This window comes from Camellia sinensis, unplaced genomic scaffold (assembly GCF_055761805.1).
Source record: "Camellia sinensis isolate YWXY unplaced genomic scaffold, ASM5576180v1 Unanchor3, whole genome shotgun sequence".
Taxonomy (NCBI): domain Eukaryota; kingdom Viridiplantae; phylum Streptophyta; class Magnoliopsida; order Ericales; family Theaceae; genus Camellia; species Camellia sinensis.
In genome coordinates, this window is record NW_028129178.1 from 9,107,271 (window position 1) to 9,179,359 (window position 72,089).

The 72,089-nt window shown below is 36.5% G+C and overlaps 1 protein-coding gene across 4 annotated transcripts; it reads left to right on the forward strand.

The window, feature by feature from the left end:
• Positions 1–8,567: 8,567 nt before the first annotated feature.
• On the forward strand, positions 8,568–57,505 carry LOC114263317 (serine carboxypeptidase-like 7). Of its 4 annotated transcripts, none has more exons than XM_082912401.1 (14): positions 8,568–8,724; positions 8,846–8,991; positions 9,481–9,557; positions 10,550–10,672; positions 10,852–10,969; positions 14,993–15,030; positions 28,953–29,051; positions 29,677–29,763; positions 29,875–30,027; positions 31,348–31,419; positions 32,931–33,049; positions 55,468–55,581; positions 55,681–55,726; positions 57,196–57,505. In XM_082912401.1, exons 1-14 carry the CDS (start codon positions 8,594–8,596, stop codon positions 57,277–57,279), a joined length of 1,407 nt encoding a protein of 468 aa, XP_082768527.1. In that variant the 5' UTR covers positions 8,568–8,593; the 3' UTR covers positions 57,280–57,505. The 4 variants fall into 4 exon arrangements, with proteins under 4 accessions (XP_082768527.1, XP_082768528.1, XP_082768529.1 ...); XM_082912404.1 differs by having other exon boundaries at positions 8,570–8,724; positions 10,852–10,954; XM_082912402.1 differs by lacking the exon at positions 29,677–29,763.
• The last annotated feature ends 14,584 nt before the right edge of the window (positions 57,506–72,089 follow it).

Below are 72,089 nucleotides of genomic sequence, written 5' to 3' on the forward strand. Positions count from 1 at the left end.
GGCATGTTGAAAATATAATATAAATAATAAAGTTATCAATTTATCAAGCAACTTCAGGTTTTATGAATTTGTGGTCAACACTTCAATAACTAAATAGATGAAATTAATAATTTAAGAATAAAATTAAAAAAGAAAAATGACTACTTTTTTGTGTGTGTTAACAGGGAGAAGAACGTATAGTTCCAGAGTACAGGCCTGTTGAATGTTGTGCTATGTTCGACAGATGAATTTCTAACCAATCTCTATGATCAATCATTTTTCTTACCCAAATAGATGTGCCAACACCCAAAAGTATGAGCACTTTCAAACTGCCAAAACTCCAATATGAGACATGGTCATATCTATACAACTATTTTTATATAAATACCATTTTTTAAGGATGCAATGTTTATTATATTTCTATGAGAAAGTGATTGCTCACTAGCTTGTTCGAAAAATGATCCTAGTGGATCTAGAAATAAAATATGGTATTCAGGTCAGATGTTTACTTCTAAAATTATTGGGCTAGTAGGCGCAAGCGTAAATTTTTTTGGGCCAACAAGATATTACATGTTCAAAAGCACACCTATCTGTTCAAAAGCTTATCCAACTGTTTATCTATTCAAATGTAACTTATTTGTTCAAAAGGTGACACCTATCTATCCAAATGTTACCTATCTGGCTAACGCATCTATTTGTCCACCTCATTCCCACAACCACCACCTTCAGTGCCCAATGACTTTTTTTGGCCAATTTTATTGCAACGACAACTTTTCAACAAGTACCCTTATCACCAAAAGAGATTAAAACTTAGATCAAATAACACATGACCTCACAAGTGTGGACTTTTCACGTGCAATTATTTATTTTTTTTGAGTAACAAATATGCCATACAATAATGAAACCTTAGAAAAAATATATATATAATTCGCTTCAATAATATAATTGGTGTCATGTCATTGATATATTGTTGGTGTCATATAACTCGTGCTTAGTACACAAGTATTTTAAAATTATATTTTGAAAATAAGTCAAAGATGTAAGTGTCAACGGTCGGAGTTGGTTACCGGACGCGAGAGTTGGTAACTAAAGGTGGTTGCCATCGATGAGAGATAGTTGGTGGTGGCTAGATGTGATTGTCGACCGTGGTGGTTGTTGACGGTCAGAGTGGTGATCAATTGGCAAAGGTGGTTATCACAGGTAGGTAGTTGGCAGCGGTAGAAGGTATGGCTTGTAGCCGAGGGAGGTGGTTAGCAAAGGAGGTCATTCGCAATAGTGGTTGGTGGTAGTGATGTGCAATGGGGGTGGTTGAAAAAGATTGGAGAAAAAAAAGAAGAAATGGAATAAATAAATAAACAAGTGAAATCAACTCTTTTTTTTTTTTTTTTTGGTTACCAAACTAATTACAACCTTTTGGAAATAAAACAAATATTAAAGGAGTTTTTGATTAAAATTTTAAAAATTCTATAAGTATAAGCATATAATTGTGAATGTAAATGTTACCAAAACATGCCTTATATATTATTTTATTTTACATTTTTATATCACCGAGGTATGTGATAAGATATTATTTGTATTAATTTATTCTTTGAGATAATCAATCATTAGTATTTTTTAGGGTGATTCTATTTACATGTCACTAATACTCTTAATACATACCATTACTTAGTATAGACACAAAATTATTTTTAGGGTTTAAAAAATATCTTAGTTAATACCTTAACTTTCCATTACTAACTCTATATTAACACACGACTAACTCCTTGAATACACACTGCTAGGTTTTTATTCTTGGCAATCCCGTTTGACAAAACTCTTTTTTATTGTAATTTTATTTTGTCTTATATTTAAGTGAGGCTATGAGTTTTAGACGTGAATCCAATTCGAATCGTGTCTTGCAAAGAAGTTTCAGAAGTTAATTCTTTCATGTTTGCCACTATGCTAACTATGTCGGGGATCGAGGAGCAGCACCCCTGAAGCAAAACGCAAAAATACAATCGAAATTGTTTGTTCGCTCGAGCGAAGAATCCTTGGTCCCAGAAGTTTTCCTTGACTGTAAAAATTTTGTGAAGTTGCACTTCTAACTCGAGCGACGCTTTGGTGGTTCGAGCGAAGACTCTTGGAAAAACACGCGTTTTAATTTCCTCGCTCGAGCGAGAGATCCTTCACTCGTGCGACCATCGCGGCCCTATTTTCTATAAATATGAGTTTCAGTTCATTTTTAGATTTACAGCTTCCAGATCTTCTTTTTTGATATTAGGGTTTATATCTGGAGCTTCTTTGCTAGTTTCTTTGATTTTTTTTGAGTTTAAATCTTGTTTGAAAAGTATACATCAAAGGATTGTTTGTTTCATTCAATACAAAAGAGAGTGTTGTTCTTCGGTGGATTCCATGGAATTCGGGCCTGAAGCTTTGGTGGATTTCAGAGTAGCTCATCGTCGTGATTCGACATCAATGTTTGTGGATTCAACATTGGGCAAGATAATTCCGAGATAAAGACGGGGCTGGAAGAGGCACATAGGGGTCGTTCGATTCAGACGTGAATTCTCTAGGTAATTGAGAGTACACTTGTGTAATTCTTTTATGTCTTCTTACTGGATTTTTTTGTGGCTTTTGCCCGTTGTTTTTTTTTATCACAATTGGAGGTGTCGATTTGTCTTTGATTGTTTGATTGAGATTGTTATTTACTCGTTAAAATTGATACATAATCACAAATGAATATTTAGGAAATTTCTAGATTTTTCACACACCATTACACACATAAAAAACTCTTCATCTTCACCACTACACACAACAAAAACCCATAATCTTCAAAACAAAGACCAACAGAGACGATCTTCGTCGGTCTTGATCTTCATTGCCGACGAAGGTTTCATTTGGCCTCCATCTTCAATGGTGTTGATCTCCATAGTTGGTGTTGAACTATCATCATGCCTCATCTCGTCATCTCGTTGTTTCAAATCACCGATAGAGTGTTTTATTCAGCCTCCATCTTCGCCGGTATTGATCGTCATTATCAGTCTTGAACTCTCGTCTCTCGTCATCATTTCAAATTCATTAAATTAGTCATGTTCATAAATACAGAGTTGAACAAATTGAATGTGTTCAAAATTTTTTGTCCGAACAATGAATAAAATTTAACTTATTTTAACCGAATTAATTTAAAATTTTCAATTTCTTATATATGAACATTTAATATTTTGTCAATCTTAATAATTTGAACAAAATTGTTTTGTTCAAATATAAATAATCGAACATTGTATAAAAGTTCAACTTTGGTTATTCGAACATGACGAACAAACTTAGCTTCCCAACCTACGAACGAGAAAAATAAAAAATCAAAAGACTAAATCATAAACTAACATTTTCAATGTTCAAATCAACGTTTTCAATGTTTATATCAGAACTAACCATCTCAGTGTCATCCATTGTATGCAAATCTTCAAAGGCAATAATGTTTTGAGTTTGCAAAATAAGTGTAATGAATAAGAGAATGAAGTGAGCTAACTGATAATAAATGATATTATAAGTGTATGTTAATAGTGAAGATGATGAAAAAATACAATATTTATATATTAAAACCCTAAAGCACATGGGAATGATGATATGTGAAAAGTATTTTGTATTTTTGAGTATGAAATTTTTGAATAGATAGAATGCACGTCATGTTGTCTTTAATGGTCATTTCATTAGAGAATATTATTGGAATATAAATTTAATCTATTAATGATTTATAATGATACTGAAAGTATTAATAGTGTGATTAATCACCCTATTCTTTATAGGCTATACGGACAAAAAAGCTAGCAATCTATAACATTTTTTAAATTAAAAATAAAATATAATGACATAGATCTTGATTAATGTCTGGCTACTCAATTATTACATATTTTTGATTCTCTATCTCTTGCACTATAGGTGAGTTTCTAATTTCCATGTGACCCGCGTGCTGCTGCCAATTGCTATCATAATTAAAAATTATAAATTATACAAATTCTATGAAACATGTACCTTTTTAGATATGTATTTTATGCTCCAATTATTACTTTTTAAATGATTGATTTTGAGTTATTGTGATATTAATTATGTTTGATTAAAATTTATTGAGATGATAGTTATGACATTATTTTTATTATGATTTAAAAAAATCTTTGGTTGTACTTTATGTGGGGTTTGGTTATTATTATTATTACTTTTTAAATTATAACTTAAAAGGATCTAGCTATGACATTTGTGACATTCAACACTACAAATATCATAACTTGCAACCATAACATGACGCTCAACTCCTTCCATTTTCTCCAAATTACCAAACCCACTTTTCTCTTTGTTTAAGTTTGTATTTTTAATTGATTTTTGGCTTTTATAAAAATTAAAAAGCCTCAAATGTGTTTGGGAAATTACTAAATAAACTACTTTTGAGTAATGAAAAAAAAATAAAAATTTGATGTTATATTTGATTTTTTAGTCAATGACGAACACTTTGGTGATTATATATATATATATATTGTACAGCAAAAGTTGGTGGTTTTTTTTTTTTTTTTTTTTTTTTTTTTTTTTTTTTTTTTGCAAAGTCTAATTTAAAATTTTTTGGGACCATAGCCCCAAGGTCTAGTATTTTTGTATGATAAAAAAGTATATAATAATTTGAAGAGACCATATTATCCCTATCTATTTGTCTATCCGTCCACATCACCTATCCGTCCAAGTGTCATCTATTTGTTCACCTATCTATCCATGTACCCATATTTGTAACACTTCGGGTCTTTATTCGACTCAATTACCCATATTTGTTTGATGTTAGGCACGACCCTTTTAGTCTCATACATAGATTCGCTTATATGTATCATTATCACACGTGCTTGATGTTGCTAAAATAATAAATCATGTTTGGGAGTTGAGAAGTTGATATTGGTATTAGTGGCATTGAATAGGAGAGTTGAAACCAAACTTTGCGGGCAGAATGATTGATCACCAAGTTGGGGCGATCGATCGCAATACCTAATTTGTTTCAATTGAATACCTTTAAATTTTGAAATTTTTGCATATTGCGAAGATTGATTATTGGCCATTGGTGGAGAATGACATCATTGTAGAAATCATCATTATAGGATGAAATTGATCATGTGACTTGTATTGAATTGTTGAATGCATGAGATGCAAATCCGTAGATGAGCGAAAGTGTTGTTGAATATATTTTAGATGAAAATGAGAATTGCATGTGTTGTTGCATTGAGGTTAGAAAAATCATTATTTTAAATTGAATGGTCATGGTGAATCCATATAATATATGTAGGAATGAGATTAAGTTGGCGAGAGAGTCCACAATGAAAGACTGAAAATCCGCACAGAATAGGTACCCACTTGTCCTTCCAGCTAGCAACGGGTAAAGTGTGGTGTTTAGATGGTGCTTAGTGATGGTCACTGACAAATGAATATACCTTGAGAGGATTTCATTGGAATGTAATGAAATGAATTGAGAATTGAGGTTTCTTACTAAACACTTTGAGAATTTATGAAATTTGGAAAGTAAACATTGTTATTCATAGAAAATGAATTTGAGCATCCTATATATGTGTAGTATCATTCACAAATGCTTTTGTGGATACATATTAGTAGACACAAAGAATTTTCTATTGAACCATATGTTTACCCTACGTTGTCAATAAATTTTCAGGTGTTGAGAACGTGCTAGGACGTTGAGTTGACATCAGATGTATGCATAAGCTAAAGATAGCTCTGTTAATTGTTGGACTATATGGCCTTTATATTTTGTAGGTCGAGTGCCTATATTTTTGCTAAGGGTTACACATTGTTTTATATAAGCCTGAAGGCATCTCTTTTGTAAGAATATTGATATTTTTTAATTTATTCTAGATTCATGCCATATAGAATATAGGATGTATGTTGTTAGGTTTTATTTCTTGGCAATCCCGTTTGGCAAAACTCCTTTGAGTTGTAATTTTATTCGCATTTATATTTCAGTGAGGCTATGAGTTGTTAGATGCAAATCCAACTCGAATTGTGCCTTTCAGAGAAGTTTGTAATGATACTGCTTTCAAGATTGTCACTTCGCTGATTATGACGGGGATCGAGCTGCCCGGTCAGCTCGCGGGGGTCCAGGGGGCAGTGCCCCTTGGCGGGTCCGGGGCAGTGCCACGGCGGGGTCGAGGGGCAGCGCCCCCGAAGCAAAATGCAAAAATGCATTCAAAATTGCCTGTCCGCTCGAGCGGACATACCCGCGCTCGAGCGGAGAATCCCTGGTTCTAGCAGTTTGTCAGGTCTGTAAAAATACTGGAATGTGTGATTTCGCGCTCGAGCGGGCTGTTGGGCGCTCGAGCGGACCTCTGTTATATCACGCGCATATTTTGCTGAAGCCGCTCGAGCGGGCTTTTGGGCGCTCGAGCGGAGATCGCGGGACAGATTCTATAAATTCGCGTGTTAGGTCAGATTTTAGGACTACTGCTCCAGATCTTCTTTTTGGTTTCTAGGGTTTATATCTGGGGATACTTTGGGAGTTTTCTTTGATGTTTTTATTGAGTATTCAACTCATGGTTTAAAGAGAGTACATCAAAGGTTTTGTTTTCTATATAAAAGAGAGAGTTATTCTTCGGTGGATTCTGAAGAATTCGAGCCTGAAGCTTTGGTGGATTCCGAGGTGGCTCATCGTAAAGACAATTCCGAGGTGAAGACGAGTTGGAAGAGGCACATAGAGGTTGGTTCAATTAGGCGTGGATTCGCTAGGTAATTGAGAGTATACCTGTGTAATTCCTTTAAATCTTCTTAGTGGATTGTTTTTGTGGCTGTTGCCCATGGTTTTTTTTATCACAGTTGGAGGTGTCCAATTGTGGTTTTTTCCACGTAAAATCGTTGTGTCTCTTTGTCTTGATTGTTTGATTGGGATTGTTATATTCTGCGTCATATTGATACATAATCACAAATCAACATCTAGGGGATTTCTAGATTTTTCATATGTAATAAATATGTTTCATGTATTAAATGATACAAACATAGGAGAATGATATTTTATTTTCAGTATCCATTGTTTTTCCTTTATTGTGCAGGAATATATATTTTAGTTTGGATTTCGAAAATCCAAGGGGTGACAATATTTATCGGCATGTCACTTATCTATCCATGTAATATGTCTATCTATCCATATCACCACCTCCACTAGTCCCCACATCCGGCGGCATTTTCGACCATTTTTCTAGTAAATTTTCCAACATTGGAGGTGGTCTGGTAGTGATCTAGTATCAGGGGGATAAATTAGAAAACAAATTTCATCAAAACAATAATTTATTCTTCTCACCAAATAATTTCATTAATCATGTCTTTATTTTCATAAAAAAGTGATATCGCAAATTGCATTTGCTAACTACACATCATTCAATCACTATTTCTCTCGTACTCATGTATTCAATTACCCTCCCCCCACCCAAAAAAAAAAAAAAAAAAAAAAAAAAACCTACAAATCATCCCAAACTATAAAACTCCAATTACAAAATTACAAAACTATGTTCAAAACATACAACTAAACAAATGGCAGATTAATGAAATTGCTTGGTGACCTTTTCATGGAAATGAGGACATAATTAATGAAATTGTTTTGAAGCACACAAAACCATTCATCAATTTCATTAATCACAGATTGCATTTGTTTTAATGGCAATTATGATTTGAAAAATAAATTGCAGACACAAATGCAAACTGATCAAGTGGTTATCGATATCCGATTAATGTGATTTTTTGTAAAAAAAATTATATACTTAACGAGTTCTACACATTGAACGATTTGAATTATCGAGATGAGGCCGGAGTTAGACCCATCATGGCCCAACAATATTTCTGGACTGGAGAAGAGCTAGACCCATTCTAAAAATTGTTCTTGAGCTGAGGCTGAGTCAGCAACGTGTTAATATCAAGTGTCCCTTTTTTCTCAAAACATAGATGGTGGGTAACAATTGGATTACATTTAAAATAAAAACAAAATAAAAAATTATTAGGGCATGATCTAAATTAAAAAATATATATTTTAAAAAACAAAGTAAACAACATGGGGATACATGATAGTTTATCTTAAAATTATGTACGAAAACAAATTTGACACGTACAATTATTTGTCATTGTTTTTATATGGTTAAAATATAATTATTTGTCATTATCACGAAGAAACTAGAATACATGAATTTATTTGCCGTCATATCAGCAAGAAATTAAGAAAGAAAGTCCAAAGAAAATAAAGAGAAGGGGGTAAAAAAACCCACCTTCCTGTCCCTTTTTCTTATCTGTGTGCCATCATGCATAAATTGTCATAGAATTAACTCTTTAATTTTGATACACCCAAATAAACAAGATAAATATATATTTTTGTAAAACAGATATGATAATATATCTTTTTATTCGTACGACTCACGAATTAATTATGAAAAATGACTTAAGTATTATATGATTTAAAACCTGAAGAGAAGTCGCAATAATTATATTAAAAATGTGAGACAATCTGTATTTTCTGTAAAGTTTAGAGGACGTAAGCGTAATTTACCCAAATTTCATGCTTCAAACATCCCTATTAATAATTGCTTCCCAATTGAACACAAACATGGCTTAAAAAATGGCACACTTGCTTCTGATTTTGCTGCTTTCTACTTTGATAATTGCTTGTTCAAACCTGGTACTCTGTCACTCTGTGGTTGAGTCTCTCCCTGGATTTGAAGGACCCCTTCCCTTTGAACTTGAAACCGGGTGGGTGGGTTAACTCAGCATACTTGATTCATCATCACCTTCTTCTCTCTTTGTGCATGATTATATAGTTCATTTATGTTATGATATGTATTGTGTATACATGTATGTTTGTAATGATCAGGTATGTGGGTGTGGATAAATCAGAGGATGTACAGCTTTTTTACTACTTTGTTAAGTCTGAATCCAACCCCAAAGAGGACCCTCTGATTCTTTGGTTGACAGGAGGCCCAGGCTGCTCTGCCTTCTCTGCTTTCATTTATGAAATAGGTAATCTTTCTTCTCCATGCTCACTTTCTCTCTCCTCAAATTCTTCTATTTCATATTTCAGAACAATAGTGATTGAATTATGCATCGAGATTCTCACATAATTCACTAAGCCCTTTACGTTGGTTATGAACAAAAACCTAAAGATCTTCTCTTCTCACTTTAGTAGGGTCAATTTTGCACATGTTCTCAAAGCATGTTTTTATTTGATTCAAACACTTTTTTTTTTTTTTCTTTTTTGGGTGAAAAACCTTTTTAACAGACATTTAAAACATGAATGAAATTTTTACTTGAGTGGGTAACGGAGCGAAGTTTTCATTCTTGATGCACGGGACTGAGTGAATGAGTCAAATTATCAAAATAGCCTCACACAATAAAATACACCATTACAATCCGATTTTGATAACAAAAATAATTAATACAATATCTTCTGTCTAATTGATTTGAACTGTTGATTTATTGACAATATATAATGGGTTAGCTAATTTGCAGGTCCACTATATTTCGAGGTCAAGCAGAATGATGGAAGTTTGCCTACTTTAGTCTTGAATCCAAACTCATGGACGAAGGTAGATAGAATACAAGAAGGCTGAGACTATTATTGTCATACTAATTTTATGTGCTGTTAAGAGCTACTATCTATAACTATCTGAAGCATTAAAATTTTATATGTTGCCTTGGCAGCAACCATAGTTTGTTTAACAACTGGCCTATTTTGTAAGAAATTGTATAACTACATGTGCATATACAGATTAGGGATGAGTTACTCATTCAGTAAACCAAACATCTAGTCTAACAATCTGTGACTACACATTGTTGTTGGGGTCATAGGATCCACCATGTGTCCTACTTTGGTGATATATTCACATTGTGGTTTTATCACTCCAAAAAAATAATAATAAATAAATAAATAAATAAATAAATCTAATTGATTGATTGATTATAACCATATAATATTTATCTTTAAAAGAATAAAAGGTTTGCTTTGCCATCTATTTGTTATTTTAGAAAAATTACAAATACACCTCTTGAAATTTGTTTAAAATACATATTATTCCTGTGGTTATGAAAAATAACAAATACCCCATTGTCAAATTTTTTTATTTAACAGAATAAACAGAAATTGAAATTTCTAATTGATTTTCTATACAACAACAAAATTACCTGAATTGTTAATTGAAATATATTTCTGATATCATTAAAAATTATTAATTGACTTTATAATTTATTAATAAAATGAGTCATTTATTATAAAATTAGAAACTTGATAGCGTGGAATGTAATTTTCAGAGTCATAATATTTTAAGAAAACCTCAAGGGATATATTTGTAATTTACCCTATTATTTATTTTTAAAGTCAATCATATGGCTACAAATTTTTGATTGTTATTATTATATAAATAATCTACACACATGGTCCCACACAAAAATTTGTTTAGATCTTCAAGTTATTGTTATTATTATTTTACCAGTCCTCTCACAAAAAATTGGACTGCATGCCCAATTGATTGAAGAAAGCCAATCTCCTCTAGCGATGTTAAATCACGGTGATGTATATCAGGTGGCGAGCATACTCTTTTTAGATTTGCCTGTTAGTACTGGATTCTCCTATGGAACTACCTCTCTTGCTTCTAAATCTACTGATTTGCAATCATGTGACCAAGCCTACGAATTTCTCAGGAAGGTAATTTGTTAACTCTCCAACAAAAGCAACAAGAAACAATGCTTAAGAGTAGATTTTGGTAGTAAATGGACAATTGTACACAATTTCATAAAATATATATATATATTTTGGCTATCAATAGTAGATTTTGTTTATTTTTGTATCCATTTATCAACTACTTAAAAAAAAACATTTTGCAGTGGTTGATTGATCATTCAGAGTTTTTCTCGAACCCTATTTATGTGGGTGGAGACTCATACACTGGCCTTACGGTTCCAATAATCGTTCAACTAATATCAAATGGTAAGAAACTATCAGGTCAGTGAAAATTTAGAAAAATTAGGTTTTTATCTTGGTCCCATTTTAAAATTTGTCTCTAGCATCCTTTATGATGCTAGTTTGAGTCATAAATTAATGTCTTTAAAAATAGAGTAAAACTGCATATATCCTGTGCTCTTTAGAAAATACTCTACTAGATAGAAGTCTCTTGCTCTACCAGGAGTCCCATACATTGATCCCATTTCTACATATATTACCTTTCTGTGTCAAATTGGTCCTCTTCCCAAGTGGTTGTTGGTCTTGTAATTAACTCTTTAAAATTAGGAAAAAAGCAAGATTAAAAAAAGAAAAAAAAAAGCACACTCTAAGTTGGACTAATAAAAATGAAATAAACTTCTTTAATCGGTGATAAATTTAGGGTTTGTTTGGTAACGTTTACGTTTACGTTTTCAATTTATAATTGCAAAAAATTTATAAACTAATTTTTGTTTAATTTTTATTTATTTTTAAAAAACATAAACTACAAACGCGTTTGGTAATTGATAAAATGTTTAAAAAAATTTAAAAATATATAAAAAAAAAGTGAGAAATGGCAAGTGGTGGCAAGTGGCGGCGGAAGACGGTGGTGGAAAGTGGTGAAGGTGGGTGGTGGGTAGCGGGTGGTGGTGGGTGGTGGTGGTGGGTGGGTGGGTGACAGTGGTGGTGGCTGGTGGATGGCGGATGGCGGGTGGTGGTGGGTGGTGGCGAGTGGGTGGTGGTGGCGGGTAGGTGGCAGGTGGTGGTGGTGGGTGGGTGGGCGACGGTGGTAGGTGGTGGTGGCAAGTGGTAGCGGATGGCGGGTGGTGATGGGTAGTGGCGGGTGGGTGGTGATGGTGGGTGGGTGGGTGACAGTGGCGGGTGGTGGATGGTAGCGAGTGGGTGGTGGTGGTGGTAGTGGTGGTGGCGGGTGGTGGGTGGTGGTGACAAGTGGGTGGCGGATGGCCGGTGGTGGCAAGTGGTGGTGGGTAGGTGGGTGACGGTGGCGGGTGGCGGGTGGTAACGAGTGGGTGGTGGGTGGGTGGTGGTGGCAGGTGGGTGGCGAGTGGGTGGTGGGTGGTGGTGGTGGGTGGTGGTGGCGGGTGGGTGGTAGGTAGCTGGTGGTGGTGGGTGGCAGGTGGTGGATGGTGGTGGCAGATGGGTGGTGGTGGTGGTGGTGGCAAGAGGTGGGTTGTGGTGGCGAGTGGGTGGCAGGTGGGTGGTAGGTGGGTGGTGGTGGCGGGTGGTGGGTGGTGATGGCAGGTGGTGGTGTGAGGTGGGTGGTGAGTGGTGGTAGTGGAAGACGGTGGTGGAAAATGGTGACGGGTGGTGGCTAGTGTTGGGTGGTAAAAAAAAACAAAAACTCAAAACTCAAAACGAAAACACATTTTTTGAGTTTACATTTTTTAGCCAAATTTATAAACTGAGACCACTGATTTACAAATCAAAAATTTACTAAACAAGTTTTTATTTGAGTTTTTTAAATTTTTGTAAATATAAACAGAAAACTGAAAGCGTAAGTTTTACCAAACGACACCTTAGTATTTACTTTTTTCTTTTTTCTTTGTTTTTTTTTTTTTTTTTTCCTTTTCTTTTGTTGTTGTTGTTGTTATTTTACTGTCTCCACAAAAATGGGTGTAAATGAGTGACAGAAGCTGCAGAAACCTGTGAGCGGTGTGCTAGGACTAAGTATAGTCCGATCTGATGAATATTGCTGATTTCTTCTGAAGAGAATATGTGAGGTCCAGGGATAAAAATCTTCTTGGTTTATTTGTTGCGTCAATGAATAGGACTTAGAATCTCCTTAGCGCTTGAAGTTGGAAGAGAACACAACAAGAATTTTATTATATCCAAACAAATTAAGGTACAATAATTGGAACAAACTAAGCTAACTTTTGAAATAGAAATGAAAAATATGGTAAGCAAATGAATTTACTAGTAATCTAAAGTTGAAATGACACTGAATCTTGAGAGATAACTGCTAAGTATTTTCTGAATTGACTGGATGATTGGTTGGGGTTTTCCCATCTTGAAATGGGTTTCATATGCTTTTCTAGCCGTTTTGAGCTAGCTTCTAATATATCCCTCGACTACTTATGGTTAGTGGTTTTCTAGAACACCTCCTAGAGTGCCAAGTGTCCCTCAACAACCATGTTGCCCAAATATCTCTAATGTATCCCTCAAGAGATGTAGATGATTGCCTCATTTTCTCCTAGTTGTTGGACCAAGTAGTAAGAGGTCTTGAATTTAAATGGATGGGTGCTAAGGGTGCTTACAGATCGGGTTGGGTTGGGTGCCTCCCATTCGCCATCCATCTGCACTTAGGTGGATTATAAAAAATCAATCCGTACTCATTTGCTTAGTAGATGTGGATTGAGTAGGCCGTGCAGATTGGCGGGTGGATGCGAACCTTTTTGGCTGTTTGGGCTTTACTGTTTATAGATATATATTTGAAATATTTTAGAGTAATTTTTTACTATTTTGGGCTTTATTTGAGTCAAAAATTTTTTATTCTTCATTTTTAATAATTAAAATAAAGGCCAAACTTTCATATTTTATAAGTAACTAATATTATTGCTAAATAAAATGTCATTTTTTTTAACATACAAATCATGAAAACATAACATCATTTTCTTAAGGAGAGTTGGTGGATCGAGTGGCTTCTTATCTGCCATCCATCTGAGCATAAGCATATTAGAAAAATCTGCATCCACATCTGCTTGCCCATACTATTGAAACCACTTAAAAGTGAGTGGATTGGGCTGGATCGAGTTAGTTTTGACGGATCAGCCTGGTCAATGAATACCTCCAATGGATGCCACATGTCCATATCTCCAGTCCATATCCCAAGATGATAGCTCCATGGTGTTTAATAGGAATGGTTAATAAACATCTCCTTGAAAATAGGTACATGATTTTCTAGATATAATGAGTTAATATCTCAACATATTAATAGGAAACCATCATTACTTAAGCATACTTGATAAAATTACCAAGCACCTTCACTCTTATGGGTCTCCCACACAACGTATCACCCCTTGATTTGGAGGCTACTCTGGGAAAAACACCATAGAGATAACATTATAAAACTTTACAAATCTATTAATTGATTAAAATTACCATGCACATTCATTTATTTGAATAATCAATGCCATGTGGTATCATTTGATAGGGCTGTCAGTTTTTGTACAAACACTTACACATATATTTTCATTTTCTACATATATAAAGTATTCATGTTAAATACTTGACATATGAATATGTGGGTAAGGAAATGATCATTTGATATTATTCTGGACTCAATGTTACTACGGTAAGTCACAATAGTAACTGTTGTGAGCTTCCATGGAACATTATTCTAGACTTATTTTGATAATCCAAACTATTTATATTGTAAGGTTTGTCGAACATATCATCCATCTAAAAAATTAGGTTAATCAAATATTTGTAACCCTATCGAGTTCTAATTATTTTTAAAAACATTATCAAAATCATGCTAGCCATTTATTTTTTTACAAACAACAATGTGATCTTGTTAAGGGACTAAATATCCGACTAACATGATTCTTTTCATAAACAATCTACTTGATGGACTTTGCAATATAAACATTTGGGCTATCCAAATAAGCTTAGGAAAAGTCACCACAGATGTCACAACTGCTACTGATATGGCTTACTTACAACAGTAACCCCAGTTTCCATTATTTTACTTTGAAACATTAAAGAAGTAAATTAACAAACATGATTTTTTTGTTGTGTCCTCATGTTCTTGGATGTGTGATCAGATGAATTGGACACTTAAATACATATCCACACTAAATAGCCATATTTGATATAAATATATATGTTGAATTTGTTATAAATAAATAAATAGCAAGCTTTTCAAAGTTGAAAGTAGGACTTGGTAGCAATTTGAAGAAGCGATGGATGAATCAAGTGCAACATTTTCCTAAAATCATTTGGCTAAGTGGACAATATTACCATAAAAAAGTGAAGGAAAACTCTATTTGCTGATGTTTCAAATGTACTAACTGTGTTGCAATGCAGGAAATGAAGTTAGCACTGAACCACTTATCAATCTCAAGGTTGGTAGCTCTTTATAGGGTAAATTACACCATTAGTTTTTATACTTTAAGTGAAGTGTCATTTTAGTTCTCATAGTTTCAATTTGAAGAATTTATTCCTTACACTTTTAATTTTGTTGCAATGTTATCTCTTCATTATTTACCATTAAATTTGTAACTGGAAAAGACCTTGTATAAAACTATTTGTACTGAAAATGACTACCCAATCGGATGATGCCACTTGGCGATCATCATTCAAATCAATGAATGTTCATGGTAATTTTAGCAGATTTGGCAAGTTTGATAAAGCTACCCTTAAGGTGATTTTCTAGGAGGAATAGCCAAATCAGAAGGTGACATGTTGCGCTATTGATCCATGAAACTAAAAGTTCTTGGTGGTTCTATCAAAATGCTTATCAGAAAATGGTGGTGATTGTTTGCAATTTTATAGGAATTAGTTAAGAGATATTCTTCTATTAATATCTCCAGCAGAATGTGTTCGTAATATTTTAAGATATGGCTATTAACCATTATTTCAGACCACCATAGAGCTATAATCTTGGGATTTGGTCTGGTGATTATGACATATGTTATTCATCCATCACATCTTGAGTCCCACTACCTATGATCCAACGACAAGAAGAATGTGGCAGAAACTATTCTTCTTGCAAATTAGAAAATTCAGTAAATGTAAACTCAACACATGTTTGAAATTTTTGGGCTTCAAGACTTGTTCATAGGGCACATGGTAGCCATAGAATCAACCTAGCATCCTACTAAGCAAAGTGGCCGAAAAAATTTAGGAGGTCGTTTGTAACTTTCAGAAAGCACCCAGCGGCTGTACAAAGGCCATTTACAAGCTCAAGTTCAATGCATTGACACCAACTTAAATTAACAAAACATTTAACAACAACTTAGCCTTAGTATTTACCATTAGTTCATCTTTAAGGCACCTATGCAATAGTTAGTTGTTTGGCATCAGTGCCATTAACATCAGTGTCAATGTAGATTAGTTTTGTCATTTGTGGCTGATTTTTCTTATTTCAATTGTAATTACAATCTGTTGTAACTCAATTGCTTTTTATGTAAAACTGTTTTTGCCACTTTGTGTATGTTCAATCCTTTTGAGTACATTGAAGTTGATAGTTTCTTATTTGTATTTCCTTCTGCTAACTTTTCTTCCTATCTTATAACCTTTAGGAGATTTTAAGTCCTTTTCATTGAGGCGAGTAAAGGACTAGGGGGCTTTTATCCCCTTGGCCCTAGCACAATCTCTTGATAAGCAATCAGATCCATTTTCACATAGGTAATATGTTTCCTTGGCACGTCTGCATCCTAAATCTCCTTGCTTTGCCAATTTTTGTTCAAACATATTTTGCTATGTCCATTGGAACCCCTAAGGAATTTAAGTGTTGAATATGCTGATTTGTTATTATATCAATTCGTTATCTTTAGTTAGAATTAGCAATTTGGCATTGTAAAGAAGAAGTACATTGGTGCGAAGATGAGATTGACAACTTTAAAAACGAGATTTATCATATTGACTAGATAAAATCTCAACTTATGCCTTTATATTTTATATCGTCTATAGAAGGGTGCAATTGGGGGTACAAAGAAAAAAGTTGATTGAACTATACAATTGATTAGCTCATGGATAAAATTGATCATTTGGAGATGAAACTCAATATTTTCGTTGTGATATAAACTATCTCCATAAAGACCTTCTACATGAAGTGTCATGTCACCCCCCGGATTTACAAGGTCCGGTCCATGTGAATAAATCCAAAACCGATAAATAAAAACGACAATAAGATATAATAAAATAACATCTTTTGTGCAAATGACTTCTATTATAAAGTTAGACAATATATGAATTCATCCGGTTTTATGCATCTTACATTCGACATCTAAGTGGTATGAGTGCTCTTTATATAGCACATACAATGATGTCATACATAATTGAAATGCCCAAAGGCTTACATCATATACAAAGGGTGTAACCCTTACAAGAATAGTACGAGGCCAAATAAATGAACAAATGGCCCGCAACCTACAAATAATGGAACTACCCTACTTAGCTCCAATCACACTCCATTGTCTCATTCCAAATCTGTACATGCAACACACCTGAAAAACATTTTCAGCCATGTAGAGTGAGCATAAATTCCAATAGAGTATATTTCAAAAACTAAATATGCTCCATTAGCATATATGATCATGATGCAATACATATATACAATGTGTCAAATGCACTTTCAAAATCCACTGATTCTCAACACAAAAATCCTTTCTTTTCAATCTCCAAAACCTTTCCATTTAATCAAAACATTTTCCAAAATCAGAACATCTATTTGATAAAAACTCATTTCCAAAACAAATCCAAGTATCTCAACACCAACCAGCAAATACATTGCTAAACATTTTCCAAAACATCCTTTTCGAAACCAAATGATAATAAATAAAATAGGTAAATCTCTAGGGCTAGTGTTCATAATAGTAACTATATACGTCACAGGATTTTCTGGATGGAATCGACACCTACCACGCGGGTTTTTGGCCTTGCACAAAGGGCACACAGGCCAACTTAATTTGTCTCTAACAACTCCTTACAACTTTACCACTGTATGTACCCCTTTGTACAATACATGTGTTCCAAAATAATACTTTCAAAACCATACAAACATTTTAAAAACATAATACAAACGTTTCGAAACAGCCTTTTCAAAACATACAATTTTAAGTTCCAAATCTATGATATGCATCATGATGTGAATGGTTTCATAAATGTTTCCGTTTGCCTAATCCACATGCAATTTCTAACACATGACAATGCTATCCTCTACCAATAGCCAAAATAGTTATCTCTAATACAACAATTAAAAGATAACAATACAGATACATAACCCAACAGTTCCAAAACCCATATATGTCTCAACAATCCAAGATTTTCCAAAAGAGTAATAATACTCATTGTTTCCAAAATCCCATAACCATTTTCTTTCCATCTCTTTCCAACCAAACCATTTTCCAGAATGAACCTAACTCCCAACAACAATATCATTTAGGGTTGTTCACAAATTGGGGCTTTTCCATTTTTAGAAATGCATATGCAATTTTGTATAACAAAAATAGATTTAGTAGTAAAACTATAGCCCAACAACCCCTAATTTAACAAAACCACCAACCCACAAAACATAACTCCAAAATCAACCAAATGACCACAAAATCTATATCAAAATACGTCCCAAATACACTACCAAACTCACATCAAGTTTAAGAAATAGACCGAACCTCTTAAAACGAAAAGGAGACAAGCTGGAAAAATCACCAACGACGAAATGGTGATCTACTCAAATTAAAAGGAAGCCCTTGTCGAGCTCTACATTTTGGTATACAAAACCAGGGGTAAATTGTGGGTAAAAATAGATGAAACCCAAGCTTAAAAAGCTTAAAGGGACGAAAATGAGAGAAATGAAGAGAGAGGAAAAAGATTAGACCAAGAAATACATTGGTTGGACTTTTTGAGTTTGGTCTGAGGTTCGAAGAAGATTAGTTCCACAACCAAAGTGGACCAGAGTTAGTTTAGTGACCCGCGAAGATAGACCAAAGAAAGGGGCAGGAAATAAAAGGGAAAGAAAGGTTGTAAGTTATAAAAAATGGCGCTATAAGTGCCCTTTGATATTGCTCTAATAGCTGCTCGAATCAAGATCAAGTTGAGCTTCTTGACGAACCCTAGGCATTCACTCATGCTTTCCTGGAGAAATTTTTGCCTCCCACAGCAAGGGATGGGTTGAGGAAACAATTTGAAGACTTGAGACAGTGGCAGAATTTGAGGCCACATTCACTAGTTTAGCCCATTTTGCACTCGAGCTTGCAACGACCGAGGAACGTCGGTGTTTGGAATTCAAGAAGAGATTAAGGCCCAAAATTTTAATGAAAATGATGCATAATTTGTACCGAGAGTATGACAGACTGGTGGAGGCTGTGGCTCATGTAGAGATTATGCTTGAGGCCGAAGAAGTAAGACTGAAGCACAAGCGGCCTAATTATGTTGAATCTATGGGTGATACAGGATCTTCTAAGAAATCTAGGGATTTTTATTCTTCATCTTCCTAGTCCACACCCTAACAAGTCAAATCATCGAGGTCCGTTTCCATGAGGAGTTCAGGGAGTGCGGGTCCCTACTGTGTTACTTGTTTCAGATGTGGCTAGTAAGGTCACAAGGCATCCGATTGAAACAGAATCAGAGTCCCCAACAACCAACTTGCTCTCAAGGCCAAGCCCAATGAAGGGGCTAATTGCCTACGTGCTATCATTGCGGGCAATCGGGCCATATAAAAAGATCTTGTCCATAATTGGTTGGAGTGGGGAGTACTTCAGGGTCTTGAAATTCTGGGGGACATCAGTCACGCCAAGGATAGAGATAGAGTTATCAACCGGTTTAGTTTGGATAGACAATGAGGGCAGTGCAAATGGGTGATCAATGCAATCGGCCAATACTTCGAGATGTGATTGGGGTGATTAAAGGCCCCAATGATGAGTCTATGTTGTTTCTGCTTCCGAACAGTCATCTCGGCCATCAGTGATGAGAGATACCTATCTCGTTTATAACACCTGGGCAAATGTATTGATAGATACCGAGACATCGCATTCATTATAGCATCTGCACTTGCATCCACGTTAGGTCTAAACGTAGAATGATTAGAATCTTCACTTATGATTGAGTCACCACTTGGGGGTTAAGTCGTTTTGGATTAGGGGTGTCATGGGTGTATAATCGAGGTAGCGGAAAGTCAACTTCTTTTTAATCTTGTGTTGTTAGAAATGTCAGGCTTTGGTGTTATTCTTGGTATGGATTGGTTGTCCTCTTATCGTGCTATTATAGATTGCTATCGTGGAAGGGTTACGGTGTGTACCGTAGAAAGGGACTATTTTTATTTTCTAGGGTATAGAGCTAACGGAGGGTTGTCACCATTGTATAACCTGCGAAATCGGGGCAAACTCAGCTTCTTTCTTGCAACCATCATAGATGATGAGAATAATGTGGTTCGGGGGATGTTTCCTAAGGTAGTTTGTGAATATACATATGTTTTTCTTGAGGATCTCACCAAGTTATTACCTCATCGTGAGGTAGAGTTTCTTATAAATCTAGTGCTTGGAACAACACTCATCACTATGTCACCATATAGATTTGCCCCAGCAGAACTACTTGTCCTAAAGGAGCAGTTACAAGAATTGTCAGATAAGAGTTTTATATTCCCTAGCACTTCACCATGGGGAACACTGACCCTCTTGACTAAAAAGAAAGATGGATCGTTGCGGTTGTGCATCGATTATCGTAAGCTCAATAATGTCACAATCAAGAACAAATACCCTTTACCCCAAATAGATGATCTTTTTGACCAACTTAAGGGTTCTTGGTGTTTCTCAAAGATAGATTTACAATCTGGCTATCATCAATTGTTGGTGAAGAAAGAGGACATTCCTAAGATGACCTTTCATACCCGATATGGCCACTATAAATTTCTTTTGATGTCATTTGGCTTGACCAACGTTCCTGCCACCTTCATGGACTTAATGAATCGAGTCTTTTGAGATTATCTTGATAAGTTCATGGTAGTTTTTGTAGATGACATTCTTATTTATTTGCCTTCTGAAGAGGAGCATGAGAAGCACCTTCACATTGTCTTATAACTCCTTAGAGAACAACGATTGTATGCCAAATATGAGAAGTGTGAGATTTGGCTCTCGGAAATGAAATTTTTGGGTCATGTGGTTTCGAATGAGGGAGTTACAGTAGATTCCTCTAAAATTGAAGCAGTGCAAAAGTGGGAATGCCTAGAAATGTTTTTGAGATTTGTAACTTCTTGGGCCTTGCCGAGTATTATAAGCATTTTGTAAAGGATTTTTTTACTCTAACGACGCATTTGACTAGATTAACCAGAAAAAGGGTAAAGTTTGTTTGGAATGATGCATGTGAGAAATCCTTTCTAGAGTTAAAAGGTAGATTAACTACTGCACCTATCCTGATTATCCCAAAAAGAGGAAGAGGTTATACCGTTTATTGTGATGCTTTGAGAGAGGGGTTGGGATTCATTTTAATGCAAAAGGGCAAGGTTGTAGCTTACGATTCTTGTCAACTGAGAACTCATGAAAAAAATTACCCCACTCACAATCTGGAGTTGGCCGCAGTCATCTTTGCCTTGAAACTTTGGAGACACTATCTTTATGAGGAGAAATTTGATGTAGTTTCTGATCATAAGAGCCTAAAGTATTTATTTTCTCAAAAAGATTTAAACTCGCGTCAAAGGAGATGGATGGAGCATATAAAGGACTACGATTTTGAATTGCACTACCACCCTAGGGAAGGAAAATGTAGTTGCAGATGCCTTGAGCAGAAAGTCTATGAGTATGGTTGCTTGGCTTGCCATAAGGGAGTGGAAGATGTTAGGTGACCTAAACGAGTTTGATGTACGACTTGGCGAACCACCTAGTCAAGCTACCTTATTTTCAATTTTAGCCCAGCCAACATTAATTACCCGAGTCTTAAAAGCACAACAAAATGATCCAGAAGTGGAGGCTATTAAAGAGAAAATTTTGCAAGGAAAAGAGAAAACGGACTAAAGGTGCATTCTAACTTAAGTATACGGTATGTAGATCGTCTATTTGTTCCACAATCTTGTAGAGACGACGTACTATGAGACTTCCATCACTCCCACTTTGCTGTTCATCCTAGAGGTACAAAAATGCATCGTGATTTGAGCCATCAATTTTGGTGGAGATGCCTGAAGAAAGATGTGGCTTAATTTGTGTCAAAATGTCTAACTTGTCATCAAGTCAAGGCGGAACATCAAGGCTAGCCGAGGTTGTTGCACCCCTTACCTGTAGCAAAATGGAATTTAGAGGTCATTACAATGGACTTTGTTTCGGTTCTCCCTAGAACTCAAAAGGGTAATGACGTTGTTTGGGTCGTAGTAGATCGACTAACAAAGTTGGCACATTTTCTTGCAATGGCATGGGTGACTCAGTTGCTTATCTAGCAGAATTGTATGTTAGGGAGATTGTTTGGCTTCAGGGGGTTCCGATGAGTATTGTCTCGAATAAAGATCCTCACTTCAAAACACGGTTATGGCAAAGTTTACAAACAATCATGGAAACTCAATTAACCTTTAGCACCGCTTACCATCCTCAAACCGATAGTCAATCTGAGCTTAAAATTCAAATCTTAGAAGACATGTTGAGAGCCTGTGTACTTGACTTCAAAGGGTCATGGAAGAAATATCTATCATTAGCTGAGTTTGCCTATAACAACTGTTTTCAAGCTAGTGTTGGGATGGCACATGTTGAGCCTTTGTATGGGTGTCCATGTAGATCCTCCATGTGTTGGAGTGAAGTAGGAGATTCACCCACGCTTGGTCTAGATTTAGTTCACGAGACCACGGAAAAAATAACTCTCATTCGGAGGAGGTGAATCACAACACAAAGTTGGCAAAAGTGCCATGCAGATAGGAGGAGACGACCCTTATCCTTTGAAGTAGGTGACCATGTATTTTGAAGATATCACATAGGAAAGGTTTAAAAGTTATCACCTAGATTCATCGGTCCCTTTGATATCATTGAACAAGTAGGAGAGGTTGCCTATCACCCTGCTTTAACTCCACAGTTATCTTGGATACATGACGTGTTCCACATCTCAATGCTCTGCAAATATGAGCCAGATCCTTCTCATGTTCTAGACTGGAAGAACTTGGAGGTAGATGAAAATGTTTTGTACGAGGAAAAACCCATAGAGATCCTAGACTACCGAGAACAAGTATTGAGAGGTAAGATGATTCCCTTAGTCAAAGTACTATGGCACCATCATGGAGTAGAAGAAGCCACTTGGGAGAGAGAAGTTGAAGTCCGAGAAAAAACCCTGAGTTGTTTAGAAATTAATGTGTAATCTTATTGACTTTATAATGTTGATATTTGTAATGTGGCCTAAAGCATATGAATAAACTTTTTTGTGGGCAACATGTGTTGTAATTATGAGAAGTTCACGAGTTTTAGCTATTCATAATTTGAATTATTGTGTTGTGATGATGTTATGATGATTATAGAGAGTACAAGACTGGTATTTGTCTTCTTGGGAATTGTTTGGGCTGCTTTTGATTGGGATTATTGAATTTTTCTTTTTTGGGGGGAGGGGAATTCCTTAAGGAGGGTAGGCTATGGCACTTGGGTTTTTCGGACCGCTCGAGCGACGCTTTTTTCGTTCAACCGTAGATCTTTGCTCCCAGTAATTGTTAGTTTTGCAAGCGGATCTCTCGAACAAAGAAGGTGTCGCTCAAGTGTAGAATGTTTACTCCCAGTAATTTCATTGTAGCTCTGCAAAACTTCTAGGACCTCTCATTTTTCTGTCTAGCATAGGAAGTGTCGCTCGAGCAACCCTTTCAAATTTGTTCTGTTCGCTCGAGCGAAGGAAGTTACGCTTGAGCAGTCAGCTGGGACAACAGATTTTTAAAAGTTGATTCTTACTCTTTTTCTCTCCACTTTTTCATATATCTCTCTCTCTCTCAAACCTTATTTTCCTAAAAAACCCTAACCCACAAACCCTAAATTCCTCTAACTTCAGCCCAAGATTTCCTCAATATCATCCAAGGAAAGTTGAAAGGAAGCCTAGATCAACATTTTTACCGATTGTTTCATGAGCTCATCAACATTTCAAGTGTCATTCGCAAGCCTAGCTTCCTATTTCAAGGTAGGGGTGTCTTTAACTCATTATATTTTCACTTTGAAACACTTATGTGGTAATTTAATTAGCTATTCATGTTGTGTATATATGTGTGTATATGTATAAATTGTGTGCTAGTAAGTGATTTGGGAAAAATTTGGTGACATTCTATGATTAAGGATGAAATCATGTTTATTATTGAAGATTATAGAAGTGATGATGAGAGTGGATCTCCAATTTGTACATTAGAGAGAAAATTCCAATTTTTTCCTAAACCCTAACTTTGAGACTTATTCAATAAATAGGGGTTTTGCTTAATTGGTTTCAAAAACATGAAATTGAATATATTTATTTAAGGATGGAATGTAAGATTTGAAGCTATTCCCCATATATAATCATTGATGATAATGAGAATTGGTTATGAGATATCTTTCATTATTGATGTGAGAAATGTAAAATTGTTATGTTTTGGAATTATCTTTGGGCAAATTAAAGGTTTCAAAATTCATGCATCATATGCTTCTTGCATTCTCTCTTGACATCATAATGGAATGAAGGTTAAAAGGTTGTAAGGCGGTAAATTGTCTACAAGTCTAGGTAGTGAGTCGGGGTTGAGTTGAGTGGTATATTGTACTTGGTACCTGCACGGGGAGTCAAGGTGCCTAATTGCCCTTTCTGCGCATATCGCCGGACAAATGTGGGAAAATATTTTTGGGTGTCCACGAGCCCGCCATTTCTAGAGCCAGCAAATGTGAAAAAACATACTTTTGGGTGTCTACGTCCCCGCCATTTATGGAGCCAGTGAATGTGAAAGGGAAAAATGTTTTTGGGTGCCCATTGCCCTGCCCTTTTTGGAGCAGGCAAATGTGAGACTATTTTCAGTATATAAAACTATAATTATATATATTTGTTTTGACTTTTGGCTCTTACTTGGGATGTCATAGTATGTTTACCACCCGAAGCGAATATGGGAAAGATAGAACAAAGTTCATACATCGCATCTCTTCTTTTACATACATAGACACTTGCACCCATTTTCATTTCTATAATTCAAATGTTACATTGCATGATCATATGTTTTTCAAATCACTATATAACTTGTTAAATTCATCACCTACTGGGCTTATGCTCACCCTAAAGATAACAATTTCAAAGAATGATGATGAAGTGCCCATCAAGTGATTGTTTTGATAAGAAGGAACCTTTTCGGGAGCTTGATAGCATGTTTTGGGATATTTTGTTGACCTTGGTATACAAGGGTTGTAATTATATGTTGATATATTTTGAAGATGTACATTTTGTAAGAAGTTCAGTTTGGATGTAATGGTTGTAGATGTTTCTCACTTTTTTTTTTTTTTTTGTATTATGTATGTAAGAAAGTGACATTGAAAATTCTTTTGGGAGATATTTCAAAGGGTAAGAAATGGAAAAGAATGCTATGATCTTGTTACTATGTTTATTATTGTTTTAGTATGGTGTGTTGGTAACGCTTGGGAGAACATGATCTAGAATGGTTCTTTCTAGGGCGTTACACTTAAGGTGAGTGATACTTTCTCATTTTTTCGGTTATTTCTAGTGTTGTGTTTTTCAAAAAGTATTTATCTATATTTAGAAAAGTGAGCTTAAAAAGCTGGAATGAGCGAGAAGACGGGGAAAAATTTTGAGAAAAGTGTGGCCGGACGGGACGTGATTGGCTGGACAATTTTTTAGAAACACGATGGACAACTTTGGTTAGGATAAGCATGTCACAAGCACTTCTATTTCGATAAGCACATCCGAACCCTTTTTGCTCTGATAGACTTTTTTTGAGAAAACACAACAAACCACTTTAGGTCGGCTGTACAAATTCTTGTCTGACCAAGTCCGCCAACAGTTGCCAAATATATTTCTCATGAGGTGTCCCCTAATTTCTTGGAATATGCCATCCAGATCCTTGAGGCCAAAATTGCATATTCCAAGCATCCAAAGCCTATATAATCATTCATTTTTTATGGGGTGAGGGGTTGGTGAATTTTGTAAAAAAGAGTTGTTGATTCTAGTTGTTAAATCTAAGGGACATTGAGCTTTACACATATCTAAGATACATATACACTTGGACTCTCTTCTTCATCCTTTGGTTTGAAGATTTGAAGCTAGAGATCTTAATCAGCATGAGGAAGCTTGGATTGGAGTTTGTGACTAGCTTGGGCCCTATCTCTGCTAGCTTTAGCGTTAATCCCTGCTTTCATTTTATTTCATCTTTTATCCATTTTCCTCTTTTTTTGAAATCTTCTTGAGATCTTGAGATCGTTGTTAGGTTGTTGTTGATAGATTAGTTGGATCTTCTCTTTCTCTACCCATTTTTGTAGTCATTTAGGCCCAATATAGAGACTTTGGCCAAGTCCAACTTGTTTTTCTTTCTTTATTATGGGTTAGAAGCCCAGGCATAGCTTCTTCTATGATAATGGTTTGATTCTCCCCTCTTGTCATCTATTTTTAAGGATTTAGGTAGTTTATACCCTTATTCATATGTTTGAGGGGTAGAATTCCTCTATTCTTATTAAAGTTTCCTTCATTTTATTGATTTATTGATTTTTGTTGTTATAAAAATCCAGGCAAGGTTTCCTTTATAAGAATAAACCGAATCTCCCATCTCGTCACTCTTTTTCATGAATTTGGGTAGTTTATACCATTTTTCATGTGTTGGAGGGTGAGAATCTCTTTATCCTCGTCAGAGCCTTCTTTATTTTGTCTTTTCGTTGATTTTTGATGCTATAGGAGCCTAATCACGGCTTTCTTCAGTGAGAATGAGTTGATTCTCCCCTCTTCTTACTCTTTTTCATTGATTTGGGAAGTTTATACCATTTTTCATGTGTTTGAGAGTAGAACCTCCTCACCATAGTTCTAAATACCGGCCGATATGTATCGAAAAAATGGGGTACCGTGACAGATATAGGCCGGTATACCACTGAGATTGAAAATCGTAGGAGTATCGGCCGAGTCCTGGTACGTATCGGTCTGTAACCGTTACACAAGTCGTTACACAAGCCGCGATGGGCTGATATTCACCGATTCGGATTGATACAAGAAAGAAAAAGCTGAAAAACTTGTGAAATGATTTTTAAAATTTCACCGTCGTGACACCCGATTCCTAATACGTATTGATCGATACTACTGATACCGATACTCCACGATCTATACCGTTACGTTACCCGATACCGCGATTTGGAACCTTACTCCTCACTCTCACTAAGGTGATTGTTATTACTATGATTTTCTAGATTTAGTCGTCTTTATTATCTTGAGAAACCTAGGACGATTTCTTCTACAAGGATAGGTTGAACCTATCCCCTTAAACCTATTTTTCATGGATTCGGGTAGTTCATAATCATGTGTGTTGGAATGGGTTTCTTTTCTCTATACCTACCTCTCTCTCTCTCTCTCTCTCTCTCGTTTTAAGCTTATTTACTTTGCTTCGATTATTGAGTTGTCATCATGGTATTCACATGATTAAATTAGGATCATGTATCTGAGCCCGAATAATTATGTTTTGGTAAATATTGTTATGTGGTATGCTTTCCTTAGTGATTCACATGTCATCTTAGTTGTGATTGGGCTCGTAAGATTTATTCCATGTGTGTGTTTGCATTTTGTAGATTATCGTATCTAGGATCTCGCATCTTTTCTAACCCTTTGTTTTATGTCATACTTGGCTGGAGTATCCGGTGAGCCTTTTTTTTATTCCATTGCATATTATCCTCTAGACTATGGCATCTAGGATCATTCATGGATTTCTGAGCCCTTACTTATGGTAATGTGAAGGGAGTACTAGGTGAGCCTTGCCCCTTTCTATTGAATCTTGTGTGTGTTTGCTTCTTATTATGTCTAGTATACTGCCATGAGGCTACATGTTTACGTGATATATCTCTGTGATTGCTCATTGTATGGAGGCCTCATTACTTAAGTGAGAATGATTCTAATTTCTTTGCACGCTAGTTATCTCACATTTCTATGAGTTTTCTACTTTCAAACCCTTCTCAAATTGCAAGAGATTAGACTATTCCAAAGTAGGTGATCTAATTTATACTTGCTTAACACTAACAATTGGGTCATATGATCATATTGTGTTAATAATTTTCATATCAAGAACTAGTAGAGGCCAATATTTGATCAGGTGAGTGGGGTTGCTCAATTAATGACATTCCCTACTCATACCTAAATCTCGGACCGAATCCTTTAGTTATGATGGACACTGGCCTTCGATACGAGTCAAGGTTTCCTAGTTTTCCTTTATAGATTAGGTGGCAACTCCATGTCTCAGGTTTGATTTAAATTTAGCACTCCTGTTTGATTGGTGGATTTTCATTGGATATGTTAAATCTAGGCCATTCGCTCGTATCCCACATTGCACGCTTGACCGATCTTATTCATCGTGAGTGAGACACAAGGCCGGTCGCCCGAGGAAGTGTACAGCTGTCGAGGCCCCCCTTTTCAGATCCCCACACATCAAAAAGATTCTAGAAATGGAAATCAATCAAATGTCTCCTCTTAATTGAACATAATAGAGGAAATGTTTGAGGGGAACATTGTTCGTACCGAAAATAACTGCCTAATCGGAAGATGCCAGCATTCAAATAAATGAATATTCATTGTAATTTAAGTAGATTTGGAAAGTTTGATGAAACTACCCCTAAGATGATTTTCTTTTGTTCAAAATGTTAACAACGCATGACCGAGGGACCTCATTGCAACAAAATTAAGAGTATAAAGGCCAAATGGTTCAAATTAAAACTAGGGTTATTTACATGAAGACCCCTAACTATTGAAAATATCATTTTGAGCCCCTACGCTATAAAAGCATATAAATGGACCCTCTAAACTATTGAGAACTGTAACTTTCCCCCTTCAAACTATAAAAGTGTACAAATGGACCCCCAAACTATAAAAGAGTACAAATTGGAACCCCTAACAGAAGGGGTCAAAGTAATGACACCAATAATTTACGTGATCCATTTGTATGCTTTTACAATTTAGGGGGTAAAGTGATACTTGACAATAGGGTAAGGGGTCCATTTGTGTGATTTTATAGTTTAGGGGGTCTCAATGTAAATAACCCTTAGAACTATAAGGACCAAAACAAAATTTCATTCAAACTAGAGGGAACAACCGTGTAATTTATCCTTTCAAAGTTTCTTTCTAATGCTTTACAAAGTTACAAAGTGTTTTTGTTGTCGTTTGGAAATGGTTTCAGGGATACATACTTGGCAACCCATTAACAACTCTCGATGACGGAAATTATGCAATCCCATTTGCTCATGGAATGGGACTTATTTCAGATGAACTCTACGAGGTGCTTTACTACTTTGAAATTAATCCCTTCCCTCTCTTTCCAAAATCCACTCAAATATCATGTATAATGTTATTTCATTACCATGGTATTAAATTGCTATAATCCCAAAAACTTATATGGTAAAAAATGACCCCCAATCACATGTGACATCACACTACAACAAATAAGAGTTTTGGGAACCCTTTTTTTTTTTTAATCTCCAAAAGCTAAAATTCTGTTGCAAAAAACACTTGGAGACCAATTCCTGTGGTCGCGAGAATAGTTGTTAAAATGTCGTCTTAAAAAGTCCAAAAAAAGAATTTTAATTGTCGCTAATAAATACACTTTTATGGATAAAAAGTATAATAATATACCTTTGGCAACAAAAATATTTCATCCCTGAAATGTGATTTTGTCCCTCAAGTAGTCTCTAAAACCTTAATTTGTTGCAACGAATTGCCACAAAAACTTGTATAGCCGAACTCTCCCTAATCACGTGCGACCTCAGTTCGTAAAAGATAAGAATAGCCAAAATATGTTGAGTGCCCAATGGCACAGATAAGGAGAGAGACCATATTTGAATCCATGACCTCCTAAAAGTAATCTTTTTTTTTTTTTTTTTTTTTTCTTTTTATTCTTTTTTCAGTCATTGCAGAGAAGTTGTCAAGGACAGTATTTTAATATAGATCCTAGTAATACACGGTGTTTGCAGGATTATCAAGCTTACTCTCAGGTCAACAAACTGATATATATGTTCTAGTCTGTTCTACAAACCTTTCCATTACCTTATTTTGTGCCTTACTTACATACTAAGCTGATGAAAATTCATTGTTTGCCTTTGTAGTGTATTGATGGACTTAACACACTTCAAATTCTGGAACCATCGTGTGGTTTTGCTTCTCCAAAACCACAAGAATTGTTTAGTGAAAGAAGATCTGTCGATGAGAAAAACATAGAGCTTGTTGTTCATCAACCATCGCCCTGTGATTCTAGTTCTGTAAGCCTTCCTAATTCCAATAATTCGGTCCCAATAGAGATTTAGCATGGTATATCAATTAAAAAATATTAAAAAATAGTGGCAACATGTCATGGCATTAAGAATAACCAATGGATCAAATTTTGATATTCAATCGGATTTTTATAAGCTATCTTCTATTTCATATTTAAAATTTTATAGCAATGCCAAATTATATTTAAATAGTTTGTTTTATGACTTTTTAAACATTAGAAGATGAGTTATCAATTTTATTTTTTTACTTTTATCATCTTTAGTGAATTTATAAATAAAAAAAAATTTAAACTTTTATAGTCTAATCAACTCGAAGAACCAAAAAGTAAATGAATAAATAAATTTGAAAAAAAAAAAAAAAATCTACTACTACTACTACTACTACTACAAAAAAAAAAAAAAAAAAAAAAAAAAGGAAATAGAAACAGTTGGCTTTTAAAACTTTTTTTGGATCTTCATTGAACTGGTTTTTAATTATGGTATTTTTTATATTTTAATTTTTAGATTTTTCTACACTAGAGGAATCGGAAAAATAAAAAAATTTGATACAAATTTGAAAAAAAAGAATACTAAAAGATAAAAAAAAAATTTAGAAAAAAATCACGACTTTTTCAACTAGATGTCAAACATCCTAGTAAGGGGTTCGCATGTAACTAATTAGGCCCAATTGAAGAACTTCAAAGAAAAAAAATAACTTGTGTCCATTGCACGGATGTGAGATGCCTGCGGGTCCCAAAGCTGGCCTCATGGGTGTTGTTGGAACCATAAGCCTCTCACAACTGACATTAAAAAACCTAATACACTAAACATAGTCCTGTCCATCAAATATTTTTGAAGCTTAAAACATTATAGCAACTATTTGAATTAACTGTGTGCTCTAATGAGGCTACCATCGAAGTTTCTAAATTTTAGCATTGCTATTATTTATGTCAAGTTGGCACAAGCTTTGGTAGATTGCCAAAGTTTTGATATTACTATTAAAAATTATATATATATATATATATTATAGAGATACAACATTAGTTGGATAGCTGTCTAAAAAATGATAAAGTATTCCACAAGTAGATGACGACCAAGATGGGTGAAAACCCTAATGGAAAACCTTTAACTGCGCTATTCAATTGGAGCACGGTTCCTAAACTTTGAGTTTTTGTATTGTCACATAGCTAAAATATGACAATGAGATTTAGCACTGTTGATGCTCTAATATATCATTTGAAATTGCATTTTATCCCAATGATCGCATAAGTATGGTCTGAGAAAGAGATTGTGTCTTATGACTATTTCACTTGTCTTCCTTGATTGTAGATTAATGCATTGAAACTTTCCCATTTGTGGCTTAATGATGATACAGTCCGAGAAGCGCTTCATATCCGAAAGGTACATCTTTGATTGTTTGTTTAGAATAAGAAGTTTAAATAGTTGTATTGGGAGAAAAATTAGTATTGAGAAGATCAAGTGAAGTGTCTCAAAATTAAGATATGGGTGGTGAATTTTTTTAAATCATTAACCGTGAAAAAAATGTGTTTTATGGTAGCATAACTTGTCGTATCAATATGGTGAAGCAATGGTATTAGGTACAAATTGCTACATATTGGGAATTGGCCAATATACATGTATTTTTTCTTCTCTTTTTTCCTTTTCATTGATTTGTTGAAATGTATCAAGGGAAAAAAATTATGGCTCCGTTTGGTGGAGTTTTCAAAATCTAGTTCCACGCTCACTTTTGAGTATGATGTTTGTTTACGGTTTTCAAATCATAATTCTACACTCATTTCTCAAAACTCAATTCAAAATATAATCATTACTTTTCAAAACTCATAACCAAACACATAATTCAAAACTCTTTTCAAAACTCCATTCAAATCAATATTTTAATTTTGTTAAGATTTTAAATATTTTAATATTTAAATATGTTACGATTTTTTTAATTTTTAATTTTTTTAATTTTTTAAGTATTTTTAAATATTTTAATTTTTAAATATAACGATTTTAATTTTTTAAATTTTAAAATATTTTATAAAAATAAATTCAAACTCTATTTTATAAAAATATTTTTAAATATTTTAATTTTTTTGTTATGTATTTGATTACGATTTAAGTATAGAGTTGTGAAAGTAGTATGGAGTTTCGAGTTATGTGTTTGGTTATGAGTTTTAAAAATAATTTTTTAATTGAGTTTTGTTTTATGTGTTTGGTTGCGATTTGAGTGTAGAGTTGTTTTTAAATTTAAAATATTAAAATTTTAAATTAATTTAATTTTTTGAATATTTAAATTATTTCAATTTTTACGATTTAAAATTTTTGAATATTTATTTTAATTTTTTACTTATTAAATTTTTTAGATTATTTAAATTATTTAAATATTTATGATTTAAATTTTTTGAATATTTATTTTGAAAAAAAAATATTTCCTTTGTAGTATTTTCAATTAAAAAATTGATTAATGTTATTTTTGTTAATAATAAATTTTTTTAATTGAATTTTAAAAAGAGTTTGGTTATGAGTGTTGATCAAAATTTTCAATAATGTGAAAGTAATGTGTTTTGTTATGAGTTATAGCAATTTGAATTAAGTTTTGAAAACTCTTTTCAAAACTCATAATCAAACAAATTTTCTTACTTCACATGTCAAATCAAACTTTCAAAACTCAATTCTACACTCAATTCAAAACTCAATTCCACACTCAATTCAACACTTTATTCAAAAACAATAACCAAACAAATTTTCAACACTCAAATCATAATTCTAAAACACACAAACTCAAAATACAACTCATATTCTCAAATCATAGTTACAAAGCTCTACCAAACGGAGCCTATGTTTCTATCGATATTTAAAACTATTTATAAGAAAAATATCATGAAAATGAATTGTGTTTCTTAAAATAGGGAAGCATAAAGGAATGGAATAGATGCACCAATGGATTGCCTTACACTCAATTAATTTGGAATAGTTTCCAATATCATGTGAACCTCAGCACTAAAGGTTACAAGTTTCTCATATACAGGTGAGATCACTATGTTTCTTGCATTAAAACAAAAAAATTAAGTGCAATAAATAATGGTGCTTCTAGTTACACAATATTTCACTTCATTGTGACTATTTAAAAATAACGTTGCTAATAGCACTCATCTATTTTTTTGGGACCCCTATCTTCTTTCAACACCACCATAATTTTTATTTTATTTTATTTTATTTTTTTGATTTTGAACATCAAGCTTAATCTCAATTCTATTATCATCCCTAACATATGAAAATTTAATCCTAGCCCTCTATCTCCACCTTTACTTCAAGTAGCCCATCCCCCATACCTCTACCGCCTTAAAGCCCGCCCCCACCCACCCCCACAAACCCTAATTCGAACACCAACCTTAATCTCAATCCTACCTTCATTCCTATCATATGAAACTGTAACCCTAGCCCCTACCTCTACCTTACCTCAAGTAACATATCCCTCACCTTGTCGCTACCTTTCATCCCACCTCTACCTACTACCACTAGCTCCCGACCCCGTTTACACCCTCCCATGCCTTTCCCTAGCCCCTCTTTTTTCTTCTTTAGGACATCAACCCCTACTTATCCTCCCTCGATGCCTCTCATTTTCCTTCTTCTTAAGCTTCTCCTCCTCCCCTCTTTTTCTTTATCGAATGCACTCTTATACAATTCCTCTTTCTTTATCAAATGGGTTGCACAAGGAAGTGAAAGGATGAGGTAGAGGTTGAAGAGGGTAAGGATAGGCCAGAAAGGGGTAATAAATAGTAAAGAAGGACTAAAGAATGTAATGCCTTGGGAGAACACCTCCCAATCCTGTTCACTTGGGCATTCCCGCCATATAAAACACCATACCAATAGAGACAAAAATAATGAAATAACATTTATTACATTTCATTCCCTTTTAATCTATCCCCTAAGATTTACAATAATGTCTCATTACATCCATAAACAAAACAAAATAGTTCAAAAGTAAGAAAATATATAACAAGACAAGTCGCAAGTCGACTTCTTTAAAAAATGTGTCCTTTGTTACACTAGCATAAAACTAACATCCAATTACAATACAACCTTAGTCTTGAACATAAAAAGATTTCAACAAAAGGTTTCACACTCCGAAAGGGTTTTCTTCTTCTCAAGAAATCACTTAGGAGATGCTTAGTCTTCATTTTCTAAAATTGGTTAGCTTTGTGGTGAGCAAAGCTCAGTAGGTAATGAATTTAACAAATTATATAATTAATTGAAAGACACATGATCATGCAATGAAAACATTTGAAATATAGAAATGAAGATGTATATAAGTGTCTATGTATGTGAGTGAAAACATGCAATGCATGAAAATTGCTTAATCTTTCCACGTTATCCATGGGTGATAAATATACTATCACATCCCAAGTATGAACCAAAAATCAAAGCATACATATATAAATGTAGTTTTGTATATTGAAAAAAGTCTCACATTTGCCGGCTCCAAAAACGGCGGGGCGATGGGCACCCAAAAGCATTTTCCCTTCCACATTTGCTAGCTCCAGAAATGGCGGGCTTGTGGGCATCCAAAAACCATGTTTTTCCACATTTTCCAGCTCTAGAAACAGTGGGTTCGTGGATATCAAAAAATATTTTTCCGTATTCATCTAGTGATATGCGCAGATAAGGCAATTGGGCACCCTGACTCCCCGCGCAGATACCAATTACATTACACAATTCAAAAACCAACCCGACTCACTACCTAGACTTATAGACTATTTACCCCCTTCCGTTTTTCAACAATCACTTCATCATAGTGTCAAAAGAGAAATTTCGAATGCATATGATGCATGAATTTATAAATCTTCAATTTTCCCTACAATGATTTCAATTCATAATAAGTCACTACTTTACACATCAATAATAGAGGATACCTCATTAACAACCTTCACCAACTCAAGGTGTATATAGAGAAAAGTTCAAATCTCACATTTTGACCCTAAAGTTAAGTAAATACATTCAATTTCATGTTTTTGAAACCAATTGAGCAAAACCCCTCTTTATTGAACAAAACTCAAAACTAGGGTTTATGGAAAATTTGAGGTTTTCTCTCTTTTATGAATTAAGGACTACTTTTCCTCATCAACATCGAAAATCATAAATAAAAGACATAGTTCCATCCAAAATGAATGAATTATTGGCCACATCCTTCCAAATCATTTATTAACCAACACACTCCATACACATATACATACATATATATATATATATATATAAGGATGAATATCTAATGAAATTACCACATGTGGGTCTCAAATTAAAGATATAACAAGTTAAAGACACCTTAACCTCAAGATTAGAAGTTGAAGATGAGAATCCACTTGTAACTTTGGCAAAATTACAAAATAATCAGTAGAACTCTTGATCCAAGCTTGCCTTTCAACCTCATTGAAGGATCTAAGGTGGATCTAAGGTAAAAATTGGAGAAATCAAGTGTTTTGGGCCCCTAGGGTTTGGGTATTGAACAAAGTGAGAGAAGAGATGAAGAAAGAATAAATATTTTCGACCAAAAATGAATTTAAAGTGCCTGATATCGACCAGACCGCTCGAGCGGTTGAAGCTTGGCTCGAGCGGTGAAAAGAAACTCCTAAAATCTCTTAAATTCGCACATACCACTCGAGCGGTGCAAAGTTCAGTCGACCGGACTTACTTCCAACACAAATATTCAAATTTCAAACAAACATAACTGTGATACCCCTGTTCCGTACTATGCTAATTGGTCCTTAATTTGTATACGATTATGTGTTTGTTATGATTTTGTATGTCATTATGTGAAAATATGTGATTTTAAATTTCTATCTGTTCACCGTAGGAATATCTGTTTGATTTTACCGCTTCGGAAATTAAATTGGAGGCCTTATCGGCCACAGAACCCAAAATTGATTACGCCATTGTGATTGGCATAATTTTTAGAGTTTACGGTGAAATTTAATTGAAAAACTGATTCAGACCAGATTACATTGATTTAATTAATGAATTAGTGTTATATTATTTATTATTATTAAACTTGATTAGTGAGCTTATACATAAGGGCCATTGCACTTCAATTCCTCCTCTTTTTAACACCTTGGCTGATTTTGAACTCAAGAATAGAGAGAGAGAGAGGGGGGTCGGCCTTAGAGAGAGAAGGGAGAGAGTTGTGTGGTTTTGGCTCAAGGCTTGGGAATCTTGAAGATTAAGTCCAAGAATTGACTAGGGTTTGGAAGATTAAACTCCTAGGTGAGTAAATTCATGAGATTGAACTTGTAATTTTGTGAATTAAAGACTAATTGGTGATCAAGAACAAGAGTTGTGCTACAATTGATGAATTTGAAGCTAATGTGCACATGCATGTGTAGGATCACCATGATTTTGCATAATCAAGCATGTTTTTGTTGAGTTCCATGAGAATGAACACCATTTGCATTATTTGGAATGGAAATGAAGTCAAGATTAGCATGCATGTTTGAATAATTAAAGATAGGAGCTTTGAATGCATGAATGTGTATGATAGAATTGAGCTTGAATTAAATTGAGCCATGCATGTATTTGATTTATGAAATTGGGCTCCATGAAGATGTGTTTTGGTGTGTATACCATGTTAGTACAAGTATATGAGAAATTGAAGCCATTAAAGACAAGAAATGATGGTTTGAATGTTGAAGGGAGCTCAAAAACTCAATCTGGAAAACCCAGATTTTTGATGTCCGCTCGAGCGGGGTGATTGCCGCTCGAGCGGGAAAATCGTGCTCCCAGCACTTTTTACAGAGTTGGATGTCCGCTAGAGCAAAATATTTAACGCTCGAGCGGGGAGCTTTTATAGACAAGCATTCCGCTCGAGCGCCCTAACTCACGCTCGAGCGTAATTTTGAGGTAACCAGTACTTTTGCAGGCCTCTCGGGTCTGCTTGAGCGGGTAAGTCCACGCTCAAGCATGGACCCTGTTTTCTGAAATTTTGTATGCTCGTTCTGTGTTTCGTTTTCCGTTCTTTTTCACTTGTAAGCACTCTTAGGCATGCATTGAGCATTGTAAATGAGTTAACGAGATAAGAATAAAGCCTAAAGAGGAATGCGTGAATTAAAGACTGGATTGAACTGTTAGTGACCCTTTTGTGTTCATGAAATGTGTAGGGTCAAGCTCCAGGGAAAATTCACAAGTCGGTCACTGTGAGTAATATCGATATTTGAAAGCTTAGCAATGTCCAACTGTTTATTCCCTTATAAGCTTTATGAGTTGCTAATTGGGATTATGGACAAAAGTCTGACATGAACGAATGAATGGACCGAAGGTCGTTTCGATATGAATAAATGGACCTAAGATCGTTTTGATAGAAATAAATGGACCTAAGGTCGTTTTGACATAAATGAGTGGGTCGAAGGCCGTTTTGACACGAATGTATGGGCCGAAGGCCGTTTTGACGTCAACAAATGGACCGAAGGTTGTTTTGATAGAAATAAATGGACCTAAGGTCGTTTTGACATAAATGAGTGGGCCGAAGGCCGTTTTGACACGAATGTATGGGCCGAAGGCCGTTTTGACGTAAACGAATGGATCGAAGGTTGTTTTGACAGAAATGAATGGACCAAAGGTCGTTTTGATAGAAATGAGTGGACCGAAAGTCGTTTGGACATGTATGAATGGACCTAAGGTCGTTTTGACATGAATGAGTGAGCCGAAGGCCGTTTTTGACATGAATGTATGGGCCGAAGGTCGTTTTGACGTAAACGAATGGGCCGAAGGCCATTTTGACAGAAATTAATAGGCCAAAGGCCGTTTTGACATAAATGAATGGGCCGAAGGCTGTTTTGACATGAATAGAAATCTGAATGGGCCAAAGGCCAGAATGTTTGAAACTACAGTCACTTGATTTGAATTTCGTATAGTTATATATCTGTTAAATAGAAATATGAATTGGGCCCAAGGCCGTTTGGAACATGTTGTTCTACATTGTTATGTAACTTCTGTATTTGATTTGATATTATTCACTGGGCTTTCGCTCACGCTCATTCATGTGTTTGTAGGTGAGCCAAGAGAAGTCCAGACCCAGCCTTAGTGAAGTCTGTATGGAACAACTAAGGTTTTGAGAGAGTCAGCCCTTGTGTCTTACGCACGAGACCCATCTTCGTCATTTTGTTATGTATTTACATTTTGTCAGGTTGGCGAAGTTTTGAATACGTCTATATATAGTTTTCATGGGTTGACTTAGTTTGGATGATCCTGTCTGTATAGAATCTTATGTCATTACACTTTCTGTTGTGAGTTATTAACATATGTACATATGGAATGTTATGGTGTGAATATAAACACGGCTCTATGGACAAAGTTTTAAATTTGCTTCCGTTTGGCCCCTTTTACTCTGATGAGTCTTGTCTTATTTGGTTTGAGGCCGTAGGTAATCTCGTGATTACTGGCCGGTTATGGCCTTAACCCATAGGGGCGGGTTCGGGTCGTGACAATAACTCTCTTGTTCGAACTCCATTTTAGGTCATTCTTGTGTCCAAATCGAAGCCCCGAAAACAAGCGTTCCAATGGTTCTAGATGCACATTCAAATTCAAAGTGTGGAAAGAGAAAATGGCAAAAGAGTGAAGACTACTCATAGGACAATTATCTAAATCAATGTTTTTGGTCCAATCTTACTTTACCATTGTGATATCACCCCAATCAATACTCTAACATCAACCAAAGAGGCTCCAAGTACAATAATAAGACTGTCAAAAACAATTCCATGAGTTTAAGAAGTACAAAGTGTTACAAAGAGGGTTAGGTTGCGGCTAGGGGTAAGCAAGAGCCATCATAGCTGAGACCATAGATGATTCTATGCCATCCTCATTCCCTTCTTTTCTGGCTTTGCCTTCCTGATGTCGATTCGAAACCAGGACTGACCCAAGAAGTCAATACATGCTTTTGGGACATTCACTATCTCACTTTCAGTAAGACAGAAAAGAGTGTGGAGGTAGGAAGGGGTTAATGGTGGTAGGGAGTAGTGAGTGAAGGTTAGTAAGGGCTAGGAGTGGCAGCCAAAGATGGTGGCAATGGGTGGTGTAGAGGTAGGGTTAGGGTTTGAAAGGTTAGAAATGGGAATAATATTGTAACAAAAAAATTAGGGATGAGTTTAGGTCCAATATTAACTTCACTCCATCTCTCTACATCCATTCTCTTCTTCACTTTCTCTTTACTCTCCGTCCTCTCTCATACTTCATATATAGGAGAAGATGAACCTAGATCTCTCAATTGAGGGTTTTGTAGGCAACATCAATGACGATAACTAGGATTTTAGGTGGTGGAGGTTGTGAGAAGAGCAAGGAAGGGACTGGGGATGTCACGTAGATTGTAAGGGAATGAAGATATAGGGTAGTGGAGATGAAAGATATTGCAAGTAAGAAGATGAGGAAGGCGGAAGAGAGGAATGGTAGCGGATAGTTGGTGCGAAAGAGTAGAAATGAGGTGGACAAGTGTGGCAAGGAAGGAAGGAGAAGAAGAGGCAGGTGTTGCTAGGGATGCAGATGGTGATAAGGTGGGGAAGAGCAGGTTTGTTGGCTTTTTGGCTTTTCGAAGGGTATTTTTGTAAATGTGAGCGTGCCAGCAAGGATCAATCAATCCTTACAGAAATTGTGATTGCCAACCAATTATCAGACGATTGTGTTTTAGTTCTTTTTCAGCCTCAATGAAGAGGACTTTTACTGGTGGCTTGACTTAGGAGAAATTAAGAGAAATAACAGTAATATGAAGAACAATTGAAGTATTTCATAAAAATGAACACTTACAATGGTCCAAACTCAGCCTCGGAGAGGTTTACAACAGCAATCTACTTGAATCTACTTGAAGCTACTCCTATGAATCGAAGTGCAGTGCGGGTATTTAAAGTGCAGGTATTTAAAGAACAGGTATTTAAAGACTGGAAATGTAAAAGACTGGAAAAGAAAATATATGAAGTAAATGACTGATTTGTATGATCTGAGTCCGTCCCTTTTTCTGGGGGCTGCCCTGCTATTTATACCCGTCAGTGATGACCTTCGAATTGCACTTCGAACCGTCGAACTGCTCCTTCATGATCGCTGATCATGCTTCCTTACAAGTAGCGCCATTACTGGCAGTTGAGCTTCCCTCTTGTACTTGAATTTGAATATGAATAACCGTTGAAGACATGTCATCTTGCATCCCGTTATTTACTCAGATCACGTGAGGACCAATATTTATTGCCACGTGTACGATCAGGATTAAAGGCTTGAATAACCTTCCTTTATTACCCTTACTCTGCCACGTGTCGAACTGTAACTGGCTTTTACAAAATATGTAGCCAACATTACCCCCCGCACTAATATACCCAATACTTGGTGATATTAGTGGATTACAGTTTTCCCGCGCCTCTAGAACGTGTATGGAGTCCAAATTCTGGAAATACAACCGTCATCCATTTGGTGATCATTTGCATTAACTCGTCGAACATCCCAATACCTTAGTATTCGAACAGGCTATGGCTGCATCAACTTCCCTTACTACTGATCAAGCATATGAAGAGCCTTTGAGTGATGTTATTCCCCCTCGAAAGAACCTCCACGCATTCATTAGCCACCTTTACCCGCCCTTCTCTATTCAGGTAATGGAGGCTTTTGCAGATTATAAACCTTTGGACTACGAACACATTGCCTTTAATCCCTTGGTTTACAAACTTACAGATACAAAGAGTTCTTCCCCTAAGCTCCCTTTGTATTTTGACCGAACTACTCTCAGGCCTTTGCTTCGACAAGTTGCAAATATGGACTTAGGAAACTCTTCTTCACAGACCTCTGCATGGGATGAAACTGTAACCTCTTCACCCTCTGGGGCTTCTGGCTGGACAAGCTGGTCAACTCCTGAGACTTATGATTTAAGAGAGCGAATCAATCACCATTTTGTTGAGTTTACCGACCCCTTGGAGTTTCCCTCCTACGCTCGAAGCTCAGTGGTCTACCCTTACGTGCCCATTGACCTTCGACGTAGCTTGGAAGAGACTCTGCTTGTGGCTTGGTATACTTCTTCCATGCTTACAAAGATAATGTACCCTGCCCAGCGCCCAGAAGAAGCACAAGGGTACACCCCTTCATTCTTAGCCAAGAAGGCGAAGATTTGTTCTTCTGATTGGCTTGATTACATTAATGCCTTTGTCCCTTCTGCTCCCGTGCCATCTCCCATGATAGAGGCATCCACACCTTCTTCTGCATCTTCTGAGATAGAAACATCTGCTCCCTCTCCTTTGTCTTTTGAAGCAGAACCATCTACTCTCTTCCCACCTTCCGAAGCAAGACCATCTTCTCCTTCTCCTTCTCCCATTCTTTCCTGGACAGAGAAACTAAGACTTGCCCTTCCAATGGACAAAGTTTTTCCACCTTACCAACCTCCGTCACCCCCTTCTCCAGCCGAGCGAAAACAAGCTCAGCTTTTGCTCGCGGCTTTCTCCCACCTGCCCTTTAATGTTCTTGAGGATGACATTCCTCTTAAGAACTTTCAATGGGCTTGTGATGTACTGACTAGGGGTTATGTCCTCAACCCTCTTGCCCAAGCAGAGCTTCATTTGTTTTTGGACCAACTCCCAGTACTCCTCTACTGGCATCGGAATTCAAAGATCACCATCCAATCTCTGGATCAACTTTTATCTCTCCGAATTCATGCCCAGTATGAAGCAGAGAATTTTATCGAAGAGTTCGATGACTTCAAGAATAAAGATTCTGCGTACTGGGATGATTTGGTTGTAGATGAATTGGAACAAAAATCGAAGGAAGAGGCTTTCGAAACAAAGGCTGAAGAACTCTATTATGAAGTGAGAGCTCATCAGCTTATGCAACCAACTTTAGAAGAGATAGAAGAAATAATAAGGAAAGAACAGAAATTTATTGACCATTGCTGGACAAAATTTCATGACCTTGTTATTTATTCTATTCCTTATTTTTATGAGCTTGAATTTGTACCCAGATAGGGTTACTTAATGTAATCATCTTGGCTTCAATATAAACAAAGTCTTTCTGTACTTAACACTGTTTGACTCTGTTTCCTTTTATTTCTAAAAGCTAACTCATAACTTCGAATTGAACAATCTCATCCTTCGAGTCAATTGTTTAATGAAGTACTAAAAGAACCAACATGTCTTATTCCAATTTGTGGAGTAAAATTGACAATTCTGGCCGATATCGTCTGGAATTAATGCTTTAAATTTTAACAATATTACCCCTCAAAGCCAATTACAACCAACATATGGTCATGGTTAAAATAATCAATCAATTTCAAATTGACCATTTTTTCTTTCGAAGGGTAATATGTATAAAAAACCAACAATTGGTTTTGATGCTTTGAACAGTGTTTCTCATACTCAGAGAATACTAGGGTTTGCTTCGAAGGTCGTTACTTTGATTTATAATCCCTAAACAGGTCATTAAACCCTTTGAAATAGACCAATAATCAAGCAATTTAGCACCTTTACGCATATAAGGGGCTTCGAAGCCGGCTTATGTATTTCGAAGCCGTTGTTATTTGATTTTTTGGCGCCAACATCTTGTCTTCGAAGCCAAATATTTCATTTCGAAGCTGGCCCCAATCCCGGAATAAGCTCTTCCCTCCAAAACTATCAATATTGGAAGAGTTTCCTCGCATTCGTACTTTTAGTACTTAACGCCTCACGGGGCATAATTCCGGACACAAAGATTTTAAAACCCTCTCGTCTCGTGTTCCGAAATCTCTTGCCTTTTACAAACCCTTCTCTCTACTGGGTCCTCCTTGCTTCGATCTTCATTTTTTGAAGAGTGTATCATCAATGGCTTCTTCTTCACAAAAAGTGCCAGCCCCAGAGCGCATAGGCTCATCTTTAGCTTTGAAGAGGCTTATTGACGCAGAATGTGAGAAGTACAAGGCTGGAGAGAAAAGCGCTATCGATGGGCGTATCTTCGTCCCTCGTCATCATGAGCAGCAGGACTACGTGCTCGGACCAATTTTCAAGGAAGTCCTTACTGAGCTCCCAACCTTTTATCCGCGTCTGGTGGACCAACGTCTCCTTTATGAAAGTGGCCTTGACTGGAAGAACTGGAGAAGCAATCGTCCTCATCGATGTTGGCCCACGATAAGACCGGAATGGCAAGAATGGTATGATCGGATCATTCCTGCTAAGACACTGGACCTCCAAGAGCTCTGTCTCCTCGATGCTCTTCGACTATCTAGGGTAACTATCTCGGAGGACCCTTTCCTAGTTCCTACTGCTTTGTGCTTTTGGAACCCCGTCTTCAATTACTTTCAATTTAGATGTGGGATGATGGCCCCCACTGTTCTTGATATTTGCCATCTATTAGGAGTATCTCCCATTGGTACCCACATCACACCAGATTTTCCTGACTTAGCAGTCCCTTTCTCCCTCCCCTCTCTTAATTCATCTTACAGTGATTTTGTTAGAGCCGAGAACAAAAGAATGGGTCCAATAACTGATAGGGAATTTTTTTCCTTTTTATTATATTGGCTTTGCAAATTTCTTTTCTGCACCTCCTCCCAAAGAATCATGCCTGAATTTGCTCCTCTTGCCAAAGCCTTGGTTTTGCGGAAAAGAGTAGCCTTAGCCCCATACATTCTGGGTCATGTATATAGAGTTTGTTCCCTCTTTTGTGAGAAACCCCTAGATGCTAATCAAGGGGGACCATTTTGGATCCTTCAGCTTTGGCTCTTTGCCTATTTTACTGAACTACAATCCAAATGCCTCAAATTTTCTGGGCTGCACTCCCTCACTCTTGGCATAAAACTAGCCAATGCTTCACTTTATCCAGCTACTTTTGCCTTTTATTTCTCCTTCTTTCATCAACTACCAGCTGCTCTTCCTGATCACCGTTTCCGTCCCTTCGAAGCTAGCATAGGTCCAACCTGGTTGAATCACTTCCTTAGTGACAGGCTCTGTGCCTTGCCTATTCATAAAGATATGTGGGCTTCCCTACTGATCCCTAGAGAACTGTTTATTGGGACCACCAACCCCAGAGCCTATAAATGCATAGCTGAGCCTTATTGTCCTGCTCAATTTGCTAGACAATTTGGCCTCACACAAGGAGTTCCAATACCTCTCTGCAGCAACACCAACCTAACTCTGACCAAGAGAGATTTGAAGGTTCGAAAGTCAAGGCTAGAAGAGGCAACCTTAAAGTTTATGGATGATCTGACCACTTTTGAGTACATTCCTTTCATACCTCAAGGCACCTTTTTGAAGAGATATCAGAATTGGTGGGTGAGTAATATGGAAGTCTATTTAGTTGAAGGTGATCAGAAACAAAAGAAGCAGAGACTGCTTGAGCCCTTGATGAGGAGAAAAAGGGCGATTGATTTGCCCCAAGAAGAGACAACCACTAGGGAAGTAGAGGAGGAGGTTATTTTTAAGGAATCCGAACCTCAGGCTAAAGGAGCTGAGAAAACAATTAAGGAGCAGACAATGCCAATTCAAAGAAAAAAGAGAAGAAAGATTACTGTCTCTTCTTCTGAGTTTGATGTCTCCCCTTCCAACTTTGATGAGGATTCTGATTCTGAAACAATTGCCCAAGCCATAGGAAAGAGAAGGAAAATGACTGCTTCAACTACTGCTTTGATTGAAGATCCCCTTCATGAGGCAGCCGCCAAGGCCGTGGAACGAGAACATTCCAAAGCCATAGTTGTCTTTGAAAGGGCTGAGAAAAGACGGCAACAACAAGTTTTAAGAGAGAGAGCTGCTGCTGCTGATGCATTGCAAAGGGAACTAGCCAGAAAACAACGGACTGCTGGACACTATTCTCTCCGCAGTTCTCCCATCAGTACCAGTGCCTCTGGAACAAGTAATTTCTTTCATACCTCTGCTGTTTTTTACTTTGTCAGCTTGTGGTATTGAAGTTTAACATTGTTCTGCATTTCTTCCTTTTGCAGCGACAACCACTGCACTCACCTTTCCAATAAGGCCTTCCTCAATTTCGGTTGAGGTTGATCAAATGCAAAATGTCAGGGTTGTTCGAATCGTACTTCCACTTCCAAAGCCTATATTTGACGTACCTTCCTTAAGTCCCAGTATTCCTACATCTCCTTTTCTTGGATTAAAGCCATACCTCCCTTTTTTGGCTCGTGACCTACCTCAGTCTACTTTTCCTTCGAGCCTTGCTCTTTTTCCGTCCTTTACAGAAACTCCAACTGCTGCTCCATTCCCAGTGGCAGTTGATTCTTCCACAGAGGACACTGGTAGCTCTTCAATTCATGGCTCATCACCAATGCTCACTTCCAGCCCCTCTTCACTTGATTTGCTGGTGGCCAAGACCATAGAGGCTGCCAAAGATGCTCCATCCGTTTCTCCCATCCCTATGCAGTCCTTTGTGTCTTCCACCACAACACTCTCTATGCCCTTCATGTCAAGGGACGAGGTAGACATCTTTGAAGGAAGACTAGCTAGTCTTTTTGACATACCTTCTACCTCTCCTACCTCTACTGCTGAAGCTGAGCCATTAGCCTTGGCTGACTCCCTACTGGAAATCTTCAAGAGTTCTCCTTCCTCCTGCAACAAGCCTTTTGCACCTGCAGTAGATTTGGACACATGCTTGGAACTGTTGACTTTTTTTTCGAGGATACCCTTCGAGGCTTTACAAAGGCCTATCATCAGGAATGGGTTCCTTCAATGCTGTAACATTGCTGAGCAGTCTGCCATGAGTGTCTCAAGTCATCTATCTCAGGCTGCAGCTACTATTGATTTTTATCTCAACATTTGCCATGCTGCTAAGGCTGCGGATGATAAGCTGGCTAAGGACCAGAGTTTTGTTTCTCAAGTGCATACTGAAGTATCAACTCTGAAAGAACAACACTCTTCTGCCTCCCACTTTCGAGTCCAACTCCTGGAGAAGAAAGCTCAGCTCGAAGAGGAGTTAGCCGCAGTAAACCAAGCCTTGGTTCGAACTGATAAGAAACTGCACATCACCAATCAAGGGCTGGCTGATCGAAAAGAAGACATGGCTGTAGCTATTCAATTATTTCCTTCCCTTAGCAATAGGAAAGCTATTGTACAAAAACAATTAAAGCATTGTAATGATTTTTGGGCCAATTTGTGGCACAATGTACTTGATTCTTTATGAAAGCACAATATTTTGAATATCATTTGAACAAGCTTGTGTTTTTGCATATGGTGTTCACTCTATCCCTTGTGTTTCCCAAATGGTTGGAAAATAAGGTTTTAAATATCTGCCATTAATCTTTTTGGGATATACATAACCATTCAAATTTCTTAAATGGTATGCTCCAAAAGGCAGAACCCTATGAATTTGATATGGTCCTTCCCAGTTAGGTGACCATTTGCCAAACTTATGGCTTTTAATCCCAATTGGGAGTATTGTCTTCCATACCAAATCACCTTCATCAAAGCCAATGTGTTTGACTTTCTTATTATAATTCTTGGCTGCTTTCTTCTTTTGGAAAAGAATGTTATTTAATGCCAAAATTCTGGCTTCATCTATGCCTTCTAATTCTAAGCACATACTTTGATGGTATTGTTCAGGATTCAATTGATCTTGACATCTTACCCTCAAAGATTTAACATTAATCTCTACTGGTAAGACTGCATCATGTCCATACACCAAGGCATAGGGAGTGACTCCTGTGCTTGACCTCGGTGAGGTTCTATATGCCCACAGAACATCCAATAATAGGTTATGCCAATCCCTAGGATTGCCATCCACAACCTTTTGTATTCCTTTTTTCAAGGACTTATTGGATGACTCAGCTTGACCATTAGCTTGTGCATAATAGGGTGTGGAATTAACAAGACTAATTCCAAATTCTGCCACAAAAGACTTCACCATCTTCCCATCAAACACAGTTCCATTATCAACTGTTATGATTTGCGGGATGCCAAATCTATGGATCAAATCTTTAATAAAACCAATAACCTCTGTTTGGTCTACAGCCTTGTATGGCTTAACTTCGACCCATTTAGTGAAGTAGTCAGTAGCCACTAGAATGAAACAATGATGTTTCGAAGAAGGTGGGTGTATTTTTCCCATCATATCCATGGCCCACCCTCTGAATGGCCAAGGCTTCACTACTGCATGTAGGTCAGTTATGGGCACGTGCCTTATTGTGCCATGCTTTTGACATGCCTGACACCCCTTTGCATATTCTATGCAGTCTTTAAGGATGGTTGGCCAATAATAGGAATGCCTTCGAAGCAACCACCTCATTTTTACACCAGGTTGGTGAGCACCACAGATACCTTCATGGACCTCAGCCATGGCTGTTAGCGCTTCTTTCGGGCCTAGACATTCTAACAATAAGCCATCTCCCCCCCTTTTGTAGAGAGCATTACCATATATCATATATTGCATAGACTGCAATTTGACTTTTCTACTGGCCTTCGAAGATGGACCAGCCAAGTACTGCATTATTGGATGCCTCCAATCTTGTTCTTGTAAGTCATTATGATTGACTTCCAAGACCACATTCCTTTTATTCAAATATGTTGTTTGGCTTATGTCCCTTTGTGTATTATCCCTTCTCTTGAAGTTCGAAGCTTTCTGAGCCACATCATTGGCTCTATTGTTCAAGAATCTTGGAACATGGGTTACATTTGCTATTTGAAACTGAGAAAGCAAATGTAATGCAACAACATAATATGGCAAGATACTTATGCTTTGACACTTGAAAATTCCTTTCACTTGGTTAACCACCAATTGAGAATCTCCGAATATGTCAACTGCATGTACTTGTAATCCAATAAGAATCTCTAGTCCTACAATTAAGGCTTCATATTCAGCCTGGTTATTGGAACAGGTAGCTTCATCCACTCTAAAACCATGGGTAGTTTCTGTCCCTTGTGGAGACTTGATTACAATACCAATTCCAATTAAGCCATTGGCTTTCGACCCATCGAACCACATTTGCCATGGCTCAACACTGGCCATACCAAGTTTCATTACTTCTTGGCTCTCTATTTGAGATGGATGATCTGCCAGAAAATTGGCTAAAACTTGCCCTTTTACTGCCCTCTGAGGGACATATTCTAAATGAAATTCTGACAAGGCTAGTATCCACTTGCCAATTCTTCCTCTCAACATAGGTCTAGATAACATGTATTTAACCAAATCTGTGGTTGCAATTACCAAGACAGTTGTAGGTAAAAGATAGTATCTCAATTTCATTGCAGCAAAATACAAAACAAGGCACAGCTTTTCAACAGCTGAGTATTTACATTCACAAGAATTTAAAAACCTACTAAGGTAATAAACAGCTTGCTCCTTGCCTTCTTCATTGTCTTGGGCCAAGAAAGCTCCCAATGAATCTTCTGCTGCAGCTATGTACAACTTCAAGGGGTTGTTACCCTTTGGTGGCATCAGCATTGGAGGGTTGGCCAAGTAGGCCTTGATACCTTCGAAAGCAATTTGATGCTCTGCTGTCCACATAAATTCCTCTTCATCTTTCAGCCTTAACAAGGAAGAAAATACTTTAGTTTTCCCTGCAGTGTTAGAAATGAACCTTCGAAGAAAGTTAACCTGCCCAAGGAACCTTTGTAATTCTTTCTTACTTGATGGGGGTTTGGCTTCAATGATTGCTTTGGCTTTATTCTGATCAATCTGTATTCCTTTCTTGTGAACAACATAGCCCAAGAAATTTCCAGATGATACACCAAAAGCACATTTAAGAGGATTGAGCTTCAACTTGAACTTCCTCATCCTTTCAAAGGCTGCTTCTAAGTGAAGCAGGTGTTCCTCCATGGACTGGGATTTCACTACAATGTCATCAATATAACATTCTAAATACCCTCCAATGAGGTCATGAAAAATGGTGTTCATAGCCCTCTAGTATGTAGCTCCAGCATTCTTCAGGCCAAATGGCATCTTAACCCATTCGAAGGTGCCAATATTTCCAGGACATCTGAATGCTGTCTTATGGACATCCTCCTCTGCAATGCAGATTTGATTATAACCAGAGTGTCCATCCATCATTGATAAAACTTGATGCCCTGCTGAACTATCTACTAACAAATCTACTATGGGCATAGGGTACTCATCTTTTGGCGTTGCTAGATTCAAATTTCTGAAATCGATGCATACCCTCATTTTACCGTTCTTCTTGACTACAGGCACAATATTAGATAGCCATTCAACATACCTGGCTATCCTAATAAAACCTGCCTTGAGTAGTCTGAGGATCTCTTCCTTGACCTTCTGAATTACTTCTGGACTCATCCTTCTTGGTTTCTGCTTATATGGCTTGAAGTTAGGCTTCATAGGGAGCCTATGTTCCACTAATGACCTGTCCAATCCTGGTAGTTCATTATAAGACCATGCAAAGCAATCTTTGTATTTCTTCAGAACAACCAATAGCTGGTTTCTTTCCAGAGCATTCAAGCAAGCACTTACATAAGTGGGCTGTTGTACAGAACCTTCCCCTAGATTTACTTCTTCTAAAGGGTCTTGTGAATGAGAACTCCCTCTGGTTTCTGCTACCTTTGAAGTGATCTTCAAGCTTGGTTCTGCCCCCAGGTTCTTCAATTCAATATCTCTGCCCTCCTCCTCATAGACAAAATCTGTCCACAAGGCTTCCTCTTCCTGTATCTCCTGGACTTTTGTTTCAATGTCCAAGGTACAGTACTTACCAAGAGTCAAGACTCTAGCCTGTTGTTGCTGCTGTTTGCAGCCAATTATCATGGCCTCTCTCTCTGGCTCCTGAACTTTCTGGACTATTGCTTTTATATCCAATGCTGAAAATTTAATCAAAGCCAAGGACTTGGCTTCTTGTGGTTCCTCTCTTTACCTATAACCAGGCATCATTGTCATCTCTAAGGACAACTTCTTCATCAGCACTTTCTTGGACTAAGTGCTTCAGGTGTGTCACCTCCTCATCAGCCGTCACTTCGGCTGAACTGTCATCTTTCATCAGTATACTGAGCGGTGTTACTCCCTCAATATATAATTTAGCCTCCGCAAAGTCTGCACAGGCTATGAAGGGTTGAGGATCTGCATCGATTTCCTCTGTCTCTCCATTGCCTAAAGCCATCATGATTTTCTGATGTAAAGAAGAAGGCACACATTTGTTAGTGTGGATCCAATCCCTTCCAAGCAAAGCATTATATTTAGCATTACTGTCGATTACGAAGAATGCTGTCATGCAATCCCTGGTTCACACACTTAAATTAATGGGTAGAATCCCCTGAGCCATTTGCTTATCTCCAGCAAAACCAGCAATGGTTGTGCTGGTTGGTATCAACCTGGGATTCTTTTTTCCTAGTTTCTTCAAAGAAGATTTCGGGAGTAGGTTTACTGCTGCCCCATTGTCTATCAGGACTCGGTTCAGCTGTACCCCATCAAAGAAAGCCTTGATGTACAAAGGCCTGACGTGCTGCGTCATCGAATCCGAGGGGTACTCAAATGGATACGATAGATTGATGCTTACCACTTCCTCACTTTCACATTCATCTTCCATCGGGGTAACCATTTCAAAATTATCTTGCACCATACTTGCTTGCGAGCCTTCACTAGAGATCTGGACTGGATCAGCTTCCTGCCCCTCTTGATTTTCATCTCCAGCTTGGAATTCCTGTGGTAGTATGTGTACCATGTTCACTGATACTGGGGGAAACGAGCCAAACTGGATGGCTGGCTGTACTTGTTCCCCCTCTTGGTTACTTTGGTCGACTCCCTCAGAAACATCCTGCATGATGCATTCTGGTATTTCATTGCTAACTGATCCCTTCGAAGGATCTTTCTCAACTGGCTCTTCAGTCAGAAACGTTTGCTCAGCCATGAAGGCTTCAAACATCTCTTCCTCCACGACCTCTTTCTTCTGGCTTATGCTAATCTCTTCTTCAGTCTCGCTATCTGTCTCCATCAAAGCTTTCTCCAACCCTACCAAACTAGCCTTCTCTCTGGTTTTCAGTTCAGAATGAACCTTCGCCAACTGTTCTCGGCTGCAGACCACTTTGCTCTGTGGAACTGGCTTTGGAGCATAGTCTGACTTTGGGTTCTTCCTTCCTTCCATTTTGACTTGTGAAGAATTCTCTCCACTTTCCTTCAGATCTTTCTGATACTGGGTGTACCTGCACTGAATTTTTCTTCTCTGTGACCTTGAGATGACTGGGACCATGTCTGGTTCCCTTGTCTTTGGGTGTTTAAGCAGCACCCAGTTATTCGGAGCCACCATAGGAGGCCTGATCATCCTGCCTTGGTTTACAACATCTCCTCGAACAAGCAATTCTCTAGGTTTGTTTTGCATTACAAACCAGTCTGGGACTCCAGGTACCCATGAACTTGCTGATTCAGACGCTGATCTGCCCTTTTCCACCTTCGAAGCCATCTTCGAAACTGGCCGTGAAGGTAAGTGCCTGGTTTTGTCCTCATGTTTTGAATCTGATTCAGACCTTCGATAAGGGTGACCATTTTCTGTCCTGCGTGAAACTGGTCTAGGGGGCCAATCTCTGGCTCTGATTCCATGAATTGAACCTCTCTCCAGTTTTCTTTCAGAATGGCTACTCTCCATTCTATAATAGTTATGTGGCCTGGATTCATGCAAGAGCTTCTTGCCTTTGTCATGCATTCTGCTCAGCACAGGCTCAACCACTGGTGGTTTCTGCCTATCACTAGCCGGATACGGCCTTTTGTTGTAAGCATTGGTTGACTTAGGACGTCTCTGAACATCCCTGTAGTATTGCTTCCCATCAGTTGGAAGCCCCTTCAACCACTTGTAACTGAGTCTGCACCTGGGGCACATTCTCTGCATCACCGCTGCTTCTAAAGAATCATCATCCAGTGATTCTTCATCAGAGTGTTCCCTCTGGTGTGAAAAACCTTGTTCAATAACTGGTGGGCTTCTAGTATTCTTCTTGATATTGGTTTGATTAGCAACATGCATCTGCACATTGACTTCCTCCAATTCTGTCAAGGACAAGTTCTGGAAGTCTGAAGTAATGACATTGGCTGCTGCCTCTCCAACTTCTGGAAAGGGATCACTGTCAATTCCCATGGCTTTTTCTGTTTTAGCTGAGAACTTCAAACTTCCTTTTCGAATTTGTTCTTGGATCCTGTCTCGAAAAACAATGTAGTTTTTAGTCGAGTGAGACCAGGAATTATGCCATTTACAGTATACTTTTCCTTTTAGTTCATCTGGAGATGGTAGTTTTACTCCTTTAGGTAACTTAAGGAAATTAGCCGTGAGCAAATGATCAAAGATGCCATCTGCTTTTGTTAAATCGAAAGAGTATTTTCTGTGAAAGTCTTTCTTTTTAAACTGCTGGTCTATAGTTGTATCCTTATGAATTAATGCTTCACAGACTACAGGTTCTTTGCCTACAATCTCTGCTGCATCTATTTCATAATTAGGATCTCTATAATATGTCTTATATGATGCATTATTTCGATCTTGTTCTTCTTCTAATAATGCTTCATATCGAGACACCTTATAGGTCAGTTCGACCAAATCTCTGAATTCAGTTGAATCAAACTTCTTTCGAAGCCTGAATTCTAAACCATTTTGAGCCAATCTGACGAATTCTGGCTCTGGCAGGATGACTCTACATTTATTTCGAGCCCTTTTAAATCTGGCAATAAACTGAGTAGCCTTTTCCTCAGGCCTTTGACTCAATCTAGCCAAGTCTGCCATGAAAACTTCTGGCTCTGATTGGAAGAATTGGGCATGGAATGCCTCTTCCATCTGTTGCCAATTTTGAATGGACCCAGGTGTAAGGTTGATGTACCATACGAATGCTTCTCCAGTCAGAGAATTTGGAAATAATCTCAGTTTCATATAATCATGGTTAGTGAATTCACCGCATTGAGCAGCAAATCTAGCAATATGCTCTACAGTTGACTGATTTCCAGTTCCATAAAATAGAGTAAAATCTGGTATTCTGAATCCTCTTGGGTATTCATGTACCCTATCTACCCATTCTGGGTATGGTTTTCTGTATATAGGAGTCTGGACCCCCCGAGCCATTGGTCCACATATCTCCCTAACAATATCAGCAATCTGGTCTCTAGGGACCATATTTTGTGCCTGCTGAACCACTACTGGAGGGGCAAACACAGGATTTGGTAGACAAACTTATGCTTGTGGTCCTCTTGGTCCATAAGGTGGTAAATTTGGGGCTGGTTGTCCTTGTAGTGCAGGTTGCTGTTGAGGGTATGGGTAACCTCTTTGAGCATGACCTACGAAAGGACCTGCGAAAGGTGCTGGAACAGGTGTTGTGTCTCTGCCATTTGTAGGAAAACCCTCCAACCCCCCGGGTGTAAATTCGAATAAGGGATTAGTGTACCCCCTTGTGCCAGGTATGGCTTCGAACATGGGATTTGTAACCATTCTTATGCCAGTTTCTTGTACTTGGCCAGATCCACCAACTTGTGTGGCTTCATTATTAAGTACTGAGGCATTTTGGCCTGCTATAGGCCTTGAAATAGGTTCATACCAAGACTGAGGTGATGGTCTTTCAAAGTTTTGGGTACTAGTTTGACCATTAGAATGTCCATTAACTTGCATAGGCTGTTTTTCTCTAGCCAATCTTTGTTGGGGGACATTTACAACTTCCTCCGTGTGTCTTGTGTTTGTTGGTTGGTGGTTATTCATTCGATCCAAAAAGGATGTTGCCCACCTTTCCATTGTGTTCATTAATTGTTGTCCCATGGCATCTACTAAACCATCCCATGGATTTGTTGGTTGAGTAAATGGCACAGTGGATGGTCCAATTCCTTGGTTTCGTCCAATAATATGAACATATGGTTCTTGTCCAGAAGTACTGGTCTGTTCGACCATAGGTTCTGACAATATAGGAGTTTCCACAGGATGTGTTACCACATTATCCTCTGGATTTGGTATTTCTACCTCGCCTTCCACGCCTTCTTCCAAGCGTTCAGTTTCTCATTGTCGTCTTCTTCTAGCCATTTTTAATTAAGTCCCACTGGGCGTGCCAAAAATATATGTTGGCTTTTTGGCTTTTCGAAGGGTATTTTTGTAAATGTGAGCGTGCCAGCAAGGATCAATCAGTCCTTACAGAAATTGTGATTGCCAACCAATTATCAGACGATTGTGTTTTAGTTCTTTTTCAGCCTCAATGAAGAGGACTTTTACTGGTGGCTTGACTTAGGAGAAATTAAGAGAAATAACAGTAATATGAAGAACAATTGAAGTATTTCATAAAAATGAACACTTACAATGGTCCAAACTCATCCTCGGAGAGGTTTACAACAGCAATCTACTTGAATCTACTTGAAGCTACTCCTATGAATCGAAGTGCAGTGCGGGTATTTAAAGTGCAGGTATTTAAAAAACAGGTATTTAAAGACTGGAAATGTAAAAGACTGGAAAAGAAAATATATGAAGTAAATGACTGATTTGTATGATCTGAGTCCGTCCCTTTTTCTGGGGGCTGCCCTGCTAGTTATACCCGTCAGTGATGACCTTCGAACTGCACTTCGAACCGTCGAACTGCTCCTCCATGATCGCTGATCATGCTTCCTTACAAGTAGCGCCATTACTGACAGTTGAGCTTCCCTCTTGTACTTGAATTTGAATATGAATAACCGTTGAAGACATGTCATCTTGCATCCCGTTATTTACTCAGATCACGTGAGGACCAATATTTATTGCCACGTGTACGATCAGGATTAAAGGCTTGAATAACCTTCCTTTATTACCTTTACTCTGCCACGTGTCGAACTGTAACTGGCTTTTACAAAATATGTAGCCAATAAGGTTGTAAGTGGGGAAGGGTAGTGAGGTGTAAAAAAGAGGTTATCAAGAATGGGATTACAAAGGGAGGGGGTTTAGCAATGATGGAATATTTGTATCATTTTCAGGTTTCAATTTTTAAATGGTAATTTACTGAGAGATAAAATGGTATTAAACAAAATTTATAAAATGGTGAGGCTAAAGAGACTGATTTGTGCGGACAAATAAAGGATCTCATAAACAAAAACCAAAAAGAAGAAAAAAAGGATTTGGCTTCTACATGGAGAGAAGTTTAATTGTGTCCAATTGGCAGTCAGTCTTGTCATGGATTTCATTTTAATTATCAAACTCTTCATTTTTATAGGTCTTTTGAGTATTGATCATCTACACACACCCCAAAAAAAAAAAGTAATAAATTGTTGTTACATGATTTCATTATATTTTCTAGAAACACAATTAAACAACTAAGATTCCTGGTGAAAAGAACCTACCTTTTTTTTCTGAAGTTAAATCTGATGAAATTATATATAATAATCCTTATTAGATAAATTTAATTTAATTTAATTAAATTTTTTTTTGAAGAGTCAATAATCAATATGCAAAAAATTTACATAATAAATTGTTTAAATCATTAAAGTCAGACTTAACCAGACATAACCGAATTTTTCTTTAATGGTAGAGAATTGGTTCCTGCACACAACGACAACATCAAAAATAATAAATTAGTAATAATAATAATAAAGAAGTTGTTGGTGTAATGATGGCTCAAACAGCGGTGATCACGACATGGTAGTTCCATTCTTGGGAACCCAAGCATGGATTAGAGCTCTCAACTATTCCATTGTTGATGACTGGCGTTCATGGTGGGTCCAAGGTCAAGTTGCCGGGTGGGTTCACTTCAGTTTTTCATATTCATTTTTCTTAAATGAAAGCTTACTGCAAATGTTGTTTTATTTATTTATTTATTTTTCATTGACAATGTGTAGTTATACAAGGACTTACTCCAATCGGATGACATTTGCTACGGTGAAGGTATGATATTTTTCCCCTTCACTTGTTTTGCATATTTTTCAAATGTGTTCGGTATCATTTCGAATTTTTTATTTTTGGTTTTCATGTTTTTTAAAATAAAAATAATTACAAAAAATGAAAACACTTTCCTTTTTATTTTTTGTGAAAATAGTTATTATTAAAAATTGAGAAAAGTATTTCTACAAAAAGGAGACGTTTGAAAAATATTTTTTTTAAAAAAAACCAATAGTCAAACAAGTTTTCTGCATCATTTTTCTTTTTCTTTTTTATTTTTTGAAAAAAAAATGAAAATAGTACAAAAGGTCAAGTGCATTATTTTATTCTTTTATTTTTTCTTTCTTTATTTTTTGTTTACGTTCTTTGTATTTTTTTAGGTCATTTTCACTATTATCTCTTAAATCATCGTGATTTATTCTATTTGTATCAATTTTGTCAAATTCATTCCTAGGTTTCTAATTTGAGGGTAGACTTGGTCTATTTGGACACGATTGTTTATTGAAAATTAGTTTCAAAACTACTTTCTTGGGTAAAAATAAGTCAACAAAAAAACATAAAAAACTAATTTATTTGGCATATTCTTAACTTTCATTGAGTAGTTAAAGTTCACTTTTTTGCAAAACATGAATTAGTTAGAAGATATAAGACTGTTTAGCAAAAGAAGCCTTTTTGACCAATAAGTTGGCTTTTAAGCTAGCCAAATGAAGAATAAATATAACCACTAAGACTAATTTGATGGGTAAAAATGTCATTTTAAAATTTAAACAATTTAAACCACCCAACACGACACTCATTTTTCTTGCTCATTATTTTGAAATAAGGAGTGAAGAAGAATATGAGTTATTTGGTTATAGGTTGTGAGTTGTCTAGTATAATGTGAGTGAGAAGACAAATGGTTGATTGTATAATTTAGATTGTGTGGATTATAAAACTACCTTTTGTATGGATGTAATATGTTAGAATTCCACCACAATTGTACATTTTATCTTGAACTGGATCATATGAACTAAAATATAAATAAATAAAACACTGTATAGAATAATGTCGAAAATATAATATAAATAATAAATTGCCCTTTCTCTCTAACAACTTGAGCTTTTAGCTGACTTTGTAGTCAATATTTCAATATGGTATATGAGCAGACAATATATCATGTCTTTGAGCCCCACCGCCTACCCGATAATTAAAACTTGTTTGCATATGGTTGGCTTGTTATGAAGAATAAAAGTTCAAGCACACGTAAGGGGGCATGTTAAAAATATAATATAAATAATAAAGTTGTCATTTTATCAAGCAACCTCAGCTTTTAGATGAGTTTGTACTCAATACTTCAATAACTAAATAAATAAAATTAATAATTTAAGAATAAAACTAAAAAAGAAAATTGACAATTGTTAAAAGGATAAAAGAAAGTGAAATTAACCCCCTCTCTCCTTTTTGATTTTGTATGTTAACTCTATGTGTGTTAACAGGGAGGAGGACATATAGCTCCACAGGACAAGCCTATTGAATGTTGTGCTATGTTCGAAAGATGGATTTCTAATCAACCCCTATGATCAATCTTTTACCTTACCCAAATGGATGTGCCAACACCCAAAAGTGTGATCATTTTCAAGCTGCCAAAACTCCAATACGAGACCTGGTCTTATCTATTGATGCAACTATTTTTATATAAACACCATTTTATAAGGATGCAATGTTGTTATTTTTCTATCCATGCTCACTAGCCTGTTCGAAAAATGATTCCAGTGGATCTAGAAATAAAATATGGTATTCAAGTCAGATCACTACAAGAAAAATCATTTTTGGCGACTAGATTTTTAGTCGCCAAAAGTCCGCTTTTAGTCGCCGAAAGTCGAGTTTTTACTTTCAGCGACTAATTTTTTTAGTCGCCCCTTTTGTCGCGCATACGTGGTCGCGAGAGGTATCGGCGACTAAACTTTTTTTAGTCGGCAAAAAAGAGCTCTTTAGCGACCAACTGTTTAATCGCCATTGGTGCATTACACTTTTTAAAAGCACACATTTAGCGACTAATATTTTAGTTGCCAATAGTCCATGAATCGCCGACTAAACTATTTTGTCGCCCAAAATAACACTTTTGGCGACTTAAAGTTTAGTCGCCAAAGGTTCTTCCGTAAAAAAAAAAAAAATAAATTCTTTGATTTTTCTAAGATTCGAACCGTGAACCATTCCAACTGGCAACACCTTTACCAACATACTCCCTCCACTATGCCACTTGAACATCACATGACTATATATGCAATATATATTATTTATATACTATTTTGACTGGTATTCATACAAAACCATATATGTAAATATAATTATTTTTATTGAATATAATTTATGTAAAAAATAAATTATTTATTAAAAAAAATGTAGGCCACTTTTGGTGACTAAATCAATTATTTAGTCGCCAATTCTATGATTTTTGGCTACTAATTAATTTGTTGTCGCTAAAAAAATATGTTTAAATTAAAAATAGCACTTTTGGCGACTAAATCTGTTTTTAGTCGCCAAAAACGTCCCGTTTTGGCTACTAAATTGAAATTTAGTCGCCAATTCACTGTTTTTAGCTACTAATTTTTTTTTGTAGCCAAAAACCTTCATTTTCAGCGACTAATCTTTTTTTAGTCGGCAAAAGACCTATAATCGGCGACTAAAATGGTTTTTAGTCGCCAAAACCAACACTTTTGGCTACTAAATTATTTTAGTCGCCAAAAACCGTCGCTTTTGGCTACCAAACAACCTTTAGTCGGTAAAACTGCTACATTCGGCGACCAACAAACATTTTAGTCGCTAAAACCCTAGTATTCGGCGACTAATTCATTTTAGTGGGCAAAAGGCTTCATTTTTGGTGACTACGTCCAGTTTAGTCGCCATTTGGTCAACTTTCAGCGACGAAATTCTGAATTTTAGTCGCCATTTGTGCATTTTCTTGTAGTGGATGTTTACTTCTTAAATTATTGGGCCAATAGCCCCATGCGTAAATTTTTTGGGGCCAACAAGACATTACATGTTGGAAAGCACATCTATTTGTCCAAAAGTTTATCTATCTGTCTATCTACTCAAATGTAACTTATTTGTCCAAAAGCTGACACCAATCTGTCCAAATGTCACATATCTGGCTAATGTCACATATTTGCCCATCTCATTGCCACCAGCCACCTCCTTCGATGCCCAATGACTTTTTTTGACCAATTTTATTGCAACGATAAAGCGTGCCCTTATCACCAAAAAAGATTAAATCTTAGACCAAATAACTTATATGACCTCATAAGTATGGACTTTTCACATGCAATTATTTATTTACTTTTTTTAGTAACAAATGTGCCTTACAATGATGAAAGTTTAGAAAAATATATATATAATTCACTTCAATAATATAATTGGTGTCATGTCACTGATATATTGTTGGTGCCATATAACTCATCCTTAGTACACAAGTATTATAAAATTGTATTTTGAAAACAAGTGAAAGATGTAATTGTTGACGGTCATAGATGGTTAGCGGACGCGAGAGTCGGTGACTAAAGATGGCTGTCATTGGTAAGAGGTAATTGGTGGTGGCTAGAAGTGGTTGTCGACCATGAAAAGGAATGGTCAAAAGTGGTTGTCGACGATCAGAGATTGTGATCAATTGGCAAAAGTGGTTATCGCAGGAAGGTAGTTGGCAGTGGTAGAAGGTGTGGCTTGTAGTCGAGGGAGGTGGTTGGCAAATGAGGTCATTCGCAATAGTGGTCGATGGTAGTGATGTGCAATAGGGGTGGGTGAAAACGATTGGAGAAAAAAAGAAGAAATGGAATAAATAAATAAATAAAGTGAAATCAACTTCTTTTTTGTTTTTGTTTTTGTTTTGTTTTGTTTTGTTTTGTTTTGTTTTTTTTTTTTTTTTTTTGTGGTTACTAAACTAATTACAACTTTTTGAAAATAAAAACAGAAATTAAAGGAGTTTTTGAATAAAATTTTTAAAAATTCTGTAACCATAAACATATAACTATAAATGTAAATGTTACCCAAACACATCCTATATATTATTTTATTTTAGATTTGTATGTCATCAAGATATATGTGATAAGAAATTATTTGTATTAAGTAATTCTTTAAGATAATCAACCATTAATCTTCTTTATAGGCTGTAATACAAAATATGGACAAAAAACCAGCAATATATAACATTTTTAATTAAAAATAAAATATAATGACACAGATCTTGATTAATGCCCGGCTACTCAATTATTACAGATTTCGATTCTCTGTCTCTTACTGTGTAGGTGATTTTATAATTTCCATGTGACCCGCCTGTTGCTGCTAATGCTATCATAATTTAAAATTTTAAAAATTAGAGAAAATTCTATGATATATACACCGTTTCAGATATTTATTTATGCTCCAATTATTACTTTTATAATTATTGATTATGAGTTATTGTAATATTAGTTATAATTTGATTATGACTTACTCAGATGATAGTTGTGATAGTATTTGTGTTAAAATTTAAAAAAGTCTTTTGTCGTACCTTATATCAGATTTGGTTGTAGTTTTTTATTTTTTTTAAATTATAACTTAAAAAGATATAGTTATGACATTAATTTGTGATAATCAATACCACAAATGTTATAACTTGTAATCATAACATGACGCTTAACTCGTTTCATTTTCTCCAAATTTACCAAACCCACTTTTCCCTTTGCTTAAGTTTGTTTTTTTAATTGATTTTTGTTAAAGTTTGTTTTTTTTTTCATTTTCCATGCGGCTGCTAATGCTATCATAATTAAAAAATTAAAAATTAGAGAAATTCTATGATATGTACACCTTTTCAGATATAGATTTTATGCATCAATTATTACTTTTGGAATTATTGATTATGAGTTATTGTAATATTAGTTATAATTTGATTATAACCTATTGAGATAATAGTTATTGTTTGTATTTTTTTTTATAATAATACATGAAAAATATATAAAATAAATTAAATAGAAATGAAATACAAAATCACTCAGACTTACCTCAACCGGCAGTTGGATCCCACTTTAATTTCGAATTAAAATTGTTAAAAACCATTATTTTCCAACAATTATGACAATATTTTTGTTATAATTTAAAAAAGTCGTTTGCCGTACTTTATATGTGATTTGGTTATAACTTTTTAAATTTTTTTTTTTAAATTATAACTTAAAAAGATCTACTTATGACATTAATTTGTGATAATCAACACCACAAATGTCATAACTTACCACCATAACATGATGCTCAACTCCTTTCATTTTCTCCAAATTTACCAAACCCACTTTTCTCTTTGTTTAAGTTTGTTTTTTAATTGATTTTTGACTTTTTTTAAAAATTAAAAGCCCTAAAATGTGTTTGGGAAATTACTAAAAACCTACTTTTGATTAATGAAAAAAAAAATATTTGATGTGATATTTGATTTTTTTAGTTGATGACAAATAGTTTGGTGGTTTTTTTTAATTTTTTATTGCAAAAGTTGGTTTTTTTTTTTTTTTTTCTTCACAAAGTCTAATTTTAAAATTTTTGGGACCATAGCCCCAAGGTCTAGTATTTTTGTAAGTTCAAAAGTATACAATAATTTGAAAAGGCCATATTATCCCTATCTATTTGTCTATCTATCCACATTACCTATCGGTTCAAGTGTCATTTATTTGTCCACCCATCTATCCATGTGTTATTGCCCATATTTGTAACACTTCAGTCTTTTTCTGACCTAATTACTCATATTTGTTTGATGTTAGGCACAACCCTTTTTAGTCTTGTACGTACATTTGCTTATACGTATCATTATCACACGCGCATGATGTTTCTAAAACAATAAATCATGTCTGGGAGTTGAGAAGTTGATATTGGTGTTAGTGGCATTGTATAGGAGAGTTGAAACCAAACTTTCTAGGCATAACGATTGATCGCAAAGTTGGGGCGATTGGTCGCCATACCTAATTTGTTTCAATTGAATACCTTTAAATTGTCAAATTCTAGCATATTGTAAATATTTATTATTAGCCATTGGTGGAAAAATGACATCATTGTAGAAATCATCAGTATATGATGAATTGAAACTCATGTGATGTATATTGAATTGTTGAATTCATGAGATGCAAATCCGTTAAAATTTCATGTATTGTTGCATTGAGTAATCATTATTTTAAATTGAATGGTCATGGTGAATCCATATAATATATAAAGGAATGAGATTAAGTTGGTGAGAGAGTCTACAATGAAAGACCGAAAATTTGCACAGAATATGTAACACCTCGATTTTTAGTACCCGAATCCATTGCCAAATCCTTTATATTTTTATCATTTTAAACCTTTCATTCCATTCAAGAATATGAATCAAGAATAAATAATAACATTCTCTTACGACAATAATGATGATATATAAATAAAACATGGTACAATGTCCTTAGGCTTACATTGAATATTTACATGGCACTCGGCCAACAAATAAAAAGGCCTTGTGGCCAAACATAACACAAGACTTCAAGTCCTGAAAAATCTTCTAGCCATGTACCTGAAAAATTTGTCAATACGTGGGATGAGCACTAAGCCCAGTAGAGATTCCAAAGATCCTAACCAATCACAACATATAGCTAGAAATGATCATGTATGCACCATAATCGACCATATATGTAATGTGATAGTTAATATCCAAAAGTATACTTGTATAAATATGTTTTTTCCCAAAAGGTTCCACTTAACACAACACAATATAAAAATTATTTTTTCTCTCTTAAATTCTCATTTTGCTTCTAAAAACATTTCGAAACCCCATTCTTCTAATAAAACCTTCCAAATTAACATAAAAGAATCTCACTTAAACATCTGTTTTGAAAACACAAGCCCACATGCAACTCATAGCTGAACCCCATATCTCAATACACTATATGCATCTATGCACCAATACATCTACTATCTTCCCTAGCTATAGGCCCAAGAGAAAAAAATACAACCACGACGCGAAACCGATGACACATATATCCAAAAATAAATAACTAATTCCATCTCCACTGCATATAGCACAGATGGCTGATTTCACAATACAAATAACACATAACACTTTTCCACCTCACTCGGAAGGAGGCGCCCCTCAGGTCATACTTTACTGGGCGCAAACCGGAAGGGAGAAGAACCTATCACAAGGCGCCACCCTTGCCTGGCTCAAATACGGCAGGAAACGGACCCCCTTTCACACTTTACCGGGTGCAAACCGAAAGGGATGAGGAAATCTCTGTCAAGGCGCCACGCTTTGCCGGCTTAATACGGCGAGAAACGGACCCCCAAACAACATCACAATAAAAGCATAACATGCTAACCAACATAAATAATATACGGGGGTAATACATACACTTAGTCCAATTATCACAAGCACGACTATTAACAGTTAAATACATTAACACACTTCTTTAAAAATGTGCTCCATGCACCACCATTCAACAACGGGTTTTTCTACATTTCCAAAACATAATACAAATTACTAAACATCAAAACCATAACTATCCAATGATAGTCTCATAACATAAACACATCCATATGCATTCCAGTTCCTTCTCTAACAACGTAATCCACAACTCAACAATGCAATTGTCTATTCACAATGTCTATTTATAATCAACAACATATCATCTTACATTATATAGCCCATCCTATAATAGTACTCATAACATATGTCTAGCAACAATCAATACCATCCTCCACCGATGGCCAAGAAAAAAACTCTAGACGCCAATTACATAATCAAAACAATAAATACACCCATAGGTATTTCCATAGTCCTATTCGTTCCAAACTCTCATGTTTTATAAAAGGGGTAATTAATCACTCTTTGTTTTGAAAACATATCCTCACTACTCCAAATCCCAACATACATAACATTTGCCAACATCCAATAACATTAATCCAAAACCACAAATTCGTAAACAACCATAACATAAACCAATTTCAATTCAACGTTAAGCTTTTTCTTTAACATTCCAAAATTTACAAATGAAATACCAAACCCTTCCAACCCCATATCCTAAACATACTTTTATAACCCATAATCAATTGTAAATATAAGCCATAAACCCACCAATTTAAACCCAACGCAACCCATATGCTTTTTAACAAAATCAACTATAAAACTATGTTTTTAAATGCCGTAAAAAGTACCACAGGTCTATCTATAGCGGGGTATTGAAATGAACCTCTACAATCCCTACCTCTCGACATGAAGAGGAAAAAAAAAAATCGAAAATCCACCGACGACAAAAATACGATCCGCTCAGATTAAATCAAAGCCCTCACAACCATCTACATTTTGGTCTATGGAGCTAGGGGTCAAAGATCACTCAAAATAGATGAAACCCAAAGCTTAAAGGGTTCGAAAATGGCGGAAGAGAGAGAGAGAGAGAGAGAGAGAGAGATAAATAAAACGGCGGTCGTGACTTTTCAGAACATTGATGACTTTAATAGATGAACCATCGCGGCCGCGAACTAGCCACCGCAATAGGTCGTCGGCACGACTAGCACCTCTGCAGGCGCGATCACCTAGCATACCTGGTCACGGGTGCTACCAGGACCCTTGCTGGCGCAACTACTCTAGTCGTGACCTAAATCCATGGCTTCTCATGGGAAACACTTTTCTCCCTCCAGCCAACCAACCAGAAACTATGTTTTTGTCGTGGCCTGGTTACGATCCATTGCTAGCGCGACCTCTAGACTAGACCATCGTGACTGTGAGCCCGATGGTCGCGGGCATGACCTTCCTAAATAGAAAGTTTTGTGCTGCTATTGCACAGGCAACCCAAGACCCTCCGAGGCCCTACACCACACCAATAAGGCCACAAACACCTGGGACAATTCCGTGTCCCAACTCGAGAGAATAAAATAGATCAGCCCTGACCAGGGCCACTACAGAATAGGTACCCATTTGTCCTTCCAGCCAGCAATCGGTAAAGTTTGGTGTTTAGATGGTGCTTAGCGATGGCCACTAACAAATGAATGTACCTTGAGAAGATTTCAATGGAATGTAGTGAAATGAATTGACAATTTAGGTTTCTTACCAAACACTTTGAGAATTTATAAAATTTGGAAAATAAACGTTGTTATTGATAGAAAACAAATTTGAGCATCCCATATATGTGTAGTATCATTATCAAATGCTTTTGTGGATGCATATTAGTAGACATAAAGAATTTTTTACTAGATTATATGTTCACCCTACCTTGTTAATAAATTTTGAAGTGTTGAGAACATGCCAGGACCTTGAGATGACCTCTGATTTGTTCATGTGCTAGAGATAGCTCTATTAATTGTTGGCATATGTGGCCTTTATATTTTGTTGGTCAAGTGCCTATAGCGATTCTAGTTTGGACCTAAACCACTTGATGTTTTGGGTTTGGGTTTCATTGCCTTGTATAGTCATTTATGTCTTATTTCCCTTATACCTCTTTGAGCTTGGCTTTCGGGTTGTATTGGTTGCATTTGGAACATGTTGGTAACTTGTTTTTCAAAAACCTTGTTGCTTAGAATTTTCCTTCTACGCCTGAGTGTCACTTCTTGCACTCAAGCAGTCTTTGTGAACTCTCAGTACTTTTTCAGGTTTGCAAAACTATTACTGGGAGTTGGTATTCGTCGCTCGAGCGGGCTTGGCTCGAGCGACCATTATTGCGCTTGAGCATTGGTCTTTTGTCTATAAAACTGCTGAGAGTTTATATTTCACGCTCAAACGACAACTTCTTGTGCTCGAGCGGTCACATCTTTTGTGTCTTATGCTCGGGCGTCACTTCTTGTGCTCGAGTGGATTGCGCATATATAAGTCCGTAACAGTCACTTTTTACATCACATTTTTATTTCACTCTCTCTCTCTCTCTCTCTCTCTCTCTCTCTAAACTTTCTAAAAGCCCTAAATCTACACTCTCTCTCTCTCTCTCTCTAAAACTCACATTCTCTCTTCTAAAACACCTAGATCCATTGATTTCTCTACCCTACTCCCTTTGAGAAAAAGGTAGAGCTCAGTTGGAGCTTCAGTGTCATCCGAACAAAGTTGGGTTTCGGTGTTGTTGAAGTTTCTTCACTCACTCACTCTCGTCTTCTAAGCTTGAGGTAGGGATTCTTTACACTCTTGTATAAGATCTTCCTTAGTTATTTGCTATTTCAAAAGACTATAGTGGTTTGAGGGTTTTGGGTAAAACCTAGGGCTTGGAATTAAAATGAAAAAGAGGGGTTTTCAAATGGTTTCTTAGAAAAGCTTGTGGTTATGAAATTGGAGTTGATATATGTTAAAATGAGATATCTCCTACATTGAAATGAATTTTCTAAGTGAAAGGGGTTTTTCCTTAAAAATGTGAGAGTTTGAGATTGTAAAGAGAAAATGGAATTAATGTTAAGAATTATGAAATTTAAGTAATGTTGATGACGATGGCAGAGTTGGATATGTATTGTCACTCCCTTCTTGAGATTTCAGAAAAGTATATCTTTAATGCAATTTATTTATCTGTTTAGAGATATCTGTTTTGGGCTATTGGTGGAGGATAGCTATGAATGTTGTAGAAATTGTGTAATGACTTGAATTTTAATTCACATTGGATTGATGCAAAGTGGTACCTGTCACCTTAAAACTTGTATGGCTGTTGGACTCTTGATATTGATGGGTTGGCAAGTGAACTTTAAATATTATAATTGAGGACCCTTGGGTGATGTTTGGAACCTTGATTGAAGCCTTAACATGGTATTTAGGTAAGATTAGATAAAAAGCCCCAAGTTTGAGTTTGAGTTTTTGACTAGCTGTCACTCTTTTGCCCTTTTCTCCTTCCATACTTTGAATTTGAGTGTGGGGCTAGAACCATTGGAAAGCTTGTTTTTGGGGCTTCAATTTGGACATAAGAACGACCTAAAACGGGGTCCGAACGAGAAAGTTACACATGTTTGAATTTTGAGTTTTTGTGCTGAAAGCATGCTCGCTCGAGCGAGAGTTTCTTCGTTCGAGTGACCTTCTTCGTTCGAGTGACCAAGTCGCTAACAGGCATTATAAAGTGACATTTTGGCCCCAAAACTTTACTTTTTCATCCTCTCTTCCTCTCCCCTCCTCCATATCCGAAAACCTAGCCCTCAAAACCTTAGTTTCATCCATTTTTACCAACAAATCAACCATGGATCTTGCATCAAGGATGGAGAACAAGAGAAGATCAACATTTTCAACCAATTGGAATTTTGGATTTGTGAAGGAATCTCGTCAAAGCTTACTCCTTTGCTTGATTCTTGAGGTAGGGGTCCTAGTTCTTTTTCAATACTTCTATAAATAGATAGATTTGTGGTATTTTGATTATATACATATAAAATCCACATTTTTGAGCATATAGTGTACATCTTGAGATTTGGGGGTTTAGGGTTTGAAGTGTTGGGGGTTCAATTGTTGGGTTAATATGGTGGGTTATGAACCTTAGGTGTTTAATCAATGAGAAAATTGAAATAAAAAGTAGTGATTTAAGAAGTTTGAATTTTCTTGAAATTCTTGATTTTCTTGAAACCCTAAGTTGATTCATGATGATAAATAATGATTTTGCCCATATTGAAAGTAGAATCATGAAATTGGTAGGTTGAATTATATATGTACAAGTTTAATTGGATTTTGGAGATGTTTCAAAATTATGTTAAAAATTAGCGATTGAACTCTTATTATGGATATTGTAAATCATGCTATAATGTGCAAGGAAGATTGGGAAATGATTTATTAAGGATATGGATGACATAAACTTGGTTACGGAATGTTGAAATGGGATTCAAGAATTTATATGAATTATGTTGAATTGTAAATAGTATTGTTGAATTAAGTTGTGTTGACTTACGTTGAATTAAGTCGTGTTGAATGATGTTGAATTGAATGGTGTTGAACTATGATGAATTGTGTTTGAATCATATGAATTGTGTTGAGTTGTGTTGTGTTGGGTGCATTGAGTTTGGATTGAGTTGTGTTGGGTGTGTGAAGTTTGAGTTGTGTTGTGTTGTGTGTGTGGAGTTTAGGTTGAGTTGTGTTGGGTGGTGTTGTGTTGGTACCCGCGCGGGGAGTTGACAAATGGCTTTTAAAAATTGAGAAAAAGGTTTTTGGGGGCCCACCTCCCACCATATAGTAGCCGGCAAATGCGGGGGTGGTTCGAATTAAAGGTGCCCAATTGCCCTGTCTAGGCTTATCGCTGGACGAATGGGGGAAAATATTTTTGGGTGTCCACACAATCCCACCGTATAGTAGCTGGCGAAAGTGGAAAAATGATTTTTGGGTGTCCACACAGTCCTACTGTATGGTAGCCGGCAAAAGTGGAAAAATGGATGGTTTTCGAAAATGTTTTGGGTGCCCACATCCCGCCGTATAGTAGTCGACAAATGTGGGGGATGGTTTTAAAAAGTTGAAAAATGATTTTTGGAGAAATTTGGTTTTTGAAAGAAAATAATTTTTGAGAAAATGGTTTTTGGGAGTTCATTTCTCGCCGTATAGTAGCCGGCGAAAGGTGGAAAGTGTTATAAATTGGGTGCCCGCTATTCCGCCGTAGTAAGCTGGCAAAAGGTAGATTGTGTTGAGCTATGTGTTGAGAAGTGTATTGAGTTGATGATGTTATTTGTGACTTGTGTTGAATTTGTGAAATTATATATTGATGTGTAACTTGGTTTAAAGGGGAAATGTGCATATGCATTATTTGTAAATAATGGAAACCAAAAATGGATATGAGGATTATAGACTATGATGGTAAACTTAAGGAAGTAGTTGTGTTAATGAAAGTAAATTGTGAGTGTTGTTCTGTAATTAAATAAAGGATTGAATTGAAAGGGGCTTATTAATATTGTGTTATCTTGAAATGAAACTTTGCGGGTGTAATTAACGGTGTGAATTGAGTATAAGAGAATTGTTGGTGAGTAAAAAAGGAACCTGAAACTGAAGTTATGGGGATTTAAATTAAAAATAAAGAGTAGAAAAGAAGAATGAAAGGAAAAGATGAGTATTAAAAATGGAAATTAAATAAGTTTAATGGAAAATTAAATAAGAAATATCTTGGGAATTTGTTAATATCTTTTTAATGATGTTGTTTCTTACACACGTTTGTTTCACAAGGATCTATGGTTTTCTAAAGTTAAGGGATGATTTTTAATGGCTGAAGGTTGTTCTTAAAAGTGTTCAAATAGTTTTTGAGAAAAGGTACTCTACTTATGATATTTTGAAATTATAAAACGTGACTCTACTATATGGTATCACTCTGCATGCATGATCATTTCTATCTATGTGTTAGTTATTGAGTGAGAACTATGAGATTTCTATTGGGCATTAGTGCTCACCCTGATGTTGTTTTATCTTTTTACAGGAAGAAAGTTTGGATTATTTGATTGAAGATTTTATGGAGTTCTTGAGTCACTTTGTATAATTTCATAGTAGATGTAAAGGAAATGGATTTTGTATTTGTATTTATTTATTTGTAGCACGGTAGGAGATTGGCATGTATTGTTATCATTGTAATATTCATTGAGAGAGGGAGAACATGTAATGTTGTATTTCTATTACTCAAGTGTAATAGATATTTGTATATATCTATAACAAAAAAAAAAAATGGACATAAATTACAGGCTTCGGTAATGTTTCCGAGTAATTAAAAATTGGGGCGTGACAAATTGCATGAGAATTAGGTGAACTAAAACTTATTTCTTATCCATGTGCATTGAACATTGTTGCTCATTTAATATGTTGGAAATGTATATGATTTTGAGAAAAATGGGTGAACATTGGAAAGATGTGTGTATCACCAAAACAAGTTGGCCTGTGTGCCTAGGGTGAAAGTCCCGAAAAATGCACGTGTACATGGGTGCCAATTTCTGCGGATGAAATATTCGTAAAATGACAATAGTAGCATTTGTATAGGCTATGTTTACATGGGTGCCATTTGACGATTTCCCATGGATGAAATATCCTTGAAAGGTTGTACTAGTTTGAGATTTCCCCATTGTTTTCTATTGTAAGGAACATGATTTTGAGAATTGTGATATAAACTGAGCATAGAATTGTTTTTGGAAAGAAATGTAAAGCGTTTTGACATGGGCATTGCATATGCATAAAACCTTATGGCTTTGTTAAGATTTTATACATTGTGTTGTAATGTTTCTACTAGCTTTGGTTCACCCTATGTGGGAAAAACCATTTTCAGGTACTGGTGATATGCCTCTACCAAGAACTTAGCTTAGGAGGACTGTGGAGCTGAAGGCTCATTGTTGTTATTTTTTATGTAATTTGTTCAAGCCTAGGGTTTTATTTGTATTGAGCTTAAGACTCACTTTTGATGTACCCAAGCATTGACTTGGAAAGATGTAGCCATTAGGGTATATGGTTATCTGCATAGCTGTCGTTTCTTTTTCCTACCTTGTAACATATGTTGTAGATTCAAGATGTACTGTTTATGAATGTATAACGCATGTGTCACCTTTCGTATATTAAACTCTGATTAATGAAAGCTTATTATTTTGTTCTTGTTAGTATTTATTAGTTGTTATGAGGTGGATATACTGTCTTTATTTGGAGGCGTTACAACTTAATATGAGAGCGTATCCGGTTTGAATACTTTAGGTACGTGGGAAGTGGTTATTACCACAATGGGTTTGTTTTTCTTGATAGAGACATTTGTATGTATGGTATGCTATGTGACAACATGCTTATGTGATTATATGGGTATCAGATTTAATTCCTAAGATATTGATTGGGTCCACGGGTTTCTAGAAGTCCTATTAGAAGAGTACTTGATCACTGCTGTTTCTAATTGGAACTTTGGCAATGTCGCGGAATGGTCATTATCTAGAAAGGAAATTCGTATATGTTTATGTGACTACGTGCTTACATTGAGTGAATTATTGTTGTCCACTGCATTAGGACACAAGTGAGTTAGCTTTGGCACATTTGTAAATATGCTAATCTCTTTTGTTACCTTCATTAGGATATCAGGACGTGGACGCGGTGGTGGTAGCCATGGTAGGCTTAGAAGGCATGAGGTGCCTTTACCGGATGAGATTTCGTCACAAGAAGAAAGGGATGGCCAGGCTAATGTGGCCGTACCAGTTAGTCAATAGGCCATGGGCGCTTTGACTCGTGAGACGGCCGAAGCTTTGCGGGAATCTATGGACATTCTCAGGGCTGAGAATCAAGTTCAGGCCCAAGTAGCTAAGGTAGGGCCATCATTCTTGAAGAGAGAGTTCTTTCGATCTAACCTGAATGAGTTTTTGGGTGATCTTAAAGAGCCTTTGAAAGCAGATGAATGGCTCGAACAAATGGTGAAGACGTTTGAGATGCTTGGCATAAAAAATGGTGGTTTGAGAGTGACGTTGGCGTTCTTCCAGCTAAAGGGAGATGCGGGTCAATGGTGGGAGTACGCGCGTCAGCGTATTGGAGTAACTTGGAAGGCTTTCGTAGACACCTTCCAGGACAAGTTCTTACCTCCCACTGTTAGGGAGAAGTTGAGGGAACGATTCTCATAGCTCAAGCAGTTGAACACACCAGTGGCCGAGTTTGAGGATGCATTTACTAGTCTATCAAGGTTTGCACCGGAGTCAGTAGCGATAGAGGAGTGCCATTGTATGAAGTTCGAGAAAAGGTTAAGGACCGGGCTTCTTTTCAAAGTAGCTAGTTCAATGATTAAAGATTACGGGCGACTTGTAGAGCCGGTGGCCCATCTTGAGACCATGATGCAAATGAAGTAGGAACGGATGAGGGGCTCTAGGCGGAATCAAGATGCTCAAGTGGACAATAAGAAATAGAGGAGTTTTACCCCACAGTAGTCCCAGGGAGCTTAATCGAGGTCCACTTTTCCAATACTGAGTTTGGGTCCTAGGAGAGGTGCTCAGGGAGATTTCACTTTAAGTGTGGCTAGTTGGGCCACAAGTCTTCAGTTTGCTCCCAGAGAGGAGGAGGGCAACGGTCTGCATCGTCTTTGGCTCATTCTTAGAGCTAGAGTCAAGGGAGAGGGCAGCCGCCTATTTGTTATTAGTGTGGGCAATCAGGGCATATGAAGTGGTTTTGCCCACAGTTGGGTGGCACACCTAGTGCATCTGCTTTGAGGCAAACATAGAGCCATCAACCTCCACAGTCAGTACAGGCCTTGATGGCCAATCAGGGAGCCTCTTCGACTCAATCACTACATCAGGCTTATGCTCTGAGGGGTGAGCAGGAAGAGCAGAGACCTTCAGGGCTTGTGTATGCTGTTACCACACCAGACTTAGTGCCAACACCTTTAGTTGTGAGAGGCACTTTTTTGTTATGTAATTCTATTACCAATGAGTTGACTAATATGGGTGTATCCCACTCTTTTATTTCGTCTGTATTTGCATCGACATGGGGGTTAGAATTGGC

What these genes read in the sequence shown, in the direction of transcription:
- LOC114263317 (XM_082912401.1), top strand. Translation starts at nt 8,594, where the DNA reads ATGGCACACTTGCTTCTGATTTTGCTGCTTTCTACTTTGATAATTGCT. An exon ending in ATCCAAACTCATGGACGAAG is followed by an intron (nt 9,558 to 10,549) that starts GTAGATAGAATA and finishes GATGTATATCAG; the next exon opens with GTGGCGAGCATACTCTTTTT. An exon ending in GTCCAAGGTCAAGTTGCCGG is followed by an intron (nt 55,582 to 55,680) that starts GTGGGTTCACTT and finishes GACAATGTGTAG; the next exon opens with TTATACAAGGACTTACTCCA.